General features: G+C 39.9%; 1 protein-coding gene and 1 pseudogene across 5 annotated transcripts in view; both read right to left on the reverse strand.

Annotated features, from left to right (window-relative positions):
• Positions 1–17,364, reverse strand: part of CDK19 (cyclin dependent kinase 19) — a 175,173-nt gene extending 157,809 nt beyond the window's left edge. The window contains exon 1 of one of the 5 annotated variants that reach the window (XM_034991826.1): positions 17,277–17,364. Coding sequence is in view for 3 of the 5 variants with exons in the window: in XM_034991821.1 (XP_034847712.1) it covers positions 16,868–16,995 (128 nt within the window). In the remaining 2 variants the exon portion in view is untranslated. Of the gene's footprint in view, positions 1–16,867; positions 17,110–17,276 lie in introns of those variants that run through there. The other 4 variants (XM_034991821.1, XM_034991824.1, XM_034991825.1 and 1 more) reach the window with 4 other exon arrangements.
• Positions 17,365–51,800: 34,436 nt separating this feature from the next.
• LOC118001349 lies at positions 51,801–60,621 on the reverse strand (annotated as a pseudogene).
• Between the last annotated feature and the right edge of the window lie 327 nt (positions 60,622–60,948).

Genomic DNA, 60,948 nt, shown 5'->3' on the forward strand with positions numbered 1-60,948 from the left:
AGAAATCAAAGAAGAAATAAAAAATGATAGGAAAACAAATAAAAATAAAAACACAACAGTCTAAAATCTTTGGGATACAACAAGTGGTTCTAAGAGGGTAGTTTACAGCAATACATACCTACTTCAAAAAGCAAGAAAAATCAAATAAACAACATAACCTTCACTTGAAGGAGCTACAAAAATAAGAATAATCAATTAATCTTCAACAAAGGAGGAATTGTATAATGGAAAAAGATAGTCTCTTCAACAAATGGTGTTGGGAAAAGCAACATGCAAAAGAATGAAACAACCATTCTTCACCATACACAAAAATAAACTCAAAATGGATTAAAGACCTAAATGTGAGACCTGAAGCCATAAAAATCCTTGAAAAGAACACAGGTAGTAATTTCTTTGATTAGCCATAGCAACATTCTTCTAGCTCTGTCTCCTAAGGCAAGGAAAATAAAAGCAAAAATAAACTATTGGTACTATATCAAAATAAAAATTTTCTACACAGCAAAGGAACCAATCAACAAAACTAAAAGATAAGAACGGGAGAAGATATCTGCAAAAGACATATCCAAAAAAGGGTTAGTATCCAAAGTATATCAAGAACTGACATAACTCAATACCCAAAAAACAAATAATCCAATTAAGAAACGGGCAGAAGACATGAATAGACATTTCTACAAAGACATAGAGATGGCCAACAAACACACAAAAAGATTTTCAATATCACTTATCATCAGGGAAATGCAAATTAAAACTACAATGAGATAACACCTCACACCTGGCAGAATGACTAAGAACAAAAACACAAGTAACAAGTGTTGGTAAGGATGTGGAGAAAAAGGAACCTTCATGCATTGTTGGGGGGAATGCAAACTGGTGCAACTACTATGTAAAACAATATGGAGGTTCCTCAAAAAATTAAAAATAGAATCACCCTACAATCCAGTGATCACACTACTGTGTATTTATCCCCAAAATTATAAAAACACGAATTCAAAGGGATACACACAACCCTATGTTCATTGCAGCATTATTTACAATAGCCAAACAATGGAAACAACTTGTGTCCATCAACAGATAAATGGATAGGGGAGCCTGGGTGGCTCAGTCGGTTAAGCGTCTGCCTTTGGCTCAGGTCATGATCCCAGGGTCCTGGGATCAAGCCCCACATCGGGCTCCCTGCTCCACGGGAACCCTGCTTCTCCCTCTCCCACTCCCCCTGCTTGTGTTCCCTCTCTCACTGTGTCTCTCTCTCTCTGTCAAATAAATAAATAAATCTTAAAAAAAGATAAATGGATAAAGATGTGGCATACACACACACACACACACACACACAATGTAATATTATTCAGCCATAAAAAAGAATGAACTCTTGCCATTTGCAGCAACGTGAATAGAGCTAGAGAGTACAATGCTAAGCAAAATAATTTGGTCAGAGAAAGATGAATACCATATGAACTTACTCATATGTGGAATTTAAGAAACAAAACAACAAGCAAAGAAAAAAGAAAGAGAGACAAACCAAGAAACAGACTTTTTTTAAGTTTTTATTTTAATTCCAGTTAGTTAACATACAGTGTTATATTAGTTTCAGGTGTACAATGTAGTGATTCAATAATTCCAGTGCTCATCACCTTCTTAATTCCCATCACTTACTGAAATAGATTCTTAACTGCAGAGAACAACTGATGGTTACCAGAGGGGAGGTAGGTGGGAGGATGGGGGAAATAGAGGATGGAGATTAAAGAGTACACTTATCATGATGAAAAAAATAAAATGATTTAAAAAAAAGAACATTTAAGGCTACTGAAGATGAGATAAGACGGGCACATATATACTGTCTGTGGTGGTGAATGAAACTACATATGGAAAGCAATTAGGAAATATATATTAAGAGCCTTAAAACAATTAATATACTTTGACACAGTAAATTTCTTTATAAAACTACTGTAAGAAAGAATCAAATATATGGACCAAAATTCACATACAAAAACATCTACTAGTGTTATTTGTATTATCAAAATACTGGAAAGAACTTAAATGTTCAATAATTAGAAAGGGTTAACTAAAGCATTACAAATCCACATGATAGAAGAATATAGACATCCATTATAAATCAAGTTTTCAAAAGAAATTTAATAATACGGATAAACATTCTTCACAAGTAAGAGGATCCCAAACTTAAACAATCTTGGTATCTTACTAACTTGTTCATGACACCTCTAGGTCAAAATAGATACCTAATAATTCTGGTATGGAGGTTTCTCAAAAAGGTAAAAATAGAACAACTATATGATCCAGCAATTCCACTTATTGGTATATAGCCAAAGGAAATGAATTACTATCTCAAAAATGAATTACTAAATATTGCAGCATTATTTACAATAGCTAAGACATTGAAACAACGTAAGTGTCCATTGGTAGATAAATGGATAAAGAAAATGTGGTTTATAAGTACAATGGAATATTATTCAACCATAAAAAAGGAAAGACTCCTTCCATTTGTGACAATATGAATGGACCTTGAGGGTATCATACCAAGTAAAATAAGTCAGAGAAAGGCAAATATTTTATCATCTCACTTATATGTGGAATCTTTAAAAACTAAAATAGAAACAAGAACATATTGGTGGTTATGGGAGTGGGGAGAAAGAGAGGAGAGTTAAAAGTAGTCAAAGGTACAAATTTTCAATTATAAGATAAATAAGTTGTAGGGATGTAATGTACAGCATGATGACTACAGTTAACAATACTGTACTGTATATTTGACAGCCGCTAAAAGAGTAAATCTTAAAAGTTCTCACCACATGAAAAAAATCTGTAACTATGAAGTAGTGGATACTAACTAATTATGATAATCATTTCACAACATATACATATATCAAATCATTATGCTGTACAACTTAATACAATGTTATATGTCAATTATATCTCAATAAAACTGGTAGTGGGGAGAGAGAAACCCAGAATGAGATAATCACTTTACACCCACTAGAATGGCTATAATAAAACAAACAAACAAAAACAGAAGCTAGCAAGTGTCGGTGAGGATGTAAAGAAATCAGAACGCTTATATACTGTAAATGGGAATATAAAATGGCACAGCTACTTCAGAAAACATCTGGCAATTCCTCAAAAAGTTAAATATAGAATTACCATATGACCCAGCAATTACACTCCAAGAGAACTGAAAACATGTTAAAACAAAACTTGTCCACAAATTTTCATAAGAGCATTACTCACGATAGCCAAAAAGTAGAAACAACCTAAATTTCTGAGTGGATGAATGGATAAACAAAATGTGGTACATCCATACAATAGAATATTATTCAGCCATAAAGAGTACTGAAGTACTGATATTCATCACATATGGATGAACCTTGAAAATATGCTAGGGGTACTTGGGTGGCTCAGTCACTTAAGCGTCCAACTCTTGATTTCAGCTCAGGTCATGATCTCAGGGTTGTGGGCTCGAGCCCTGTGTCCTATGGCTGACTCCGCTCAGCAGGGAGTCCGCTGGAGATGCTCTCCCTCTGCCCCTCCCCCTGAGTATGCCCAGTCTCTTTCTCTCTCTAATAATAAATAAATAAATCTTAAAAACAAAAAAAGAAAATATTATGCTAAGTGAAAGAAGCCAGCCACAAAAAGCCACATAGTATATGATTCCATTTACATGAAATATCCACAATAGGCAAATCCATAGCAGAAAGCAGTTAGTGGTTGCCAGGATCCAGGGGAGGGGAAATCAGAGTGATTGCTTAACAGGAATGGATTTCCTTTTGCTATAACAAAAATGTTCTAGAACTATCTTAAGTTCTTTAGTAAGGAACTAAGTAATGGTAGTGGTTGCACAATGCTACAAATGTCCTAAAACTCACTGAATTTGGAGTGCCTGGGTGGCTCAGTTGGTTAAGCTTCTGCCTTCAGCACAGGTCATGATCCCGGGGTGCTGGGATAGAGCCCAGCATCGGGCTCCTTGCTCAGTGGAGCCTGCTTCTCTCTCTCCCTCTGCCTGTAGGCTCCCCCTGCTTGTGCTCTCTCTCTCACTATCTCTATGTGTCAAATAAATAAAATCTTAAAAAAAAAAAAAATCACTGAATTGTATAATTTTAAAATGATGAACTTTATGTTTACCAATCAAGATTTTTATTCTATCTTTATGAGAGAATCAACTAAACCTATTGTGGTAAATCATTTCACAAAAAATATAAATCAAACCATTATGCTATACACCTTATTTTTTTTATGTTTTATTTATTTAAGTAATCTCTATACCCAATGGGGGCTCAAATTCATGACCCCAAGATCAAAAGTTGCCCTCTCGATGGAACTAGAGGGTATTATGCTAAGCAAAATAAGTCAATCAGAGAAAGACAATTATCATATGATCTCACTGATATGTGGAATTTGAGAAACAAGGCAGAGGATCATAGGGGAAGGGAGGGAAAAATGAAACAAGACGAAACCAGAGAGGGAGACAAACCATAAGAGACTCTTAATCTCAGGAAACAAACAGGGTTGTTGGAGTGGTGAGGGGTGGGAGGGACGGGATGGCTGGGTGATAGACACTGGGGAGGGTTATGTGCTATGGTGAGTGAATTGTATAAGACTGATGAATCACAGACCTGTACCCCTGAAACAAATAATACATTATATGTTAGTAAAAAGAAAAAAAAATTTGACCTCTCTTCCAACTGAGGCAGCCAGTTGCCCCTACGCAATACACCTCAAACTTATTCAGTACTGTATGTAAATACTGTCTCAATAGAACTGGGGGGGAAAAAAAACACCAGGAGAATATACCAAAATATTATCAAGGCTTATCTCTGAGTGGTCTTATTATAAGTGATTTATGTTTTCTTTTTCATGTTTCTATAATTCTTAACTTTTCTTTAACAAATATATATTGGTCTTTTTGTTAACACATTGATTTTTATAAGATAATAGAAGCTATTTTGTTTTTTTAAAGATATCTGCCTTTTTTACGCCTGGTTGGCACAGTCGGTAGAGCGTGCAACTCTTGACCTTGGGGTCCTGAGTTTAAAAATAAATAAATGTTTTTAATAAAAAATAAGGGCACCTGGCTGGCTCAGTCAGTGAGCAAGCAATTCTTGATCTCAGGGTCATGAGTTCAAACCCCACATGGAGCATACTTAAAAAGAATAAATAAATAAATAAATATTTAAAAAATTAAAAATGAAGGCATTTTGTCTTTTTCCCTTAAGTTATATATACTCTACAGTTTAATGTTTTATCATTTTTAAATAGGTAATACAAATACAGTAAAATAAATATGTAGATATTTTTCAAATAATGCAAGAGTATACACTTTTTTCAAAAAGTCTTCCTCTCAACCCTATTTTTCTTCCTGTAGACCGTCACAATTAGCAATTTGTTGTTTTACCTCCAGTCTCGGTTTTTGCAGTCTGGGACTATCCTTGTATACTCATTACGTATGGCACAATACTTGGCTCAAGGAAAGGAATCAAATGATAAATAGTAAACAAGGGATAAGTGAATGGATACCAGAAAAATGAAGACAGATGAAAAGAGATAATAGTCAGATAGATAGAAGATAGGCAGATGGAGGATGAATGGATGGAGATTTGGATAGAGATAGGTTGATGAATATATGAATAAATGGATGTTGTTGAGAATTTACTATTATATTAAAGTGACAGTAAAACCAATATAATTTCTATATATGTGAAAACAGAAGGGCACGTGGGTGGCTAAAAGTTGGTTAAGTGGTTGCCTTCAGATCAGGTCATGATTCCAGGGTCCTGGGATGGAGCCCCACATAGGGCTCCCTGCTCAGTGGGAAGCCTGCTTCTCCCTCTTCCTCTTAGCCTGCCACTTGCCCTGCTTGTGTGCTCTCTCTCTCTAATAAATAAATAAATAAAATCTTTAAAAAAAAAAAAAAAAGGCATTTAAGGGGGGCCTGGGTGGCTGACAGTTAAGCGTCTGCCTTTGGTTCGGGTTGTGGTCCCAGGGTCCTGGGATCGACCCTACAAAGGGCTCCCTGCTCAGTGGGGAGCCTGCTTCTCCCTCTCCCTCTGTCTCCCTGCTCATGCTCTCTCTCTCGCTCTATTTCAAATATAAATAAAATCTTTAAAAAAAAAAGGCATTAAAAAAAAACAGAGAAGCGGCGCCTGGGTGGCTCAGTCAGTTAAGCGTCTGCCTTTGGCTCAGGTCATGATCCCAGGGTCCTGGGATCGAATCCCACATCGGGCTCCCTGCTCAGCAGAAAGTCTGCTTCTCCCTCTCCCACTCCCCCCTGCTTGTGTTCCCTCTCTCGCTGTGTCTCTAATAAATAAATAAAATCTTTAAAAAAAAACAAAACAAAACAGAGAAATGTTTCCATTATCTTGGTCTAGCACTCAGATTATAAGAAAAATATTAAGAAGGAAAAGCTAAAAACAGCACATGGTACATACAAAAAAATTACTTAAGAAACACTAGAAACAAGCTAAATATTAATAAGGAATTTATTTACTTTATTAAACCAATGTCCTCTTAAACTCAGGCACTCAGACTCATCCTGTAATAAAAGAATAGCGACCCCCACCAAAGACCAAATTGGTAATCTAGAAGATTAAATAAAGGAAATCTTTCAGAATGTAGAGAGAAAAAAGAGTTGCAATTTTTGAAAATGAATTTAAGAAACATGAAAGATAGAGCCTAAAAGGTCAACATTTGTTAATAAGCATATCTGAAGAAGAGAACAAGAAAGGCAACAGAGGGAGAAGAAAAAATAATCAAATAAATAACAAGAAAAAAACTGCCCTAAACCAAAGACAAAAGAAAAAGGCTACTATAATAGTCATATGAAACTGGCAAGATTGGAAAAGGGGAGTGAAGGTGCAGGGAACAAGGCAGAAGGAATGCAACTAGACTAAATATCACTTTTTACCTCAAATTATATGCATAGGTTATCTATTTAAAAAAAAATACTTTGTTAAAGACATGGGAACAAAACCACATAAATTAAAAAAAAAAAAAAAGACCTACGTTTTCTAGACAGGCTTTGGTGAAATTTTAGAATGCCTAGATAAAGAGAAAAATCCTGAGATTCCAGAGGGGAAAAAGCAAGTTTCCAATAAAGAAACTCCCATGAGCAACAAGAAATCCCAGAAGAAATAAAGCAACAGTTTTGGGTTCTGAGACAAAAATTATTCTTAATATAGAACTATCTATTCAGCCAAACTATTAACCAAGTATGAATATAAAACACATTATCAGACACACAAGAACTCAGAATATGTACACATCCTATATGAAAAAGCTACTCAAAAAGATGTCCTCAACTGAACCAAAATGAGGAATCCAAGAAAAATCACACATGAGATATAAAGAAACGCTATTAGCTAAGTAAGATCCAAAATATTTGAAGAAAGGGCAAAATAACTTTAAAAGACCCATTAGGCCTTAATACCTGGAAGACTTTTAAGCAGCAATTACTTAATGCACAAGATTACTTTTCCTTCTCCATGGGCCTTAATATACTAATTCATCCCACAATAAATAATTTCATAATCACAATATTTTAAGGCTGTTAAATGGTTTTCAGTGTTCCCTTTTTAAAATCAACTCATAGACAAAAAGCAGGATGCTATAAAAATTATACTTTATTGGCAGATGGAGAAAAAGAGTAAGACAAATATATTACTTTCCTTAATATTCATATCAGAAAGACCACAAATAATATCTAAACTAACAAATCAAGAAAAAGAAATTTATGATTTAAGTCATAAAAGTATTCACCATAAAAAATTTAAAATAACAAAGGTAATAAATTTGAATGTTGAGATGGGAAAGGGGAAAACAGGAATTAGTGAGATTTCACACAATTGTTCAGCTTTTCTAATGGAAAAACAAAAAACATTTAAAGTTGATAAATCAAGAAACAGAATTATGGTGGTGTCTGGTTGGATCAGTTGGTTAAGCACCAGACCTTCAGCTCAGGTCATGATCTCAGGTTCCTGGGATCGAGCTCAGCCAGAAGTCTGCTTGTCCCTCTCCCTCTCCCTTTGTCCCTCCCCCTGCTCCACTCATGTGCACTCACACTCTCTCTCGCTCTCACATAAATAAATATTTTTTAAAAAGAAACAGAATTATATGCTTATTAAAGTTATAGTGGTAAGCACCAGCAAAACTTAAAACAGAAATAGTTAACATTGGTTACCTCTGAGAAATGAGGGAAGCTTGAGAGTGGACAATAAGAAGGAAAGCTTTTACTTTTCATTATATAAGTTGTACTGTTGGAGTTTGTTTTAATCATGTACAACTATTATTTAATAAACTTTAATAGCATAAAAATAAAAATATTTCCACTTTGACACGAATGTATTATAAACATCAAAAACTGCTGAGAAATTAGTTAACAGAACTCTGGTTTTCTAAGTTACACAAGTTCAAATTACATATAATTTTTCAGAAAAAAGGAAGGTCACTTTTTTTTTAAAGATTTATTTATTTATTTATTTGAGAGAGAGAGAATGAGAGAGAGAGAACACATGAGACGGGAGAGGGTCAGAGAACGAAGCAGACTCCCCACCGAGCAGGGAGCCCGATGCGGGACTCGATCTAGGGACTCCAGGATCATGACCTGAGCCGAAGGCAGTCACTTAACCAACTGAGCCACCCAGGCGCCTGGAAGGTCACTTTTTTTTTAAATTTGCACCTAACAAAGCAATAGGATTCACTCGGTGTTTAAGTCACTCTTAAAATGCATTATAATAATTACACTGCAAAAAGGGAAAGAGAAAAAGGAAACTAACTTTTGTAAAAAGCAACATACTTTGTGCCTCAGACCACTTGGTACTTTCATAGGTGAGCTTATTTAACAATCATAAAGAAAATTATAACTTCCCTACAGAAAGATGCAACTAACCTGTAAGGCAAACTAACCACCTGTAAGGCAAAAGTTTTACCTTATTTTTCCAGCAGCCTTGGATTCACCTTTCTGTCCAAATATAAGTATCTATAAAACAGTTTGCCATGACATGGTTTTGGTCTGTGGTCACAGTACAAAACAAAATTAAATCCATCTCCTAATCACGTTTTCCTTGGTAACTGAGATCATCAACCACAAAATCTCACTGAAATAATATTTTTAGATAGAAAACACACAACGGGGGCACCTGGATGGCTCAGTCAGTTAAGCATCTGCCTTCAGCTCAGGTCATGATCCCAGAGTCGTGGGACTGAGCCCCGAGTCGGGCTTTCTGCTCAGCTGGGAGTCTGCTTATCCCTCTCCCTCTGCCCTGCTCCAGTTCTCTCTCTGCCTCTCATATAAATGAATAAAAAATCTTAAAAAAAGAAAACACACAACAGGTTTAAAGCCTCTATAAGGAGGGTGTGTTTCTCCTTTAGAAAGACTCATTATATTAGAAATTAAAGATATTTTATAAGGATACCAATTATTTGAGGACTTCACAGGTTTTTACTTCTCTTTGATCCATCACTTACTTTTGGATAAGAATTCAAACCCTCAATAAAAAACTACTGCTGCACACTTGTATCCTGAATTACATCCTGTCTCCTCTCTTGAGACTCTCTTTTATCCTGCACAATGTGAGCTCAAAAGGCCTATTACAGGAAGTGTTGAACTATCAGCTATTTATAAATGGACAAAATCTTCAAATAGCTTTGTTGGCTACTTCTTCATGGTTCTAGACCTTAAAAACTACCTGTTTTTAAAGAAACAGTCATGTTAATAATTCAAAACATTAAAATGCTCTCTGGGGAAAAAATATCTTGTCCCTTTGTTTTGGGATCCAAAGGCAGGACTAACATTATACAATACCAACATCACAAGATAATGAACAGGCTGATCTTTAAAAAAAAACAAAAAAACAGGGGCGCCTGGGTGGCTCAGTTGGTTAAGCGACTGCCTTCGGCTCAGGTCATGATCCCACGGTCCTGGGATCAAGTCCCGCATCGGGCTCCCTGCTCTGCGGGGAGCCTGCTTCTCCCTCTCCCACTCCCCTTGCTTGTGTTCCCTCTCTCGCTGTGTCTCTCTCTGTCAAATAAATAAATAAAATCTTAAAAAAAAAAAACAAAAAAATTAACCAAACAGCCTTACTCTCATCATTTACCACCAAGAAGATTTAAAATTGTAATATATTGCCTTCAAGTCTTCTATACTGATGTCTAAACTTCACTATGCTATGTGAGCATTTTGCAAAACAAGCACACAGTTTAACATCACGTATTAATTTTTTATCCAGCATATTCAGTCCAAACAATCAATACACAAAAGTAAAAATCCTTAATTCATCAATATTGACATCCATTACATCAAAAAAAAAAAAAAAAAACCTTTCCATAGGTCTACTTTTTCCTACATAAAACTCGGAGACATGCCTTTCCCATGCTGCTAAAATAGTAACCTGTATTTCCTATAGCAAACTAGTGATTTAAAACTCATTTTTATATATTATTCTTAAAGCCTTAAACATTTCTTTTCCTTATCCTCAGCCTCCTTGTCTCCAGTCTTCAGAGATTTATATCTCATATATCACCATGTTAGCAAATCATTTCAAGCCAGTACTTCCAAAGGTAAATAGCTTACAGAAATTTTAATTAGCTACAGTAATATGCACAAAAACTGTACCTACTAGGATATTTATTCACTGTAGTATTAGTACTAGCAAAAGACTGGAAACAGCCTAAATATCCATCAAGAGGGATGGTTAAATAAATTATGTAAGTCAATACAATGGAATACAGTAAAACTATTCAGAAGAACTAGGCATCTCTGCATATCAGTTATGTAATGATCTTCAAATTATATTTGTTTAAAATAGAGAAATGTAAACTATTTATTAAACACACACATCCCAAGAAAATCTCTCTAAAATGGAAAACCAAGAACGGCTGCCTATAGAAAGGGAAAGGGGTGGGGAAAGGGAAGGCTTATATATTACATTGTATATCTTTTTATGCACAAGCACTTACTACTTACTGAACACATGCTTTTTTTTTAACAAAATATTTTTTTGAAAAGGTGATCTTGACTGCATTCACAAATTGACAGTTTTTCAGTTCCAAGTTATCAGTTTGCATCATCAAAATGTTTCAGCCTCAAAATCCCTCCTATAACTTGAAAGACATGAGCTTTCCTATTTCATTTGTCCACACCCTCATATACGCATTTTTATTAAATGGTCACCTCAGGGGCACCTGGCTGGCTCAGTCGGTGGAGCATGCAACTCTTGATCTTGGGGTAGTGAATTTGAGCCCCATGTTGGGTGTAGAGATTTAAAAAAAAAAAAAAAGTCACTTCATGGATTTGAAAATTATGTGTTGCTAAGCCACTCATTCTAAAAACTAAACCTTCCCAGTCCAGTATCACAGCAACTAGCCAGTTTCTCAGTCACAGTTGTCACATTCCTTGAACCACATGTGGCTAGTGGCTACTATACTGTAGAGCACAGATGCATTTTCATCACTGCGTGAAGTTCTATTGGGCATCACTGCTCTAAACTAAGGGTTGGTAAACTAAGCAGGGCAAACTACAGCCTACAGACCAAAGCCAGTTCACCACCTGTTTTTGTAAATAAAGTTCTATTGGAACACAGCCACTCTAATTTATATTCATTTATATATTATTTGTGGATACTTTCGCACTACAACAGCAGATTCAAGTAATTATAACATATATGGTATGGCTCACAAAGCCCAAAATATTTAGTATATGCCTCTTTGTGGAAAAAAGTTTGTCAGCCATTGCTCTAAACAATCAAATTTCATTGAAAAGAGCATTTATTTCCCTTGGGCTTCAAAAATAAAGTTCTGAAAGCTTGCACTGCATAAATGAAGAACCAATTAAACATAAACCAATGACCATTTAATTTACTAAGTGTTAAAGATACTAAATTTATTAACATAAACCCATAATATCAATAAATTTCCTAAAGTATGCTTGAATGCTAACATTTTCTAAGCATCTCTATAAAATTGCTAGTAAAAGCACAGAACGGGCACCTGGGGTGGCTCAATTAGCTAAGCTTCCAACTCTTGAGATTTCGGCTCAGGTCATGATCTCAGAGTCGTGAGATCAAGCCCTGCGGGTTATTACTTATAGTGATATTACACACCTCTAAGAACAAAGAAGGACAGAATCACAGCTAATGAATATACTTGGTGAATAAGAGAAGGCTTCTGGAAGCAAAGCTATTTGAATTGGGTATTAAGGATGAGCAGGAGTTTGCCAAGTTTTGGGGAGTGAGGAGAAAAGGCAGGGAGTAGCAGAGCAACACCATTCTACTTTGACTACAGAAAAAAAAAATAGAAATGAAAAGGACTTACCAAGTCCTAGAAAATATGAGTTCGATGCTACAGAAGCATGGCTTGAACACTCTGGAAAAAAGGAGGGAATTGGTGGCAAGCATAAAGGCTGTAAAGACGAAAGACTTCAGGATCCGAATGCAAATGGCTTTACATGCCAAAGTAAGGAATTAAGATTGGATGTGATTGTATGAGCCAGAGAGACTGCACAGTTTTCCAAGATGTGACATGAGTGATTTTATTTTATTAGAAAAATGACCCCAGGCAACTTGGATCTTGGACTATCATGAGGAAAGACTAACCTAACAGCAGAGACCAATTAAGCTACTGCACAAATCAAAGATGGTGGACAAAAGTAAGACAGTGAGAATGCAGAGAAACCAGATAAAGAGAACTACAGGCCTGTACTTCTACTTTTTTTAAATGTCCATGTGATATTTTCCCTTTTCTGTATTTGTTGGTATAGATGTATCCTTTACATGGAAAAAGTTTATACAATAAACTGGAAGCAACAGGACCTTTTTTGTTTTGCTTCCTATGGTATTAAAGAAGGAAAACACATTAGAAAATGCAGTAACTGGGCGCCTGGGTGGCTCAGTTGGCTAAGCGACTGCCTTCGGCTCAGGTCATGATCCTGGAGTCCCTGGATCGAGTCCCGCATCGGGTTCCCTGCTTGGCAGGGAGTCTGCTTCTTCCTCTGACCCTCCCCCCTCTCATGTGCTCTCTCTTATTCTCTCTCTCTCAAAAATAAAATAAAATCTTTAAAAAAAAATAAAAGAAAATGCAGTAACTCAGTCACGAGATCTGGATTACTGTCTTGCAATTTGCTGTGAGGCTTGTCTTTGCTGTGAGACTATGGTCATGACAACCTCTAACAGCTCTGGTTTTCTCATTTGTAAAGAAATGAGACTAAATAATCTTAAAATTCTTGATAGCTTTCTAAAATGCTATGATCTGGGCACCTGGGTGGCTCAGTTGGTTGAGCGACTACCTTCGGCTCAGGTCATGATCCTGGAGTCCCGGGATCGAGTCCCGCATCGGGCTCCCTGCTCAACAGGCAATCTGCTTCTCCCTCTGACCCTCCCCCCTCTCATGTGCTCTCTTCTCTCTCATTCTCTCTCTCAAATAAATAAATAAAAATCTAAAAAAAAGTCATAAAAAAAATAAAATAAAATGCTATGATCCTACTGATACATCATCTTTAATCTTCGTAGATCTCAAAAAAAAGAACGCAAATATAATCTATTTTAACTACAAACCAAATATGAAAAATCTATCAAAACCAGGCTGTTATGACCATGCCTATTACTATTTACCTATATGTATCCACATGTACCTAACTACATTTATTTGTGAAGGATTTCGTGACCTATATTAGTAGACATGCAGACACCAATTGCTCATCTGTAACTTTATACATTAAGATATATAGTCACCAACTACTCATCTGAAACCCTAAGGCAAAACTGAAACTGTTGTCAGTTAGCCATTTCACTTTCAATTAACAAGTATCTTTCAGACATCTCCAAAAAGGAGCATTCTTTGATTAGAGTGGTTCAAAGACTAAATGAATGTCTGCAAAGTTGAATAGTAGTATTGTTGGGTCCAACAGTTTTCAGACATAACACTATCCTAAGGAATCAAGTTTGTTTGAACCTCTTATTGACAAAAGAACTTTTTAACAATATTCCTTTATCAATCAAAACAAAGTTTTTCAAATTTAAGAAATATGGTCTTGAGATTTGTAACCATAAACCGTTATAGGTGACTTGTTACTGTTAAAAGAAAACTATTACAAATTCTTGCTCATACTAAAAAATCTAGAAATATTCTGAACTTGTTTCTCAAGAATAACTTTTAAGCCTCAGTTTATTTAAAAAGGATGATTGGGTCAAAAAATTCTCTTCCTTCAAAACAAAAAGTAACATTTTTATTAAAAGTGAAAAACCCAAATGTAATCTTTCATTTCCACTGTTATAAAGTTATGTAGTATAATTAACATAGTCTAAGTTAAAGTCATATTTCAATGAAAATAGTCTAAGGTTTTTTAAACTAGTATTAAACTACAAGCAGAGGCTTTTCCAGTGATGTTTTGTGTTACATTATTTCTTCCAGTGTTTCTCCAAAAGACCTGAATGATTTTTTGGTTATATACTATGTTATATACATCAGAATAATTTCTCTTTAATGAACCCATGTGACTTTTTTCTTGCTCCCTAAAATAGCATTACACATTTTTTCTGAATTAACCAAAATAAATTCTGTAAAGAGCTAAACTGTAATTGACCATGATCAGAGTGTAAAATAAAATCCTTTACGTTGCAAATCTGCATCACAGTTTAGAACCATCACTGAAAACTTTCTATTCTTTGAAATTGCTGGTATCAATGAACATAAAACTAATCCTACCAACCCACAAGAGATGTGTTTACTGTAAAGCCTCAAATCTCAACTAGACCCTTGGTCCAAGAAAACCTACCTTTATAATGATTTTTCTTACAAGTAATACAGTGATATCAACTAATGCTTTCAGATCCTACAAGTTTCTTTAAAAAGTATATTTTGAAAATACACAAACTGATCTTATTCTATTAAAGAAACTTTATTAATTCTAATCAAACAAACTTCACTCAAGAAGAAAGTGTAGTCGAATCAAGAACTTTATTAGAGGGGAAAATATTCAAAAAGAACAATTAGAAGCAGGAATTAAATTATCTGTTTTTTGTTATAGCCCATGCTATCGAAATACAATTCAAAAGCAGAATTTTCAATTTTTCTCAAAAGTTGCCTACTAAAAGGAAGCCATTTTAACAAAAATGAAAATACATTTTAGAAATTCCAGATCAAGTATATTATAAAGTTAGCATGAGGAGTATGAAACACAACGTGTAATTTGTTTTGTAATGCCAATGTCCAAATAGGAAAACTAGATGTCCTCTCCCCGAGTATATCTGATAAGATTACTACAGGGACACCAGTAAAACAAGTAAATATTCCAAAAACAAAATACAAGTTATAGTACCTCACATTCCAAGATATTAATTCAAGAACACCTGGCAATTAACTGAAAGAATTATGAGAAAAGTTTACAACTGAATACCATGGGGCCTGTTCAGTTATAAGACAAAAATTACTTCCAGTAACAATCCTTAGACACGTGTATAGTACCTGGTGATCTCCATGATACTTTGATAAAACAATTTGTAAAGTTGTGCTTTCTCGTTCTCTGTACGAAATTAGCACACACACTCCAACTACTTTCGTCCTAGAGCTCATAAATCAATTATATCAATTACAACAGAGTGCGCAGAACGATAGGCAACACTTCAAATCTTACTAATGTCATTTTGGCTGATACTCACTTTATTCAGAAATGTTCCGTTACGACCCTAAAGACTCTCTTTCATATAGTCTTTGAAATCTAAGTCTTTGAAATCTAAGCGGGACAGGTAGATGATAGACGTTCCTGGGCTCCTAACTCTGGGGGAGGAGAATTTCTGCCAGGATAGGCGGTGAAGAGGCGATTGGTTTACACCTACCCTTCACAGGCAGGGAGCTGCAGCTGTTCCACCTGTCCTACAGTACGAGCTCGTCTACCCTACAGGACGAAAGACAGGTGTTCTCAATACTTTATCCAGCTCGCCTTCTCCTAAGAGATCAATCAATAAAGGCTTCCTGAAGAGCTTACTACGGTTCTCCCTCAACTCTCAGGAAAACAGAGACTGAGGCCCAGATCTCTGTCACTTCAATTCCGTTCTGGATAATCTAGGTGCTCTATAAAGCCCAGCACGCATTTAGCCAGGGGACGGAGTGCAGGACATCAGAACATCCCAGGTTGGGGGAAATGAGTTACCAGAGAAATAGGCGAACTCTGAAGTTCTGCGGGTAAAACGCGGTTAGTTTCCCAAGAGGTCCTACATTCGAGGTAAGGTGCGGAATTCAGAATGTGAAAAAGCGCAATCGGGGGCGAATGAGGAGGGATCCAGGAATCCCCAGGTATAGACTGGGATGGGGGGGCTGCGCTGAGGAACCAATGGGCTGGCTGGCGCCAAGGGCAGAGGTGCCCGGCGGGTCAGACCCGTGAGGCTGGCTAGGACCCCAGTACTCGGCCGCGCGACCGGCTCCTCGGCTAGGTTTCAAACCGCCGCCCCCGGGAGGCGCTCAGCCGATTGGAAGTTCCACAACGACCGTCACCAGCCCAGGGCCGGAGCGGCAACTCCTCGGCAAAGCTCTCCCATCCCTCCGCGTCTCCCCAAGAGACCGGACCCCACAAACTCCACCTCCAACCGAGGTCCCAACTCGAGTCCCGCCGCCAGCTCCATGCACGCGGAAAGCGCCCTCTGGGACGGGACCGACGCCCCCCGACTGGGCTGCGCCGCGGGAGTTCGAGGGGCGCGACGGGGCCGCGCGGGAGGCGGACAGCACCCGCGTCCCTCAGTCCGCGCTGGGACACGGCCCCGCGACCACCTCCGCCTCGCCACTCGGGAACGGCCCGACCCGGCGCCGACCCACCCATCCCGCGCGGTCGCGGGCTGGGCGAAGACCCAAGCGAGCCTACTCCCCCCGCCCCTGCTCTTACCCATCTTTCCGCCTCGCCTTGTAGACGTGCCCGTAGGTGCCGCGTCCCACTTTGCACCCTTCGTACTCAAACAAATCCTCCACCCGCTCCCGCTCCGCCGCCAGCTTCGCCTTGAAATCATAATCCATTGTCTGCTTTCCCCATAGAGGCACCGGGACGCGGGGGCCGCCGCCGCTCAGTCCCTCCTCCTCCTCCCCCCGCGACCGCCGCTCCACTTCTCCAACAGCCGCCTCTCGGGCGCGCGCGCGCCGCCCGCCGCCCCGCGGTCCGCCTTCAGCAAGGGACTCCTCGGCGGCCGCGGCAGCCACCTCCTCCACCACCACCTCCTCCTCCTCCGCGGCGGCGGCGGCGGCGGCTCCCGCAGGCAGCCCCAGTCCCGCCTCCCCCCTTCATTTCCTTGTTTTGGAACCTGGTGGGCAGCTCCGCGGCTTCCTCGAGCTCATTAACGAACCATCCCGCCCACCCCGAAGTCGCGGAGGCTCCTGGGAAATACAGTTCTGAAGTCTACAGGAGTGCCTGAGTTTTGCCAGCAAAAGAAATACAGCACCCAGGTTGCTTTGGGCCGCCACAGCCCCGCCCCCACGAGGCGTGCACGCCTGCGCACTGGGGCCGCCCCTCCCCCTCAGGTACCGCCGGACTGCCAGTTCCTGTGAAGGTAGAAAGCTCAAAGTTGCTGTATTCTTTCTGCGAGTCTGTGGGAGCTGGTGGAAAGAAGGCTTGTTCTGGTGTGAGGAAGGTACTCCACTATAACTGCTCCCGGGCGAGAAAGAGAGTGGAAAGTATTTGACAAGTGGTTTGCTCAGGAGCTTGCTCCAGCGGTTTGAGAGGCGAGCGCTGTGGTTAAGGCAGTTGTACTGCAGATTGTTTTTTGTGGCAATTGGTCCGCCTGTTACCCCGCCCCCTCCCCCGTCCAACCGTTCATTGGCTGAGACTAGAGAATGACGTCCTCGTTGGTGCGTGGGTATCCCCAGGCTTTGGCTCCTTTCCCGCTCTTGATTGGTAATTGGGTGGGCTCGGTTGTTTCTGATAGGTTAATCTTTTTTCTTTACAATGCGAAAACCGTATTTCAAAAGCTGAACCATCAGCAGTTTCCTAGTCCTAGCTTAGGTCTGAGGAGAACTTCTGAGCCCTAGCTGCCAATCATCCTTTTCCTCGCGCTCTAGTCAGGTCTCCTCCTACCATATGCGGTTCCCACAGCCAAGCTTTGGGCATCTGTCTAAGGACAGTTAAAGTGCCAGGGGGATGCATCATTTTAAAAACAATCATCAGGTTTGGATTGTAAAAGATTTTTTACAGTCTATGCATAATGGTGACATTCTCCTAGAATGTTCAAGAAAGTCTCCTTAATCAAGGTGAAGATTGATTCATTTAATTATTGTGTGCTTAATGTGTCAGATAATTGGGATACAATCTTAAACATGATTGCTGCTAGGATAGGACTAATATACTACATTTAGTGGGAGCACAAAGGAAGAAATGGTCACTCGTATCTAAAGTGGTAAGGAGGGTACCTGGGTGGCTCAGGTGGTTAACCGTCTGCCTTCGGCTCAGTTCATGATCCCAGGGTCCTGGGATTGAGTCCCGCATGAGGCTCCTTGCTCGTCGGGGAGCCTGCTTCTCCCTCTGCCTGCTTCTCCCTCTGCCTGCCTCTCTCTCTCTGACAAATAAAAAAAATCTTAAATTAAAAAAAAAAAAAGGCTTTCTTTAAAAAATAAATAAAGTGGCAAGGAAAGTTGATAGTGAGCTGCCTGCTAGGTTTTGGAAGAAACCTGGAGAACTTGGGGTGGGGGGGAGATCATTTATTTACTACAAGAGTAAATTTCTTGGGAAACTTTCTCAGATCTTGAAGTCAATCAAAAAGTATCTGAGTTTCTCTTATTTCCAGGAGCCGTGATAAGTGCTGAAGATACCAGATGAAAATTGGTCTTTTTCCATCGGGGGAACTAAAACCTATTGAAGAAATAAACATGCAGGCAAATTAAAAACAAACCATGTGGGAACAAAGAGCAATGGTAGAATAGGAAGACTTTTAGAGGAGTCAGGCTAGGCTTCACAAGGGAGGTCAGTTTGAGCCAAAATTTAGAGAACCTTATGTGAAGGGCAAGTGACAAGTAGCAGGAAATTATTTAAGGCAGGATGGCAAATACATATATCATGAGAGAACATGATATAATCTGAGAAATGCAACTAGTTTGTTACAGATTAAAGCAGGGAAAGGGGATATCTAAAAAGAGGTTAGATAAGCAGAGGTCAGATTATGAAGAGCCTATATATATGTCAAGTAAAAGTTTTAAATTTCATCATTTTAGAGGCAATCGGAAGCCATTAAAGACTTTTTTTTAAAGATAAAAAGGTGTTTTTTATTATGTTATGTTAATCACCATACATTACATCATTAGTTTTTGATGTAGTGTTCCATGATTCATTGTTTGCGTATAACACCCAGTGCTCCATGCAGAGCGTTCCCTCTTTAATACCCATCACCAGGCTGACCCACCATGATTCATTGTTTGCGTATAACACCCAATGCTCCATGCAGAACGTGCCCTGTTTAATGCCCATCACCAGGCTAACCTATCCTCCCACGCCCCTCCCCTCTAGAACCTTCAGTTTGTTTTTCAGAGTCCATTGTCTCTCATGGTTCGTCTCCCCCTCCGATTTCCCCCCCTTCATTCTTCCCCTCCTGCTATCTTCTTTTTTTTTTTTAACATATAATGTATTATTTGTTTCAGAGGTACAGATCTGTGATTCAACAGTCTTGCATAATTCACAGTGCTCACCAAGGCACATACCCTCCCCAGTGTCTATCACCCAGCCACCCCATCCCTCCCACCCCCCACCACTCCAGCAACCCTCAGTTTGTTTCCTGAGATTAAGAATTCCTCATATCAGTGAGGTCATATGATACATGTCTTTCTCTGATTGACTTATTTTGCTCAGCATAGTACCCTCCAGTTCCATCCACGTCATTGCAAATGACAAGATTTCATTCTTTTTGATGGCTGCATAATATTCCATTGTATATATATATACCACATCTTCTTTATCCATTCATCTGTCGATGGACATCTTGGCTCTTTCCACAGTTTGGCTATTGTGGACATTGCTGCTATAAACATCGGGGTGTATACACCCCTTCGGATCCCTACATTTGTATCTTTGGGGTAAATACCCAGTAGTGCAATTGCTGGGTTGTAGGGTAGCTCTATTTTCAACTTTTTGAAGAACCTCCATACTGTTTTCCAGAGTGACTGCCCCAGCTTGCATTCCCACCAACAGTGTAGGAGGGTTCCCCTTTCTCTGCATCCCCACCAACATCTGTCCTTTCCTGACTTGTTAATTTTAGCCATTCTGACTGGTGTGAGGTGATATCTCATTGAGGTTTTGATTTGGATTTCCCTGATGCCGAGCGATGTTGAGCACTTTTTCATGTGTCTGTTGGCCATTTGGATGTCTTCCTTGGAAAAATGTCTGTTCATGTCTTCTGCCCATTTCTTGATTGGATCATTTGTTCTTTGGGTGTTGAGTTTAAGAAGTTCTTTATAGATTTTGGATACTAGCCCTTTATCTGATATGTCATTTGCAAATACCTTCTCCCATTCTGTCAGTTGTCTTTTGGTTTTGTTGACTGTTTCTTTTGCTGTGCAAAAAGCTTTTTATCTTGATGAGGTCCCAATAGTTCATTTTTGCCCTTGCTTCCCTTGCCTTTGGTGATGTTTCTAGGAAGAAGTTGCTGTGGCTGAGGTCAAAGAGGTTGCTGCCTGGGTTCTCCTCAAGGATGTTGATGGACTCCTGTCTCACATTTAGGTCTTTCAACCATTTTGAGTCTATTTTTGTGTGTGGTGTAAGGAAATGGTCCAGTTTATTAAAGACTCTTGAGCTAAGAAGTATTATAATCAGTGCTGTGTACTCAAAAACTCCTGACAGCAGTGTTCAGGATAGATTGGAAGAAGGTGGAAACAGTGAAGAAGGTATTGCCTTAGGGCACCTGGCTGGATCCCCAAGTTGGTAGAGCATGTGACTCTTGATTTTAGGGTCTTCAGTTCAAGCCCCATGGTGAAGCCTATTTAAAAAAAGAAGAAGAAGAAGCTGTTGCCTTAATACTTATAAAATACAGGGATCTAGGGGCTCCTGGGTGGCTCAGTCGGTTAAGCGGCTGCCTTCAGCTCAGGTCATGATCCCAGGGTCCTGGGATCAAGCCCTGCATCGGGCTTGCTGCTCCGCAGGAAGCCTGCTTCTCCCTCTCCCACTCCCCCTGCATGTGTTCCCTCTCTCGCTGTGTCTTTATCTGTCAAATAAATAAAAATAAATCTTTAAAAAAAAAAATCATGATCCCAGGGTCCTGGGATTGAGTCCCACATCGGGCTCCTTGCTCAGCGGGGAGCCTGCTTCTTCGTCTGCCTGCTGCTCCCGCTGCTTATACTTTCTCTCTCTCTAATAAATAAATAAAATCTTTAAAAAAAATTTAAAAAAAAAATACAGGGATCTGAACCATAGAGTGATAGTGCTGATCATGAGAAAAAGACAGATACCAGAATTATTTATGAATCAAATTCAACAGAACCTAGTAATTAATTAAATGTGAGTTTAAGGGAGAAAGAATAATCCAAAATGTCTTCCAGGGTTTTGACTTTAACAATAAGGTAAATAAAGGAATAAGAGCAGTTTTTAAGAGAAAAATGATAAGTTTGGCTAGAGCACGTTGAATCTGAAGTGCTTGTGGGGGCATCAAGATAGAAATAACAAGTAAGGGGTGCCTGGGCTCAGTCTTTAAGCAAAGTCTTCCTTTGGCTCAGGTCATGATCCCAGGATCCTGGGATGGAGCCCCGCATCGGGCTCCCTGCTCGCTGGGAGGCCTGCTTCTCCCTCTCCCACTCCCCCTGCTTGTGTTCCCTCTCTCACTGTCTCTCTCTCTCTCTGTCAAAATAAATAAATAAAATCTTTAAAAATAAGAACGGGGCGCCTGGGTGGCTCAGTCGGTAAGTGTCTGCCTTCGGCTCAGGTCATGATCCCTGGGTCCTGGGATCGAGCCCTGTATCGGGCTCCCTGCTCGGCGGGAAGCCTGCTTCTCCCTCTCCCACTCCCCCTGCTTGTGTTCCCTCTCTCGCTGTGTTTCTCTCTGTCAAATAAAATCTTTAAAAAATATAATAAAATAAATAAATAAATAACAAGTAAGTTGAATTTAAATTAAAATTTTTTTTAAATGAAAGAACGGGGCACCTGGGTGGCTCAGTCAGTTGAGCCTCTGCCTTCAGCCCAGTTCATGGTCCCAGGGTCCTGGGATCGAGCCCCACGTCGGGCTCCCTGCTCAACAGGAGGCCTGATTCTTCCTCTCCCGCTCCCCCTGCTTGTGTTCCCTCTCTTGGTGTCTCTGTCTGTCTCTGTCAAATAAATAAATAAAATCTTTAAAAAAATAAATAAATAATGAAAGAACAAGTAAACAGATGAGTATTTTTACCTGCCAATGAGAAGTCTGGCCTAAATGTATAGATTTGAAAATCATCAGTGTAGAGTATGGAGAATATTTTTTGGTTGGTTGCTGTTTTTAACTATTGAGTTTTGCATTCATTTTATCCTTGAAATATCCCTATTAGGTTTGTTGATTTATTATTCTTATTTTACAATGAACAAACTGAGACAGCTAGTAAATTACAGAGCCAGGGCTTAATGAGTATGTACTTGGGAGTAAATGAAAAGTGGGAAAATGTGTAAGTAAAAAACCAAATATAGATTATGAAAAGGTTAACTAAAAAAATAAAGTTTTACCACACCCTGTGTTACTAAGGATATGAGGATATAGTCTTCTACATTGCTAGTGGAAGTACACATTCACAAAATATATACATTAGATTTTGATCTTGGCAGCATCTATCAAAATTACATAGTAGTTTACCAAAAAAAAAAATACATAGTAGTACCACTCCTTGTGGTAGATGCTGTGATGTACCTCCCAGAATGGATAAATAAAGTATGGCACATCCATCAGTGGATTATTATGCAGCCCTAAAAATAATATGAAGGTTATGAACTATTCCTCTCAGATCTCTTCCCTGCAGGGAGGCTCCATCTGCTAAGCCCTGAATCTACCACCGCATTTGCAATGAGGCCACACTCCCCATGAACTTCTCCCAGCGGATGACTGAGCATAGCAGGATGTTCAGGCAGGTCCATTCCTGCAGGATGCAGGATTCCTCTGATGTGTGACTTTGTTTTAAGGAATCCCCAGGTTTAAGCCTGTCTGAAACTTTCTTAGAACTATGTTGTAGTCTGAGTCACTAACTACCCCAACCCTCCTAATTCCCCCCACCCTTCCTTCATGGGGCTCAGATCAGCATCACTATCTGATTGTCTCCAGCTCTCTCCTTTTTCTCCCTCACAGGCATTTCCTCCAGTAAGTCTCTTGCATGTCTAATCCCATCTTGGCATCTGCTTTTGAGAACACTTTAACAGTGAGGAAATTGTTTAGGCACTGATATGAAAAGACCTCCAAGATATATATATATTTTTTTTTTTTTTTTTAAAGATTTTATTTATTTATTTGAGAGAGAGAATGAGAGACAGAGAGCATGAGAGGGAGGAGGGTCAGAGGGAGAAGCAGACTCCCTGCCGAGCAGGGAGCCCGATGCGGGACTCGATCCCGGGACTCCAGGATCATGACCTGAGCCGAAGGCAGTCGCTTAACCAACTGAGCCACCCAGGCGCCCCCAAGATATATTTTAACTGAAAAAAAGCAAGAATCAGAAGAGTGTCTGCCATATGCTAAAATTTTCATACAAAAGGAAAAATACGTATTTGCTTGTATATGCATAGAAAGACCACAGAAAACCATTTGCTCAGGGAAGGTAAATGGCTTAAGAATCAGGGATAGGAGGGAGAATTTGTACTGGCCTTTTTGAATTTTGATTCATAAAATGTTGCCTTTTCAAAAGGTGAATATTAAATAATTTAAATGAAAAAAAGTATGGGCACCTAGAGGGCTCAGTCAGTTAAGTGGCTGACTCTTGATTTCGGCTCAGGTCATGCTCTGTGTTGTGAGATTGCGCCCCATCTGGAGCCCCACGTCGGATTCCCTGCTTGTGAGAAGTCTGCTTGAGATTCTCTCTCCCTCTGCCCCCCCCCCCGTTTGTGCCTCTGTGTGTGTGTGTGTGCGTGCGCGCACACATGCTCTGTCTCTCTCTCTCAAATAAATAAATCTTGAAAAAAACAGTAGGAGCTTGGCTAAGAATGGAGAAAGATAGAATTGAACCTAACATAGTCAAGAGAAGTTCAGAGTTTGGTTTTGTTATTAGTTTGTTTTTAATAGGAGGAAGAAGCTTTTCATATACTGAAAGGAAAGAACTGGTGGAGAAAGAAAAGTGAAAACATAGGAAATATTGGGGGTAAAATATGGAGCTTCTAGGGGACAAAATCCAAACAGAGGTAGCTTCACACGGAAAGGGAGAAATCTTCAGAAGGTGAATGGGGAGAGTAAGACTAGGCCTCCATGAAGGAAAGGGAATTGAAGAACTGAGACATTCCTAGCCTCCTTATAATAAAAGTAATAACTTCTATATAACATGGGAAGCATGATCAAATGCAGAGGAAAAAAAGCAATGGGGCTTGAGCAGGGGGCTTGAAGAAGGAATGATGGTTTTGGCATATTTTTTTTTTTGACAAGTAAGCAGAGAGAATGAAAGCTAACATTTATTGAATCCTAGGCATTTTATATAAATTAGCTTACAACCATTCTATGAGGAAGATATGTATTATCTCCATTTTGCAAATAAAAAAACCAGAGGCTCTAGGAAGATAAACTATGGAATGTTACAGTTAGTGATAGGATTTAACCCCAGGTTTCTATGACACTAGAGGATGATACTGTCAAGTATTAACAGGGCTGTTTATCAAGATCAAATGATTCTGAGACATTCTGTCGTCTGTGTCTTAAACTCTACTTTGTATATGTTAAAATTACTACCTCTACTTTATTCTTCTTCATATTTGGTTGATATTAGTCATCTCTTTCTGCTTTCTCAGTGCGTGGAAGAGTCATAGGGCTTATGAAATACAGAGACGATCATTGCCACAGCCATTGAGATGTTCATTGTCCTAGTATTTTTTTTTTAAGATTTTATTTATTTGACAGAGGAGGCACAGAGAGAGACAGAACACAAGCACTGGGAGTGGGAGAGGGAGAAGCAGGCTTTCCGCCTGGCAGGGAGCCCGATGTGGGCCTCAATCCCAGGACCCCGGGATCATGACCTGAGCCGAAGGCAGACGCTTAATGAATGAGCCACCCAGGTGCCCCATGATGTTCATTGTCCTAGTATGTTAAAGAGGCCTTCCTTGCCTTTGCTTTTCCAGTCAAACAGCAACAGTTCTCTGGCCAATCAGATTTCAGAGTATTAATTGCCATGTAAATACCTGTAACTCTTCTGGGAGGCATATTCAGACTATTTAAACATTGATTAAAAGTCTGATAACAAAGCTTCATATAATAAGGATGGTCTGGGGCGCAATTCTGGAATTCTGGAATCAAGGTATAGCAAGGTTGGTTCATTCTGGGAGAATCTGTTGCATGCCTCCCTCCTTGTTTGGTGGTTGTCAGTAGTCCTTGGCCGTCCTTGGCTTTCCTTGGCTTTTGGCAACATAACTCTAGTCTCTGCCTCTATCTTCACATGGCCATCTTCCATCTGTGTCTGTGTCCAAATTCCCCTCTTTTTTTTTTTTTTTAAGATTTTATTTATTTATTTGAGACAGAGAGAATGAGAGACAGAGAGCATGAGAGGGAGGAGGGTCAGAGGGAGAAGCAGACTCCCTGCCGAGCAGGGAGCCCGATGTGGGACTCGATCCCGGGACTCCAGGATCATGACCTGAGCCGAAGGCAGTCGCTTAACCAACTGAGCCACCCAGGCGCCCCCCAAATTCCCCTCTTAAAAGGACCTCAGTCGGGGCGCCTGGGTGGCTCAGTTGTTGGGCGTCTGTCTTCGGCTCAGGTCATGATCTCAGGGTCCTGGGATCGAGCCCCGCATTGGGCTCCCTGCTCTGCGGGAAGCCTGCTTCTCTCTCTCCCACTCCCCCTGCTTGTGTTCCCTCTCTCGCTGTGTCTCTCTCTGTCAAATAAATAAATAAAATCTAAAAAAAAAAAGGACATCAGTCATATTGGATTTAGGCCCCACCTTAATCCTCATTGTACAAGTTAGAACCTCATTGTAACTTTCATACATTTACAAAATCTTATTTCTAAATAACATCATACTCTCAAGTTCTAGGTAGGCATGAATTTGGGGGAAACACTATTCAACCAGGAACTGTGCTCAGTTTTGACTGTCACTGAATGAGGGGCCATTCTGAAAAAAAGGAAGAAAATGATCTTTTCCCTCATCCCATACAACATTCAGTAGGAATAAGAGGGAATTTTTGGCATCCCCAGAGTGGGCTTTCTTATTTACATTTTTCTTTTCATAAAGGAGAGTCTAGGGGCCCCTGGGTAGCTCAGTCAGTTAAGCATCTGGCTCCTGATTTAGGCTCAGGGCATGATCCCAAGGTCCTGGGATGTAGCCCCATGTCAGGGAGCCTGCTTCTCCCTCTGCCCCTCCCCTTGCTCGTGTAAGCCCGTGCTCGCTTTCTCTCTCTCTCAAATGCTCTCTCTGTCTCAAATAAAATCTTTAAAAAATAAATAAAAATAAAAAATAAAGGAGAGTCTAACTACAAGAATGTTATAAAACACTCCCTCTCCATCTTTTAGCCGTATTTCTCTGCTCTGATAACAAAAACATGTCATGGTGAATGAATCTGATCTTTAAAAATTGGCCTTGTAGGAGTGCCTAGCTAGCTCAGTCGGTAGAGCATGCAACTCTTGATCTCAGGATCTCAGAGTGAGTTCAAGCCCCATGTTGGGAATGGAGCCTACTTTACAAAAAAAAAAAAAAAAAAGTAGCCTTGTAAACAGATTACAAGATCTTCTTGTTCTTCTTCTTATCATTTTTTTAGTAGCTAAGTATGGGAAAATATAGGATTTTTCAAATATATAGTAACTACAGTGTGCTACAAAATAACAATGAAGTAGGTCTATTCAGCTGATGCTCATCTCAAAGAGAGCTGGGACATTTTTTTTTTCATTCAAAAAAGAAAAAAATTCCAAGTAGGAGCAAGACTTCATAGGTACCTTATTTGTCTTTTTGGCTTACTATGTTTTCAGGAAAACAGAGAGAAAAAGAAATAGGAAGTCACAAATATGACTTTGATGGCTATCTTTTCATTCTTTAAACTTCTTAGCCCCAATACAGCACAAATCATTCTCTGACATCCGAATATAGTCTGCCCTGGGATCTAAGCAAAAAACAAATGATAATCACACAGAACTTAGTAAGGCCTAAATCACATGCCAATAAGGAATTTGAAAAGTTTGGCCTAAACATTAAAAACCTGAGTGCATTTGACACAGGTAGAGAACCACAGTGAAAGAAAAAAGTGATGGTTTCAACCATTTGTTCAAGTCAGAAGGAAAGGTAGGTGTGCCTTACTTCCAATGGATTAGTCATGAGGAGAACTGAGCTGCACATCTTGCAAATCAGGTTCAGTGCATATGTGATAGAAGGAGTGAGCAAAATCATGATGATTTTTTAATGCTTATACCCTTAGTCATGACCAGTTATAAGCTATGTAGAAGTCAAGTTTGAATATGGAGATAAAGTTTCTCTTACCACAGTCTACTCTAGGTCAGGGAAATTTATTGAAGAGATTTACCAAGTTGTTTTCTCATGGTTCAAGGCTCAACTCAGGATCATCTTCAAGAAGTCTTCTCTGGCCTCCCCAAACTAGGATGGGTGCCCCTCTCCATGTTGGTAACACCTGTGAGACCTGTTTATACTTTCTTAACTTAAGCATATCATGTTTACCTGTCTTTCTTCCCAGACAGGCTGTAAGCTCCTCAGTGAGCAGATTAGATTGGTTGCTTTCCAAACTATAAACTGTTTGATTATTTTTTGGCTGAATATACAATTCCAAGTTAAAAATGAAATTTCCTCAGAACTCTAAAGGCATACCCCCACTATTTTCTAACAATCAGTGGTTCAATTGTATTAGAAATCTGTTTTGGGATGCCTGGGTGGCTCAGTCGGTTGGACATCTGCCCTCAGCTCTGGTCATGATCCCAGGGTCCTAGGATCGAGTCCTGCATCGAGCTCCTTGCTTGGCAGGGAGCCTGCTTCTCCCTCTGCCTGCCGCTCCCCTTGCCTGTGCTCTCTCCCTCTCTGATAAATAAATAAATAAACAAACAAACAAACAAACTCGAAAAAAAAAATCTGTTTTACCTTCCTACTTTAAAAAAATGGGTTTTTTTTTTTTAAGATTTATATATTTGAGAGAGAGCACATGAGCTGAGGCGGGGAAGGGCTGAGGGAGAGGGAGAGGAAGAGAATCTTCAAGCAGACAGCCTGCTAGGCATGGAGCCTTACACTGCTGATCCCATGACCCTGAGATCATGGCCTGAGCTGAAATCAAGGGACACCCAACTAAATGAACCCAGGCGCCACACCCCAAAAAAGATTTTATTTCTAAATAATCTCTACAACTAATGTGGGGCTCGAACTTACAACCCTGAGATCAAGAGTTGCATGCTCTACTGACTGAGCCAGCCAGGTGCCCCTAGGATCTATTCTTAATCATGGAAATAGAATCTTTCAGGATGTGTCTGGGTATGGGTATTTTGAATTCATTTTGCTCTTTTATTTTCTCTTTGATTTTCCTTTCCCCTCTTCACTATCGTCACATCACCACTCCTTTTTGCACCCTTTTGAGGACTCTCATTAACTCTCATGTTGGACCTCTTAGATTGATTTTTTAAATTAATCTGTAGGCCCAATGTGGGGCTCAAACTCACAACCCTGAGATCAAGAGTTCCAAGCTCTACTGACTGAGCCAGCCAGGTGCCTATCTTAGATTGATTCTTAATGCCTCTTAATCAGTTCTTTCTTTCTCTATTCTCTGAGGAGCTAATATGTATATTAGGGGCCTTAGCATTTCCCTTCTCTTAGAGAAGGCACTCCTGTTTTTGGCTTGGTGCTAAATGTCTAATGCCTTTGTTTTGACGGTACTTTGCCCATATGAAGAATGGAGCAGATAAGGGAAGGTCGACTGTTCTATATGCAATTCTTCAATTAACATCCAAACTCTAACGTCTATTGCTGTATTTCCTTGTATGCCAACTCCAGCAGCCCCAAAACTTAGAGGTTTGTGGCAGACCACCTGCATCTCTCCAGCCTCGTAGATGAGGCCTGTAGCTTCCTCATTCCATGTGTCAGAATAGTCTCATAGAAATGTTTTAGGGGAGCCTGGCTGGCTCAGGCAGTGGAGCATGCAACTCTTGATCTCAGGGTTGTTAAGTTCAAGCCCCACCTTGGGTATAGAGATCACTTACAAAGAAATCTTAAAAAAAAAAGAAAGAAAGAAATGTTTTAAAAGCTCATTCTCTGGTCTCTTCACTACTACTTTATTCCTCTTTGTGCTTCTGAATCTCTATTTCAGTGATGTCGTAAGAGGGACAGGAAGGGAAAAAAAAATGCCAGGAAGGAAACATGTTCACCACCCCCATCTTTAACCAGAAGCAAGAATCATGGTACAAAGGGCAAAGGCTATGTCGATTTTACTTACCAATAAATAACCAATGCCTAGCAGTTTATAGTATTCCATACACACTTAGTAATTTGTTAAATAAAAGAATGTTTCAGGTATCCAAAGAGTTTATCCTTCTTTTATATGACTTAACCATCTACAGTAGCCAAGTGAACATGCAACAGAATTGGGGATGTAGCACTCAGCTTTTTGTTTCTTTGTTTTGTTTTTGTGTTTTTAATAGACTTTATTTTTTACAGCAGTTCTAGATTTACAGCAAAATTGAAAGGAAGGAACAGAGATTTACCATGTACTTTCTGTCCCCACGAATGTGTAGCCTTCTCCATTATCAAGGGATATAGAACTAGTTTTAAGGATTCAAATACATCTAGAGAAATTAAAGATGATTTCATCCATGAGGAAAAAAAGAGTGCTTCAGGTAGCCTAATTTTATTTTTTTTAAGATTTATTTATTTATTTTAGTGGGGGAGGGACAGAGGGAGAGAATCTCCAAGCAGACTCCCCGTTGAACATGGAGCTGGACATGAGGCTCAATCCCACGACCCATGAGATCACGACCTGAGCCAAAACCAAAAATCTGGCACTCAACTGACTGAGCCACCCAGACACCCTGAGTAGCCTAATTTTAAGAATGAATTAAACTGAGGAGGCGCCTGGGTGACTCAGTTGGTTGAGCATCTGACTCTTGATTTCGGCTTGGTCATGATCTCGGGGTTGTGAGATGGAGCCCAGCTTCAGGCTCCACGCTAGGTGTGAAGCCTGCTTGGGATTCTCTCTCTCTCCCTCTCCCTCCCCCTCCCTCTTTCCCTGTCCCCCCCTCCCCCCTGCCACTTGTGCTTGCACACATGCTCTCTCTCAAAAAAAAATAAAAAATAAAAGAACTAAGTAAACTGAAATTGAAGGTGGGAACCACTGTCAGTGAAGTAGATCATGAGAAAGAATGTACCTGATTAAATATTCTCAGAAATAGTTGAGTTTAATTTCTCCTCATTGACTTTATTATTGTTTGATAAGTAGTGTTTAGTCTATATAACTATATACTTTTTGCAAAATTTTTATTAAAGTTGATTTTTTTTAAAGATTTTATTTATTTATTTGTCAGAGAGAGAGAGAGAGCACAAACGGGGGTGGCAGGCAGAGGGAGAAGCAGGCTCCACACTGAGCAAGGAGCCCGATGCGGGACTCGATCCCAGGACCCTGGGATCATGACCTGAGCCGAAGGCAGCTGCTTAACTGACTGAGCCACCCAGGTGTCCCTAAAGTTGATTTTTAAAACAAGACTTATAGTACACTAAATACTCTTAAACTCTTTGGACTCTGTACTCCTTAACCCTCTTAAAAATTGAGGACCCCAAAAACTTTTATATGTGGGTTATTTTTATAAATATTTAGTGTATTAGAAATAGACACTAATAATTTTTAAGTAGTTTTTATTTAAACATAATAATAAATATACTAGCACATTTATATGAAAAATAACTGTTTCCCAAAACAAAAATAAAATTAGTGAAAAGAATGTCATTGTAAATCTCTATATTTGGATTACAGAATACAGGTAGATTTCCATCTCTGCTTTTGCATTCATTCTATTGCAATAGGTTGAGGGTTTTTTTAAGATTTTATTTATTTATTTGACAGAGAGAGAGACAGTGAGAGAGGGAACACAAGCAGGGGGAGTGGGAGAGGGAGAAGCAGGCTTCCCGCTGAGCAGGGAGCCCGATGTGGTGCTTGATCCCAGGACCCTGGGATCATGACCTGAGCCAAAGGCAGACATTTAACAACTGAGCCACTCAGGCGCCCCTTGGTTATGTTTTATTATGTTTGCTATGAAGAAAATCTAGCATCACACAGATATTTTTTTTAAAAAAGTAGGGATGTGTGGTGCCTGGATGGCTCAGTTGGTTAAGCAACCGATTCTTGATTTAGGTTCAGGTCGTGACCTCGGGGTTGTGGTATCGAGCCACATCAGGCTCTGCACTGAGCATGGAGCCTGCTTGAGATTCTCTCTCTCACTCTGCCCCTCCCTCCTTAAAAAAAACAAAAATAAAAAAGGAGGGGTATCTTAACAGACTTTTCAGATAATTATGTGGGTATTATATTCTGATACTGTATCAAAACTTAACAAGTGATAGTTTTTTTTAAGATTTTATTTATTTATTTATTTGAGAGAGAGTGCATGCACAAGCAGGGGGGAGGGGCAGAGGGAGAGGCAGGCTCCCTGCTGAGCAGGGAGCCCAACACAGAACTCAGTCCCAGGACCCTAGGATCATGACCTGAGCCAAAGGCAGATGCTTAACCCACTAAGCCACCCAGGCATCCCAACAAGTGGCAGTTTATTAAAGATGATTACAGTGTAAAATCTGAAACCAATAGCAATGAGGTTTTCATATTCTATTATCTAAAAAGTCAACATTGGTCTATCTTGAACTTGAATGTATCTTTTTCTCACACATTAATTTGTAACATCATACATTCGTCATTTGGAAAATGTTTTCCAGAGTTATGCAGATCTGACAAATGTTGACACATTCCGTGATCATAAAAATCATATTTGCTAATATCACCATGATCTCATCAGGAAACTCTCACAGTGTCAGATAAGTTTTTCAAAATACTAATTTTTGCTTGAAAACTCAACTGTTATCATTGGTAACAAATACCATCAACTCTTTTCCTTGAAGTAACAGTGTCACTTCATTCATTTCCTTTTTTTTCTTTAAATATATATATTTTTTAATTTTTAAGTAATCTCTACACCCAATGTGGAACTCAAACCTACAACCCTGAGATCAAGAGTCACATGCTCTACTGACTGAACTAGCCAGGCACCCCCGCTCCCTTCAATTCTAAGAAAATGCCAAATACCCAAGTCTGAATAATCATTTTTTTAGGCAGCTATTCTCTCAAGTAGAAATGATAGTCTGTGGGAAAAGGTGGCTACTTTAGCTCACAGTTCCAGTGATTACACAAGGGTTTCCCTCAAGACAACCATTGTACTTCAATATGCAGCAGAAGCGCTTTGTCAGACAAAGCACTTGTCACACAAAATATTAAAGAGCTATGTACTCTAGGGTCAAGATTTAATAAAGCTAATAATTTTTATGCTTCATCAAGGACATTCCTATACAGACTGGCATTTTCTTTATTGTGAGTATGGCAGTGAAGAATACAACAACTGCTAATACAGTTTGGTACCATTATCTCATACATGTTAAGACACCAGCAGTGTTACCCCCATTGATTGCTCTTGCACCATTATTGAAACATCAACGCAGTTAAAAAACAAAGACAAATAAAGTCTTAACATTACTATGAAAATAGTTTTAACCTTGTAGACTCCTAGAAAGGGCATTAGGGATACCCAGGAGTCCATGGACCATACTTTAAGAACTGCTTGGTAAATAGCTAGTGCCCTACTTCATAAGTTCCCAAGGGTTGCTATAACAAAATATCACATACTGGTTGGCTTAAAGCAACAGAAATTTATTCTCTCACAGATATGGAGGCTAAAAGTCTAAAATCAGGATATGAGTAGGGCCTTGTTCCCACAGATGTTTCTTCCACCTTCTGGTGGCCCCAGGCATTCCTTGGCTTATGGCAGCATAACTCCAATCTCTGCTCCCACCTGCATGTGGCCTTCTCTGGGTGTCTGTCTGTGTGCTCTCCTCTTTTTATAAGGACACAAGTCATTGGATTTAGGGCCCACTGTAATCTAGCATGAATTTGTAGGGGAGGAAAAAGTTTTCCTGGACCCTCTTAAGGTCCCTAGCTGGGTCTGAAAATAACTTTTACGTGACAAGGGAGAATTTCATAAGGAAATGAAGACTCATAGAAACAGACCTGAGATTTTTATGCTAGATTTGATGAAGAGTAGACAGTTGTGGAGGAATATGGTAAGTTCAAGAGAATAAATATAGTAAACTGGGGGAAACTTAGCAAGGCCTGTCTTGTTCATATTCTTCTTAGGGTCCCTTTGTTTTCCTTCAGCTATATGGATGCTCCTGTCCCCTGGGATGTAGGGAGGCCACCTCTCACAGGAGTGTTTTACGATCTCTTTCAGGGGATGAGAAGAGGTGGTCGGGATGACTTTACTGCTTCTGCTGTTTTCTCAAACTCCTTCAGCTTAAAATATTCAATATGCCACGGGCCATATTTTGGGGTAGTGTGTCCTGACTCCTATCAACCTCACCTTAGCTAATTACATCTACAAAGAACCTATTTTCAAATAAGGTCACAATCTGAGGTTCTGGGTGGACATGAATTAAGGAGGACACTACTCAATTACTTGACTACGATACCCATCAATATTCCCTGCAGGAAGGTACACCCATCCCAGAACTGCTATGAGTGTTGGCAGCTAAAAGTTCACAGCTGTCCTTTCTCTAGAGTCTAGAGAACTGCCCTTAACAAAGGGAACTGTTTCACCTAAGAAGGTGGTTACCCCCTCCCAGAGGCAGCTCACGGTTGGTCTTCTTGCCTCAGGGCAGTACCTTTGTGGTGACATCATATACCAGAGGTCCCCTTGGGATAAGGCTGAATGGAGCTAGTCTGCAGCTGAGATGATAACCTGACTTAACGTTTCCCCCTACTCCATACTAATTCCCTAACTCCCTTTCTTTTGAGAGCATAATCTAAAATAATTCCTGAATCACTTTTCACCTCTCTGATTTGCCAATATATAATGATTGCTGCTTTTCACTAAAGATAGGGAAATTGGACAATGTTATACATTCTCAGTGGGAAGGTAAACTGATGTAATCTTTCTTTCTTTTTTTTTTAAAGATTTTATTTATTTATTTGACAGAGAGAGAGCACAAGCACAAGCAGAGGGAGCTGCAGGCAGAGGGAGAGGGAGAAGCAAGCTCCCCGCTGAGCAGGGAGCCCGATGTGGGACTCGATCCCAGGAACCAGGGATCATGACCTGAGCCGAAGACAGACGCTTAACGACTGAGCCACCCAGGCACCCTGATGTAATCTTTCTTGAATGCAGTTTGGCAATATGAATTTAAAAATTTAAATATATATCCCCTTTAACCTAACAATTCCACTTTTGAGAACTCTTAAGAAAGTAATCCAGGAAAGGGGGGGGAAAAGTAATCCCAAGCAAGTGTGTAAAGATATATATGCAAAGATGAACATGACTATGGTTTTTATGATAAAAAAAATTAAAAATAGTTTAAATATTGGTTAAATAAGTAATAGTATATCCCTTCAGTGAATTTTGCTGCAGCCATTTAAAAGAATGGTATAGATATAGTTTGTATTAATAGGGAGGGATGCCCATTCATATCACAGAGTAAAAAAACCCAGAAATTTTAAAAATACTAAAAACACAATAGATTATAAAAAACTTGCCAAAATATTCTTCATTTAGGACATCTCCCAAATATTTCTGATCATGCATTTTTTTTGTTTCAAACTAAGAAATTAATAGGAGTTCTATGCTATTTTTATTTTATTTGAGAGAGAGAATTAGAGAGAGAGAGAAAGAGCACATGAGATGGGGAGGGTCAGAGGGAGAAGCAGACTCCCTGCTGAGCAGGGAGCCCGATGTGGGACTCGATCCTGGGACTCCAGGATCATGACCTGTGCCGAAGGCAGTCGCTTAACCAACTGAGCCACCCAGGCACCCTCTATGCTATTTTTATTTTAAAATCATTCTAGGGGCACCTGCCTGGCTTGGTCAGTAGAGCATGTGACTCTTGATCTCAGGGTCATGAGTTCAAACCCCACACTGAGCATAGAGCTTACTTTAAAAAAAATCATTATAAAACACAAGACATCAACTGGCTTAAGTTTTGTTTTGTTTTAATATATATACCTTCATTTATTTTACTGGGAATTAATCTAGTGGAAAGAGCAAGTTAATATTTATAGGCTAAAAAAGAGTTGGTCCCTATTGGTAGGGAAAAAAGAATACTTTCTTCCATCTGTCTATATGCCTCCTATACAGGTTAGAAAAATTCTGGGTGACATTTTACCATGCCTATAACTGATATATAAAATATTCCTCTGATTGTGTAAATTAAGTTTTCCAAGAATTGTAGATAATCCATTTCTAGAGAGCTTATTAAGAAATTTTCTTTCAGGGCGCCTGGGTGGCTCAGTTGGTTAAGCGACTGCCTTCGGCACAGGTCATGATCCTGGAGTCCCAGGATCGAGTCCCGCATCGGGCTCCCTGCTCAGCGGGGAGTCTGCTTCTCCCTCTGACCCTCCCCCATCTCATGCTCTCTCTCTCTCTCATTCTCTCTCTCAAATAAATAAATAAAATCTTTAAAAAAAAAGGGGGGGGCACCTGGGTGGCTCAGTTGGTTGGGCGACTGCCTTCAGCTCAGGTCATGATCCTGGAGTCCCGGGATCGAGTCCCACATCGGGCTCCCTGCTCAGCAGGGAGTCTGCTTCTCTCTCTGACCCTCCCCCCTCTCATGCTCTATCTCATTCTCTCTCTCAAATAAATAAATAAATAAATAAAATCTTTATAAAAAAAAGAAATTTTCTTTCAGCCTGTGCTGGTTTTTCATAATTAAGGAAGAAGAAAAAATTCTGTTTAGATTCTATCTATCTTTAGTTTTCAAGTATAAAGAACCAGAGACCCCTTAAAAGTCACGTTTTCGTTATCTTAACAGCTACTTTCCACTTGTACCATTTAAATATATCCCGTTAAATTGTTTGATGCTCCTTGGACAAGGATTCATGCATTATTGGACCTTAATGCCAAGGAAATTGTCTCTGGAATAATTTCCTTATGTAATCTACTGAGTTTTCCTCTTTGCTATGGTGATTAGGAAGCTCAGCATTACATTTCAAACTTGCCTAGAGTAACTGATAAGCTATGTGGTAGGTATTTTTCCTATTCAACGTCCAGTGATTTTCATTTGTTTGGTTTTTTTTCACTTTGTTTTAATTTAAATATTTTTGTATGTATCTCTTTTAAACCGTATTTCATCATTTATGGAAACTTTTATAATTTATATCTTACCTATTCATGAATGTAATTGTTTTAATAACTGACATTTCTTATGGATTTATAAAAACTATTTTCTACACACTTGAATGATAGAGGGAAAAGTTATTCTTTCTAGGCAAGACATGAAAAAGGAAAGAAAATAAACTATTACTGCATACCTACTATATGACAGGTGCTATCATAGGCACTCTTTACATTATCTCTTTTTATTCCTTTAACAATCTTGTGAAATAAGATCCAACATTTTTTTAAGATTTTATTTATTTATTTGACAGAGAGAGACACAGCGAGAGAGGGAACACAAGTGGGGGGAGTGGGAGAGGAAGAAGCAGACTTCCCACGGAGCAGGGAGCCCGATGCAGGGCTCAATCCCAGGACCCTGGGATCATGACCTGAGCTGGAGGCAGATGCCTAACAACTGAGCCACCCAGGTGCCCCAGTGCATTTCCTTTCTGACATCTTTTCATCCATTTGTGGTGTGTACACAAACACACACATTTGCCGTTAGAAAAACAATTTACAAAAGTCAGATCATTTTAAATGTGTAATTTTAATTACTGAGCCACCCATGCACCCCAGACCTACATTTAGAAATGTTAAGTGATTTGTTGAGGCTCATACTGTTACTCAGGAGTGGACCTCAGATTCTGAGTCTTAAAACCATGCTTTCTACATTGTATTACACTGCCTCCAAATTTTATGACTGCTGGAGTCATCAGCAACAACTGTACCTTCTTCAAAACATTTTTCTAAGGTAGTGCTTCTCAAACATTAATGCACAGGGGCACCTGGGTTCCTCAGTTGGTTAAGCATCCAACTCTTGATTTTGGCTTCGGTCATGATGTCAGGGCTGTGGGACCCAGCCCTGCATCAGGCTCTGCACTCTGCACTCAACGGTGAGTCTGCTTCTCTCCCTCTGCCCCTCTGCAGGTGTTCTCTCTCTCTCTCTCTCTCTCAAACAAATATTTAAAGAATAAAAAGCATTAATGCACAAAGGAACCACCTGGGAACTTTGTTAAAATGCAGATTCTGGGTCAGTAGGGCTGGAGAGGGGCCTAGGAATCTTCATTTCTAACTGCACCCAGCTGGTACTAATGCTGATGTTGATCATGGGCTACACTTTGAGTAGCAAGTTTTTAGTGTCTATTAACTCTGGAGTGATCCAAGTAGTTACTATATCAAAGCTATGAAATTGAATACCTGCAATATTTCTAAAGTTGCCAACAAAATAATCAATGCAACTGTGCTGTGACTATATACAACTTAGAGAATCCTGAGGCTTTGCTTCCTGTATATGGCAGCCTTACGTGGGTATAACCCCCCAGTTATTCTTTAGATATAAAGAATATCTATTCTGGGGGGAAAATCCAGTTAACTAAAACACCCCATTTCCTAATCATATTGGTTAAGTATATTCTTTTTTTTTTATTAAAATATGTTTTTATTTCAAAGAGCTTTCTAAGAAAATCAGTGTTTTTATCATTCATTCTTCCTAATGCATGCATCTTGGTATTTTCAAGCAACAAGGATATTCTTTCAAACCTGCCAGCCTTCTGGGTGAATTCAGCTTTCATTCAGGTGACTCACGACCCTAAGCTCCAATTAGGATTACCTCTCTGCATTTCAGCCACCATGGCAGTATAGGAGATTAGAGACACAGAATAGCCCTCTCATATAAAAATAATAATAATACTTCTCAACAAAACAAAAAAAATCTATAGAAATACATTTCTGAGATACCAAAAATTAAGGAATAACCAGAGGCCAAAAATCAAGTGAAAGCAGGAATCTGGGGAGGTACGAGCACAAAAGGAAGATTTTATGGGGCTAGGGGGTGTCTTCTTTTTTTTTTTTTAATTTATTTTATTCTTATGTTAATCCCCATACATTACATCATTAGTTTTAGATGAAGTGTTCCATGATTCATTGTTTGTGCATAACACCCAGTGCTCCATGCAGAATGTGCCCTCCTCAATACCCACCACCAGGCTAACCCATCCTCCCACCCCACTCCCCTCTAGAACCCTGTTTGTTTTTCAGAGTCCATCGTCTCTCATGGTTCGTCTACCCCTCCGATTTCCCCTGCTTCATTCTTCCCCTAGGGGTGTCTTCTGAACTCTAATGAGCTTGGACTAGAGTTCTAATGACTATGAAGGGTGTAGGGACAGGAGAGAAACCCAAGATTCCAGCCAAGGTAGGGAGTCTAATAGGAGATCCTTAACCCACACACACATACTCATACACAAACTAGAACAAAGGTCTACACTTTTATCAAACCTACACCAGAGGACAGCAAGAAAACTTATCTGTCTTGATCTTGGCTCTAAATAAAAGGAGGGATAAAGCTACCCTAATAATTTGCCAAACACAAGCATGGGTTCATGGCCCAATTCAAATTATCTATGGTTAGAAGACAATTCTTCATGAGTTGCTCAAGTTTCTGCACATCTTGTGAGCAGAGGCACTGACTGTTGTTGTTCCAGATTCTCTTTTCAACGGTTTATGTAGTGAGCAATCTTGGAAGATACTGATGGTGTCTCCCTCTAGACCAGAGACAGCTTTGTGTACAGCCTTAGAAGATAGCCAGAAAGTCCACCTCTGGAGAAAAAGGTAGGCATGCTTACTACCCGTTATAGAATGTGCATGTTCTGGGACGCCTGGGTGGCTCAGTCAGTTAAGTGTCTGCCTTCGGCTTGGGTCATGATCCCAAGGTCCTGGGATTGAGTCCCAAGTAGGGCTCCTTGCTCATCAGGGAGCCTGCTTCTCCCTCTGCCTGCTGCCCCCTCTGCTTGTACTCCCACGCTCTCTCGCTTGCTTGCTCGCTCTCTAGCAAATAAATAAAATCTTTAAAAAAAATAAAATAAAGGGGCACCTGGGTGGCTCAGTCATTAAGTGTCTGCCTTCAGTTTGGGTCATGATCCCAGGGTCCTGGGATCGGGCCCCACATCGGGCTCCCTGCTCCGTGGGAAGCCTGCTTCTCCCTCTCCCGCTCCCCCTGCTTGTGTTCCTTTTCTCGCTGTGTCTCTCTCTGTCAAATAAATAAAAATTTTTAAATCTTTAAAAAAATAAAATAAAATAATAAAACAAAATAATGCATGTTCTGTAAGTTCAGGGTTCCTTTCCTGTAATGCAACGCACTGCATATACAGATGTCACCTGGCCTGCTTTGTGTTGCCTGTGGGAATTGGCCTTGGGGAGGCAACACAAATGCTAACACTCTGGCTATTGCTATTGCTTGAGTAATAACCAGTCTTTGGTCTCTGACCCAAGAGTAGTGTACACTGTCTTCTGCCAAAATCCATGCAATTAAAAATAAAAAATCCATGCAATTAAGGCAGGCTAACTATGGCAGAGTAAAATCTCAAATCTTTCACAGTTCTTCAAGTGTAGGTGGTTCCACCAAACACCTTATGCTTAGGGGTACCTGGCTGACTCTTGGTAGAGCACGTGACTCTTGATCTTGGGGTCATGAGTTTAAGCCCCACATTAGATGTAGAGCTCATTAAAAAGGGAAGGAAGGAAGGAAGGAAGGAAGGGAGGGAGGGAGGGAGGGAGGGAGGAAGGAAAAAACCTTATGCTGAAAATATATTTTAAATTGGTCCTAAGTTGGTCATACCCTTAGAAAGCTAGTACAGGTCTCAATTTATGATGGATTATGTCCCAATATACCCACTGCCAAATTGAAAATATTGTAAATTGAAAATGGCATTTAATACACCTACCTAACCAGCCTACTCTAAACATTCTCAGGCTCTTTCATTACCCAATAGTTGGGCAAAATCAACAAATACAAAGCCTATTTTATAATGAATGTTGGATATCTCAGGTAATTTATTGAATACTGAAAGTGAAAAACAGTGGTTGTATGGGTACAGAATGGTTTTAGGTTTTTGTTGTTGTTGTTTAAATATTTTATTTATTTATTTGTCAGAGAGAGCAAGCACAAGCAGGGGGAGCGGCAGGCAGAGGGAGAAGCAGACTCCCCACTGAGCAAGGAGCCTGATGCAGAACTCGATCCCAGGACCCTGAGATCAGGACCTGAGCCAAAGGCAGACACTTAACTGACTGAGCCACCCAGGCGTCCCTGGTTTTAATTTTTTTTAATTTTCTAAATTTTTATGTTTTTATTTGAAGTACAATCTACTCCCCTCCAACGTGGTGCTCAAACTCGTGACCCTGAGATAAAGAGTGTCATGCTCAACCAACTGAGCCAGCCAGTCGCCCCCAGAATGGTTATACGTGTATTGGTTGCTTACCTGTGTGATTGGGTAGCTGAGTGGGAGCTGCAGCTCACTGACACTGTCCAGCATCACGAGAGAGTATGCACCACATAGGGCTAGCCAGGGAAAAGACCAAAATTCAAAGTACAGTTTCTGCTGAATGCATATTGCTTTTAATAAACTGACAGTGAAAAGTCAAAAGAATCCTAAGTTGAACCATCATTAAGTCAGGGACCACCTGGGGGCACCTGGGTCGCTCAGTCGTTAAGCGTCTGCCTTCGTCCCAGGTCATGATCCCAGGGTCCTGGGATCGAGTTCCGCATCGGGCTCCCTGCTGGGCGGGAAGCCTGCTTCTCCCTCTCCCACTCCCCCTGCTTGTGTTCCCTCTCTTGCTCCGTCTCTCTCTGTCAATAAATAAATAAAATCTTAAAAAAAAAAAAATCAGGAACCATCTGTATAAGCAAGAGAAAATCCTCCCTGGAAGAACTGAGACCTCAGACAGTTCCCATAGATAATGTATCAAGGAAACATGAGCTTCTAGTCAAGTCAGGCTCCCTGCTCCAGGGGAAGCCTGCTTCTCTCTCTCACACTCCCCCTGCTTGTTTCTGCTCTCGCTAACTCTCTCTCTCTGTCAAATAAATAAATAAAATCTTTAAAAAATAATAATAATAATTAAATAAATAAATAAAGTGAACATATCTAAAATGAATTATACTTACCTATTAAACCTTTCAGCTCATTCAGCCTGTGGATAACGAGATAAGTTTTGTGATCATGGCCTTTTGAAAATAGCTCTACAAAATACAAAGAGGCATTTTTTAAATTCCTAAGTTATTCATCTGTTTCTAGATATGAACCTCAGATGTTTTTTTAAAGTTTTATGAGTTCTGAAATTGGATTTCATAAATTTACTTTGAAACATGACTGTTAATGCCTGAAGTTTTTTTGAAATTAAAAAGTTTGAAAATCTAATTTTGATTTTCTCTAAGCAAGGGTTTTTAAAATTTAGTTTAACATTTTTATAATATCTATATTAAAGCTACCTGAGTTCTCACAGAATCACTGAATGTGAAGGTTTTCCCTCTCTACCACTGATCCCCCTCCATTTATCTTTCACAAACATTGCCCCCCAATAAATCTATCACATTCCTAATTCCTTCTTGACAGCTACTTCACAGGCACTGACCATATTTTCCTTACATAGTAAACAGACTCTCAAGAAGGTAATTTGGGGATTGAGTTGCTCACCTAGTACAGCATAAATGAAGTGAAATTAGGATACTGATAATCCATGCAGAACTGCTTCATGGGCTCATGGGCCTCACATAAGAAAGGCATCATACTTAATTTTATCTTTGAACTTGTGTTTTGGTTTTTTTGTTGTTGTTTTTTAAAGATTTTATTTATTCCTTTGAGAGAGAGAGAGAGCACAAGCAAGGGGAGAGGCTTTATTCCTTTGAGAGAGAGGGAGAGAGAGCACAGGCAGGGGGAGTGGGAGAGGGAGAGGGAGAAGCAGGCTCTCCGCTGAGCAGGGAGCCCGATGCGGGGCTCGATCCCAGGATCTGGAGATCATGACCTGAGCGGAAGGCAGACGCTCAACCATCTGAGCCACCCAGGTGCCCCTGAACTTGTGTTTTGTAAGTGAAGCTCAATAGGGCAATGAAGCATTCTTGTGAGCAACCGAAATACACTGGGAGGGAAGGAGGCAGCCCATGCAGACAAGGGTTCAGAGCCATGGGCACAGCAGATAGCCTGGGTATTGAACAGTTGACCTGGCAGCCCAGAGCTGTCCCCGCCTTTGCCTGGGCCAGGGTCTGGGTCCAGCCCGGTGTTGGTGATGATGGAAGGGGCAACACAAGTGGTGGAGGGGCGGCATCGGCACAAACGCTAATTCTCTGGCCTGAGTCCCCAGACAGGAACTGCCAGCACTCTGGCAAGAGACACTGTCAACAAATTACTATAAAATGAAAGTGTGCTCGTGGATATTGTAATAAATCATTTCAGAGAGTTATCGAAATTCTTGAGTTTAAATTCCAGAAGTTTGAAAATGACAGTATTGCAAAGCAAGTATTCATGGTTTTTACAAATAATTTAAAGATTGTCACATGTAATGGAAAAGAACACTATTTTCTTTTTTTTTTTTTTAAGATTTTATTTATTTATTTGAGAGAGAGAATGAGAGAGAGAGAGAGAGAGTGGCAGAGGGAGAAGCAGACTCCCTGCTGAGCAGGGAGCCCGATGTGGGACTCGATCCCGGGACTCCAGGATCATGACCTGAGCCGAAGGCAGTCGCTTAACCAACTGAGCCACCCAGGCGCCCAAGAACACTATTTTCATATGAAACTGTAGGTGAGCAAATTGAGAAGGAAGAGAATTTGAAAATTAACTTTTTCCTTTTAATTGAATACGCCATAACAGAACGCATAAACAGCCATCTTGAATTATATACAAATCACAAAGCCACTTTAAATTTCTTGTATGACCGTTACAAATTACTGGAAATGTCAGAAGAAACATTAAAATGCCATTGCATAAATTTACATTTACAATTAAATTCAGGCTTACAAGAAGCTGATATATATGTAGAATTAAATCTTTTTTTTTAAGTTTATTTATTTTTTTTAGTAATCACTACACCTGGGCAGCCGGCTGGTTCAGTCAGAAGAGCCTGCAACTCTAAATCTCAGGGTTGTGAGTTCAAGCCCCATGTTGGGTATAGAGATTACCTAAAAATATAAATAAAACACTTTGAAAAAAATCGCTACACCCAATGTGGGGCTCAAAGTCTCAACCTCGAGATCAAGAGTCACATGCTCTTCTGACAGAGCCAGCCAGGTGCCCCTTAAATCTCTTTAGAAAAATTATTTCATGTAAATCATTAGCTCTAGGTGAATTAAAATATACATTTCATGGGTGGAGCACACGGCTGACTCGGTCAGTGGAGCATGCGGCTTTTGATCTTGGGGTTGTGAGTTCAAGCCCCTCACTGGGCATAGAGCCTAAATATATATGTAAATAAATATATATATAAAATATATATAACATAAGTTATATGTTATATTTTCAATTTAAGTTATCAGAAAATTACCCCAATGTTGTCAAAGTCTATGAAATACTGTTAATAGCTCCAGTAACAGTTGCATCAGTGGAAAGATCCTTCTTGAAATTTAAAATTATCAAAAATTATTTGCAATCTGGCATTTGCCAAGACCAACTGATGTTACTTTCAATTATATTGATTAAAAATGAAGTTGCTAAAGGTACAAATTTTGATGACCTAACGAATGAATTTGCAGGCAAGCAAGTCAGAAAAATCTTAAGATCAATCAAGATATCATATTAATAAAGTATTATTTATTTACTAATAAAGTATTATTTACTTACAATATGACAACAAAAATACATTTTTGTAATTAGTAAGTTTGTGGTGTTACTCATGTATCATTGCCTCCATGTGTTTTATAAATAATAAAATATTTTTAAAGGAAAAAGTTTTATGTTTTAGTATGGCACTTGTTTCCTGCTTTTTTGTTTCCTGCTTTTCATTATTTTTTTTAAAGAATCCCCATTCCACATTTGGATTGTATTTGATTTTTTATTTTGAGGATGGGGAGTAAGTAGAGGCAGAGGGAGAAAGAGACTCTTAAGCAGGCTCCATGCCCAGCACAGGCCCGCCGCAGGGCTCGATCTCACAACCCTGAGATCATGACCTGAGCCTAAATCAGAGTCAGTTGCTTAACCAACTGAGCCACCCAGGTGCCCCTGTTTCCTGCTTTTTTTTTTTTTTTTTAAGATTTGATGTATTTATTTGACAGAGACACGGCGAGAGAGGGAACACAAGCAGGGGGAGTGGGAGAGGGAGAAGCAGGCTCCCCGCCAAGCAGGGAGCCCCATGTGGGGCTCAATCCCAGGATCCTGGGATTGTGACCTGAGCCGGAGGCAGACGCTTAAAGGACTAAGCCACCCAGGCACCCCTGTTTCCTGCTTTTTGAATAAGGGTCTCTACATTTTCATTTTGCAGTGGGCTGAACAAATTATGTAGCTAGCTTTGAAATGGCATGTGTATCAGGGTTCTGAAGTATCAGAGAAACAGAATCTAATATATATATTATCTAGTACATATACAAATATGTATATTTCAAGGAATTGTTACCTTAAGCAGTTGTGGGGACTGACTAATCAAGTCTGAAATCTATAGCACAGGCAGGCCCTCTGGGTAGAAATTCAGGCAGAAACTGAAGCTGAAGTCCATTCAGTGGAATTTCTTCCTCACGTACTTTGTTGTTTTTGTTTTGTTTTGTTTTAAGATTATTTATTTATTTGAGAGAGAGAAAGCGAGAGACCGAGCACGAGTGGCAGGGAGGGGCAGAGGAAGAGGCAGAAGCAGACCCTCACTGAGCAGGGAGCCTGACGACATGGGGCTCAATCCCGGGACCCTGGGATCATGACCTGAGCCTAAGGCAGATGCTTAACCGCTTAACTGAATGAGCCACCCAGGTGCCTTTGCTCTTAAAGGCATTCAACTGATTGGATGAGAATAATTATCCAGTTAATAATAATAATAGAGGGTAATCTCCTTTACTTAAAGTCAACAACTGTAGAATTTAATCTCCATCCACCTACAAAATCCCTGGATTAGTGTTTGATTGAATTGCTAGGTACTATAGCCTAGCCAAGTTAACACATGAAACTAACCATTACACCATGGGATGACATAATTTCTTTTTTTTTTTTTTAAGATTTTATTTATTTGACAGAGAGAGACACAGCGAGAGAGGGAACACAAGCAGGGGGAGTGGGAGAGGGAGAAGCAGGCTTCCCACGGAGCACGGAGCCCGAAGCGGGGCTCGATCCCAGGACCCTGGGATCATGACCTGAGCCGAAGGCAAATGCTTAACGACTGAGCCACCCAGGCGCCCCGGGATGACATAATTTCTTAAAGTGTGATCTGTTTGAGATGGAGGGTCTGAATTGGGCAAGGCTCTGAGAATTCAAGTACTGGCTAGTCTAGTATGATGATAAAGATGGCCACAAGAACTGAGAGGTGAGATTCCTTCTAGCTATACTAGTGAGTAAAAGAATATTCAGTAAAAATAAGAAAATGTCAGGACATTGGTTCTGAGCTCAAGAAATAGGTAGAAAACCACAGAAATTCTATAACCTTAAAAAAAAATGATCTCGGGGCGCCTAGGTGGCTCAGTCGTTAAGCGTCTGCCTTTGGCTCGGGTCATGATACCGGGGTCCTGGGATCGAGCCCCGCATCAGTCTCCCTGCTCAGCGGGAAGCCTGCTTCTCCCTCTCCCACTCCCTCTGCTTGTGTTCCCTCTCTCACTGTGTCTCTCTCTGTCAAGTGAATAAATAAAATCTTTAAAAAAATAAAATAAAAATAAATGATCTCTTGCAAGTGCCTGGTAGACAAGGCCCCAATTTAATTTTGCAGCTGACAGAATTACAACAGAACAAACAACTTCACCAAGTCTTTTTTTTTTTTAAGTTTTATTTATTGAAGAAATCTCTATACCCAATGTGGGGCTCAAACTCATGACCCCAAGATCAAGAGATCCCGAGTTACATGCTCTTCCAATTGAGCCAACCAGGTGCCCCCTCACCAAGTCTTATGTTAAGAGTAGGATATAAATTGGGAAGGAGGGAAATAAGACCTGAGTTAGAGATATTTGGATGGACTAAGGCAAAGCTGAGAATCTTGTACACAAATTCCCCTGAACCTCCCTTGCAAGTAAAAACAGAACCTCCTTCTCTGCCTGAGGAAACCAATTTCCCTTGTTAAAAGACTCTGTAAAACCTTGCCTAAGGCTGTGACCTTAGTAGAGGATGCCTATTTTCCTGAAGATTCACCCCCACCATTCCTTCCTGCCTCCAGAAACCAGTTAACTTTCCAGGGTACCCCCAGGGGAAAGCTGCATTTCTGTTCCAAGAAGATACAGCTTTACATACCAAAATAATTGCAAAACCATGCAAGTCTGTATTAATAGGAAACTGGGAAGCTTGTGGGAATGGATTCTAAAAGTGTTAGAGCAAAGAAGAATATAATAACAAATTGGGCACACGTTATCAATATAAAGGCTCTGACTTGAGATCCTGAATTTAGTGTTCAAACTGGAGTAGCTGAGATGGCTCTAACAGCTGGCTTGATTAGTTGACTGAAACCTAGACTGAGCAGTTGTTATTATTTGGAAAGAAGACATCCTGATTTTAGTTCTATTTGTGATTAATTTTTTAATTAATTCCTAAGTAGTTTTTTTCCCTAAGTAGTTTTGAAATATGTAAGTAACATATGATCATTATAATACCATTCAACTAATAAAAAGTTGTATAATATTTTAAAAAATCAAAATCCAGATTGGATACCCCCAATCTCATTCCCCAGAAGTAGCCACTGTTAACCATTTGGTGTATATTTTCCAAAAATTTTTAATGTATTTGCAAATGTAAATACATACTTTTTGAGCACATTTCTTTTTTTTTTTTAAGATTTTATTTATTTATTTGACGAGAGAGACAGCTAGAGAGGAACACAAGCAGGGGGAGTGGGAGAGGGAGAAGCAGACTTCCTGCTGAGCAGGGAGCCCGATGCGGGGCTCGATCCCAGGACCCCGGGATCATGACCTGAGCCGAAGGCAGACGCTTAAAGGCTGAGCCACCCAGGTGCCCCTTGAGCACATTTCTAAGGCAGAATTATAGGGACCGAGATTAGGAATAAATCATATACTACCAGGAGTGAAAGATCAAGAGTGAAAGGAGGGTCATATCTACAAGCGCTATACGTACATCCCAAGTTTTCTGCGCTGAACCTGATTTCAATGATCTGCCCCTTTGTTGGACTATTATTCAAATCATATGTCCCAAGCTTAGATTTGGAGAATATAGTTATCATAATTAGGCCTCAGAAACAAGAAACGTACTTAAGCACAGGGAGTGGATGAGGGTGTATGTGATGAGTGAGATTAAGTAAAACGAGGCTAGGCAATGAAATGATAAACTCAGAATAGTTTCTGCTTGATTTATTAGGTACTTTGGAACTACTAAGGATGTAAGAAAGCATGTAGGTTAATCAAATTCATCAAACAGTTATGAAGCATCCCTGGATCCAGGCCCTTCTATGACAAAAGAAACAGACCCACCTCACAAACTCTGGCACACTGAACCTTCTAAGTAGATCTCAACGAACAAACTGTGAACTTTTGAGTAAATTTTTAATCTCTGTAAGCTTCAAAGAAGAATTCTTTAAGGAGGAATCCTTAATAAAAAAGGCTAATAACACCTACCTCACAGGGTTAATGAAAAGAACAAATGAGAGGATATTTAAGTGAAGATGGATGTTAAAATGTAAATAGTCATAGAAATAAAGGTCATCATTATCTCAATCCTACTTTATGTAATAACTTACATTGAGGGCTTACTATGTGCTATGTGTCCTAAGGGTTTTATGTGTATTAACTCTTAAAATTAATTAACACAAGGCATAATAAGATACTCAACAACTAATTACTTACTGTGAAGACTCCATTAATTATCTCATTAACTCTTCAAAGCAACTCTGTAGGAATTTACTACTAATACAATCTCCATTTTGCAGATCAGAAAGCTGAGGGGTAGGGCGCCTGGGTGGCTCAGTTGGTTAAGCATCTGCCTTCGGCTCAGGTCATGATCCCAGAGCCCTGGGATCGAGTCCCGCAGCAGGGAGCCTACTTCCCCCTCTACCTCTTCCCTCTGCTTGTGCTCTCTCTCTCTCTCTCAAATAAATAAAATTAAAAGGGGTAGAGAGGTTAAATAATTTGTACAAGATCACTTACCTGGGAAGTGGCAGAGCTGGGATTTGAATCCAAATGCTACCATCGCTATCATTTTGTGTGTGAATTATGTGACCCAGAAATCCTGAAAGTTTTGTTCTATATTTTATATAGTGCTCGATTCTATAATATTCCTATTAACAAGTAGTTTATTTGGAAGTAGTAGAAAAATAAGCCAAACTTATTTATTAGATGATGTCATAATACAAACCTAAATTTCATTCTACATTTTTAAAGATTTGATTTATTTATTTGTCAGAGAGAGCACAAGCAGAGGGAGTGGCAGGCTGAAGGAGAAGCAGGCTCCTCCCTGAGCAAGGAGCCTGATGTGGGACTCGATCCCAGCACCCTGGGATCACGACCTGAGCGGAAGGCAGACGCTTAACTGATTGAACCACCCAGGCGTCCCTCATTCTACATTTTTATGCATAGCTATAAATCAAAATACGTTAGCTTCATTATTTCTGGTAAAAGGCAATGTTTTTCTCATTTCCCTAATGGGAAAGCTTACCTAGAAGAAAGTTAGCAACAGAGATTCCTGGGCCCCAATCAAGGCTCAATGAATCAAGATGTCCAGGGGAGAGACCTGATAGATAATCTGCAGATTTGACAAGTGGCCCAGGTGCTAGGGATGTTTGGGAAAGCCTTGTATAGAGAAAATGAGCTTCTGGATCCTACTGGCCCTTAGCTTTGTTTAAGATTTAGTTCAATTTTTTTGATGGTCCCTTTCTCAGAAATACGTAATCTTAACACTCCTTGGAACTTTGTCCGGTTACTTCACAATTTAATATGGTCTGTGATGAAGAGCTGATTTTTTTTTTTTTTTAAGATTTTATTTCTTTATTTGAGAGAGTGCAAGAGAGCGAGCGAGAAAGCTAGCGAGGTGAGGAGCAGAGGAAGAAGCAGGCTCTCCGCTGAGCAGAGGAAGAAGCAGGCTCTCCGCTGAGCAGGGCGCCAGACGGGGGGCTCGATGGATCATGACCCGAGCCTAAGGCAGCCGCTTAACCAACTGAACCACCCAGGCGCCCCTATTTTATTTATTTATTTTATTAACATATAATGTATTATTTGTTTCAGGGGTACAGCTCTGATTCATTAGTCTTACCATTCACAGCGGAAGAGCTGATTTTAAATATAAAATATTTTTAGGGGCTTCTGGTTGGCTCAGTCTAGAGCATGCAACTCATGGTCTTGGGGTTGCAAATTCGAGCCCCACGTTGAGTGTAGAGATTACTTAAAATATATGTAGGGGTGCCTGGGTGGCTCAGTCGTTCAGCGTCTGCCTTCGGCTCAGGTCATGATCCCAGGATCCTGGGATTGAGCCCCGCATTGGGCTCCCTGCTCCACGGGAAGCCTGCTTCTCCCTCTCCCACTCCCCCTGCTTGTGTTCCCTCTATCCCTGTGTCTCTCTCTGTCAAATAAATAAATAAAATCTTTAAAAATACATATATGTAAAAAAATATACAATATATAAATTTATATATAAAATATACATATGATATATAAAATTTATATATAAAATATACATATATAAAATTTATATATATACATATATAAATAAAATATATATATATCTTTAGAGCTATTATTAAAAATAATGTTAGTTCAGGGGCGCCTGGGTAGCTCAGTCGGTTAAGCATCTGCTTTAAGCTCAGGTCATGATCCCAGGGTCCCGGATTCAAGCCCCACGTTGGGCTCTTTGCTCAGCAGAGAGCCTGCTTCTTCCTCTCCCTCTGCCTGCTACTCCACCTGCTTGTGCGTGTGCTCTCTCTGTATATCTTTTTTTTTAAATCTTTTTTTTTAACCTTTTTTAAATCTTTTTAAAAAAATAATGTTAGTTTAAAAAAGGTTGGTTCATTTTAAAATACTGTTTAATAATATCAATCACACACATGTTCATGTTTAAGGGAAACAAACAACATGTTTGTATGTTTGTATGGTTTTTTTCCTCTTCCCCACCTGTGTTCTGAACTAATTAAGAGATAAGAGTAGGTATATGAGGGGGGCACCTGGTGGCTCAGTCGTTAAGCGTCTGCCTTCAGCTCAAATCTTGATCCCAGGGTCCTTGGACTGAGCTCCGCGTCGGGCTCCCTGTTCAGTGGGAAGCCTGCTTCTCCCTCTCCCGCTCCCCCTGCTTGTGTTCCCTCTCTCGCTGTGTCTCTCTCTGCCAAATAAATAAATAAAATCTTTTTTAAAAAGTAGGTATATGAGGGATGCCTGGGTGATTCAGATGGTTAAGCATCTGCCTTTGGCTCAGGTCATGATCCCAAGGTCCTGGGATGGGGCTCCATATCGGGCCCCTGGCTCAGCGCGGAGCCTGCTTCTCCCTGTCTCTCTCATGCTCTCTTTCTCTCTCTGTATCTGTGTGTTTCAAATGAATAAATAAAATTCTTAAAAAAAGAGTAGGTATATGAAGCACCATGATATATACATATATATATTTTTAGAGACAGAGGGGAGGGCGGGGGAGGGGCAGAGGGAGAGAGAAACTTTTTTTTTTTTTTTTTTTTCATTTTAAACAAGAAGTTTATTGGGGCGCCTGGGTGGCTCAGTCGTTAGGCGTCTGCCTTCGGCTCAGGTCATGATCCCAGGGTCCGGGGATCGAGCCCCGCATTGGGCTCCCTGCTCCACGGGAAGCCTGCTTCTCCCTCTCCCACTCCCCCTGCTTGTGTTCCCTCTCTCGCTGTCTCTCTCTCTCTCTCTCTGTCAAATAAATAAATAAAATCTTTAAAAAAATAAAATAAGCAAGAAGTTTATTTAAACAACAAGACGCTTGACTTGAAGGGAAAACTATCTAGGATTCATTTCTTTTAGAGTAATTTATCCCTACTTAAAGACAGATTGCCCTACATGTAACAGCTATGTACCAAAAAGTTATAAAATTGTCCTTGGTTTTACAATGATAAATGAAAAACATTAAAATTCTCCAATCAAACGAGGTATGCAAGGATTTTTATGTTGTTCTTTTTTTGTTAAACAGTGAGAGCAAAATAACTTACTGGAATATAAAGATAAGTGCTGACTGAGCATGCCACTAATAGAGAGAGGGGGTATTTTCACAGAAGCAGTATTTTGCCCCATCCCATCTCCATTTGATGTCGATCAAAACATACCATTGGCCATTTAGTTTTAAAAAATGCAATATGCTTGTGCACATACACAGTTACTCTATGTACAATAAAGGAATGGGGAAGAGGAAAATGAAAAAATAGAACTATACTGTAGTAGGATGTGGTGGAACCAAATTGTGGCTTTCTAATTGAGAATGTCTTCTTGGTCTGGAGGAACAGAGTTCTGGGGTAAAGTAGCAGGTTCCCTTTTTAGTAGACATTTCCTGTCTGCTGCTGGAACATATCAGTTGTATCTTCATCCTCCATTTCCAACTGTGCAGGTGTGTCTGTTTCATTGATTGGCTGCCCATCAAATCAGAATCTGATCTGCCTCATTGACAAACCCTGTGGTTCACAATAGGCTTTCATTAGTTTACTAAGTGGTGTATGCCTCTTAGTCCTAAACTGCACCACAGAACCATCCTGCCCCGCCACCTTCAAATTAATATGATCGTTGTTCTCAGTCTTGACACCTTCCTTGGGTTTTTCGTTGGCCACAGTGAGCTCCGGAGTCTCCTCAGCTGCTGCTTCACAAAAGAGGTACCAAGTCCGCGCCCAATGAGCACACAAGCACCAGGAAGGGAGAGAGAGAATCTTAAGCAGGCTTCACGCCCAGTGTGAGCCCGACATGGGGCTCGAGGACCCTGAGATCATGACCTGAGTCAAAATCAAGAGTCAGACGCTTAACTGACTGAGCCACCCAGCCACCCGAGGATATTCTTTATTAATACTAAAAGCAGATATCAGAGAATACGGCTTACATTTGTGGGCACGCGGGCTTCCTAACACTGAACTCCAAAAGTAGGCAGATTTGCCTATCTGGTCAACAGGTAATGCTGGAAAACCAGAGGCTTCACTTGAAGAGACTGGCCCCTTCTCCCATATGACAATACTTGGATGCTCATGGAGGCTGCCAGCTATCAGGAGAATGGAAGAAGTGAGTGGGATACAGAAACCCAGTCTCTTCCCTCCAATTCAGCAAATCATTTGCCTTCGCTGGGAGGCATAGGGGAGAGTGAAAGAGATTGTTAGCCTAGTGAAATCCTCTTCACAGAAAAGGAAACATTGCCCATTTCACAAGAGACATAGACTATTTCATTTACTTTAAATTCATTATGTTAAGGGTGCCTGGGTGGCTCAGTCAGTTAAGCGACTGCCTTCGGCTCAGGTCATGATCCCGGAGTCCTGGGATGGAGCCCCACATCGGGCTCCCTGCTCAGCAGGGAGCCTGCTTCTCCCTCTGACCCTCTCCCCTTCTCATGCTGTTTTTCTCTCTTTCTCTCTCAAATAAATAAATAAAATCTTTAAAAAAAAAGCATAGTTTGTTGATTTTAAAAAAATCTTTAACATGTTTTTGTTTTTAGGACAAAGTATGTATAAAATATGGACTGAAATTAAACTTCATTATGGCGTCACAAGTAAATAAAAACAAACAAACTTGCTTTTAAGTCCTGATAACATGAATTCATGAATTTTTCCCTAAAAAGTAGTGTAGTTTATTTTTATAATTTAGGTGTTTTGTTTCTAAATGCTATAAAAGGTTTTAAGTTGAGATTTTTAAGCACTTTCCTGTAATTAATGTGTTGTGTATATGAGTGGATTTTATTCCCAATAAATGAGAAAAGCCAAACTACAGTTAATAAACTGTAGTTCTCTAGTTCAACATTTTTAAGTGTTAGGGGCATTTTGATGTATCATGTGAAATTTTCATCAGATGAATACAACTGAAGCTCATGGGAAGTTGTAGAGCATAGCAATTAATGAGAAGAGTTCTGGAGACAGAGTGTCCAGATTTGGTTCTGTAGTTCAATGTCTGTATGACTTTGGCCAACTTACTGCACCTTTTTTTTTTTAAGTTAACTCTACGCCCAATGTGGTCCATATATACAATGGAATATTACTCAGCCATCAGAAAAGATGAATACCCAACTTTTACATCAACATGGATGGGACTGGAGGAGATTATGCTAAGTGAAATAAGTCAAGCAGAGAAAGTCAATTATCATATGGTTTCACTTATTTGTGGAACATAAGGAATAGCATGGAGGACATTAGGAGAAGGAAGGGGAAAATGGGGGGGGGGAATTGGAGGGAGAGATGAACCATGAGAGACTATGGACTCTGAGAAACAAACAGGGTTTTAGAGGGGAGGGGGGAGGGGGGATTGGTTAGCCCAGTGATGGGTATTAAGGAGGGCACGTACTGCATGGAGCACTGGGTGTTATACGATAACAATGGATTGTGGATCACCACATCAAAAACCAATGATGTATTGTATGGTGACTAACAAAATAAAATAAATAAAAATAATAAAAAAGAAACACACCCAAAAAAAAATAAAAAATAAAAGATAGGAATCAAAGGGGTGCCTGGGTGGCTCAGTTGGTTAAGCGTCTGCCTTCGGCTCAGGTCATGATCTCAGAGTCCTGGGATCGAGCCCCACATCGGGCTCCCTGCTCTGCGGGTAGCCTGCTTCTCCCTCTCCCACTCCCCCTGCTTGTGTTCCCTCTCTCGCTGTGTCTCTCTCTGTCAAATAAATAAATAAAATCTTTAAAAAAAAAAAGATAGGGGGCACCTGGGTGGCTCAGTTGTTAAGCGTCTGCCTTCGGCTCAGGTCATGATCCCAGAGTCCCTGGATCGAGTCCCACATCGGGCTCCCTGCTTGGCAGGGAGTCTGCTTCTCCCTCTGACCCTCCCCCCTCTCATGTGCTCTCTCTCATTCTCTCTCACACAAATAAATAAATAAAATCTTTAAAAAAAAAAGATAGGAATCAAAAAAAAAAAAAAATTAACTCTACGCCCAGTGAGGGGCTTGAACTCACAACCCCAAGATAAAACCTGCCATGCTCTATTGACTGAGCCAGACAGGCGCCCCCTGTCCTTTTTTTTTTAATTAACCTAAGTTTTATTTTGTTTACTTTATTTATTTAATGACTTCTTTATAAACAACAGAAATTTATTGTCTCAGTCCTAGAGGCTAAAAGTCTGGAACCAAAACATCAGTAGGGTCTGTTCCTCCTTAGGGCTGTGAGGAAGAATCTGTTCCATGCCTCTTTCCTAACTTTTGATAATTTGCTGGCAATCTTTTGCATTCTTTGGCTTGTAGAAGCACCACCCCAATCTCTGCTTTAATCTTCACATGATGTTCTCCTTGTGTGTCTCTGTCCACATATCCCCTCCTTTTTTTCAGTGAAGTATAGTTGATATGCAATATTATATTAGTTTTAGGTGTACAACATAGTCAACATTTATATACATTACAAAACGATCACACAATAAGTCTTGTTACTATCTGTCACCATATGTAATTCTTACAATATTATCCACTATATTCCCTATGCTGTACTTTATATCCCTGCAACTTATTTCATAACTGGAAGTTTGTACTTCTTAATCCCTTCACCTATTTTGCCCATCCACCCCACCCCTTGCCCCTTTGATAACCATGAGTCTGTTCTCTGTATTTATGAATCTGCTTCTGTTTTGTTTTTTTAGATTCCACATACAAGTGAAATCATATGATATTTGTCTTTCTCTCTCTGACTCATTTCACTTAGCATAATACCCTCTAAGTCCATTCATGTTGTCACAAATGGCAAAATTTCATTCTTTTTTTTTTTTTTTTGTATTTGGTAGAAATTTTTTAAAATTTTAACTCCAGCATAATTAACATATAGTGTTATATTACAATACAATACAATATAGTGATTCACCAGTTCTATACATTACTCAGAGCTCATCACAGTAAGTGTACTCTTAATTCCCAACACCTATTTCATCCATCCCCCCACCGGCCTCCTCTTTGGCAACCACCAGTTTGTTCTTTATAGTTAAGAGTCTGGTTTTTCTTTTTTCTTTTTGGTCTGTCTCCTTTTTTCCTTGTATATTTGTCTTCTTTCTTAAGTTCCACATGTAAGTGAAATTGTATGGTATTTGTCTTTCTCTGTTTTACTTAGCATTATACCCAAGATCCATTCATGTTGTTGCAAATCGCCATATTTCATTCTTATTTATTTATTTATTTATTTACTTATTTATTTATTTATTTTAAATTTTATTCATTTATTTGACAGAGAGACACACAGCAAGAGAGGGAACACAAGCAGGGGGAGTGGGAGAGGGAGAAGCAAGCTTCCCGTGGAGCAGGGAGCCCGATGCAGGGCTCGATCCCAGGACCCTGGGACCATGACCCAAGCCAAAGGCAGACGCCCAATGACTGAGCCACCCAGGTGCCCCTCATTCTTTTTTAAAGCTGAGTAATATTCCATTGTGTGTATAGATACCACATCTTCTTTATCCATTCATCTATTGATAGACACTTAGGTTGCCTCCATATCTTAGGTATTGTAAATAATGCTGCAATGAACATAACTAACCTTAGTTTTACTATTTGTAAAGTGGAGCTAATAACAGTATCTACTTCTTAAAACCTAAGTGAGATAAAGCATGTAGTATTTAACATGACTCCAGGTTGTATAAATTAAGCAGTCAATAAATGTTAGCATTATTCATATATTTTAGGCATATTAAGTTTGCCAGGAAAAAAAAAAAGGAAAGTTACACTAGACAAAGAATAGGGGCTGAATATGCAAAAATAAATAACAGGTACAGCTCACTTTTTTTTTTTTTTTTAAGATTTATTTATTTATTTATTTATTTATTCGACAGAGAGAGACACAGCGAGAGAGGGAACACAAGCAGGGGCAGAGGGAGAGGGAGAACCGGACTCCCTGCCGAGCAAGGAGCCCGATGCGGGACTCAATCCCAGGACCCCGGGATCATGACCTGAGCCGAAGGCAGACGCTTAACCAACTGAGCCACCCAGGCGCCCAGTACAGCTCACTTTAGATAGTAATGTGCTTTTGTGTGTGTGTGAGCTCTACACACCTTTTTTTTTTTAATTATTTATTTATTTTAGGGTGAGAGAGAGCACAAGTGTGAGGGGCAGAGGAAGAGAGAATCGCACACAGACTCCACACTCAACCCAGAGCCTGATGAGGGGCTTGATCTCACAACCTTGAGATCATAACCTGAGCTGAAACCAAGAGTTGGATGCTCAGTGGACTTTGCCACCCAGGTGCCCCTACACCCTTTTTAAAAATAATCTCTACACACAAGTTTGACTCAAACTCAGGACCCTCAGATCAAGAGTCATGTGCTCTTCCAAATGAGTGAGCCAGGCAATCCAATGTGCTTTTTTTTTTTTTTTTTTAAGATTTTACTTATTTATTAGAGAGAGTGTGCATGAACGCATGAACAGGAGGAAGAGGCAGAGGGAGAGGGAGAAGCAGACTCCCCGCTGAGCAGGGAGCCTGATGCAGGGCTCAATCCTAGTACCCCAAGATCATGACCTGAGCTGAAGGCAGATGCTTAACCAACTAAGCCACCCAGGTGCCCCTGCTTTTTTTTTTCTTTTTTTAAGATTTATTTATTTATTTTAGAGAGAGAGGGGAGGAAAGTGGGCAGAGGGAGAGAAAGAATCTCCATCAGACTCCCCACTGAGTGTAGAGCCCAATAGGGGGCATGATCTCACAACCTGAGCCAAAACCAAGAGTCGGAGGCTGAACCAATGGAGCCACCCAGGCACCCCTTTAAAATGTGTATAAATTGGAACACCTGGCTGGCCCAGTCGAAAGAGCATGTAGCTGTTGATTTTGGGGTCGTGACTTTGAGCCCCACACGGGGTGTAGAGATTACTTATATAAAACTTTAAAATATATATAAATTGATTAAAGTCAACTGAAAGCTGCTGTTTAAAAGGGAACCCTGGTAAATTCTTCTATAACCTAATGGATTTTCTAATGTGTATTATAAAAACTATTCATGTTTAGACTTTCTCCCCACCTCCTTTAACAGTTGGGAAATAACTGTTTTCTAACTCAGGCCTATCAAATAAAGGCTCGAATTCTAACGTTACCTCAAAAATAAAATGCAACAATAATAACTGATTGAAGGAATTGCTGATTTTGATCTCTATTCTTGTTCATTTTTATACCAAACTGCTTATGGAAACCTCACAATATCATTATAAGAGTCTCAATTTCAATAGCTAAGACCTAGCAAAATTTCATAATAGGCACTCAGTGAATAGTTGTTGAATGAATGAATGATTGGATTAGTTAATTAATTCATGAATACATAAAAATGATGCCTAAACCTAAAAGTGTTCTGGGAAAAAAATAAGACTAACAAGAAAAATTCATAGGTATAAGTAACCATCTCCTTTTTCAACTACCTGACTTTCTGGACTAACAATTGAGGTTAGGAACTCTCTATTTTGCCTCTCTGTATCTACATAATATTGCGGTCTTTTATTATATTGCAGAATGGTTGTAAGCCAGCACAAAGCTCAGGTTGTGCCATCTGATAGGCCCACTGCACAGCTGTACGCCATATGTTACTTATCAACATTTCCCTGCCACCCTCTCTTATCTCCTGTTGGAAACCTACTCAGAGGAGGCAGAACTTGGCAGGGATGAAGGAAAATCCAGTGACCAATTCTTTATGTCCAGGAATTTTCAGACACTATGGATGACTCTTGGTTTTGGATGGTGATATTTGTTCTTTTTTTTTTTTTCTAGCTCTTTTTTTCTTTATTTAAAAATTAGAATCTCTATATTAGAAAGTTTACTCCACAACGGAAGATGCAGAAGTGCGTTAGACTGGAATGGGGTTCAGCAGTTCTAGTGATGCCACACCTTAATTGCTAAAGACACTGCTGTTGAGAAACACTGACACTCCCATTCTCACACTTTGGGTTACAGTTAAGCAATACACAACTTCACACCAGAGACTAAATTTAAACGAGCTACAACTAACTTTTATGTAGGTCAGCAAGGTGCACAAAAAGGAAAATAAATGAGTACAAAGGAGAAAGGAATCACTTCTTTCTATGTAATTCCTTGGGTGGAAGTATAATGTGAGTGCACAAAGTAAATTCTCCTTCAATGTAATTATAATTCTGAGTGGCTAAAGTATACACATCAAACCAACCTATTTGGACAAAACTAGGCTATAATTACTGTATTACTTTGTTCACATAATTGCTTTCTTTAAAAAAATTAAGCTTTGGGCACCTGGGTGGCTCAGTCGTTAAGCGTCTGCCTTTGGCTCAGGTCATGATCCCAGGGTCCTGGGATCGAGTCCCACATCGGGCTCCCTGTTCGGCGGGAGCCTGCTTCTCCCTCTGACCCTCTCCTCTCTCATGCTGTTTCTCTCTCACTCGCTCTCTAATAAATAAATAAATAAAATCTTTAAAAAAAATTAAGCTTTAAAATACTCAATGGAAAATTAATAAAAGTAATAAATAAAGTGAAATGATTAATTACTTCTTTAAATATTGTTTTTCTGGGCGCCTGGGTGGCTCAGCTGGTTAAGCAACTGCCTTCGGCTCAGGTCATGATCCTGGAGTCCCGGGATCGAGTCCCGCATCGGGCTCCCTGCTCAGCAGGGGGTCTGCTTCTCCCTCTCCCGCTCCCCACTCTTGTGCTCTCTCTCTCTCTCAAATAAATAAATAAAATCTTTAAAAAAAATAAAAATATAAATAAATAAATATTGTTTTTCTTAGGAATATTCTTTTTTTTTTTAAGATTTTATTTATTTATTCATGAGAGACAGAGAGAGAGACAAAGGCAGAGGGAGAAGCAGGCTCCCCGCAGAGCAGGGAGCCCGAAGCGGGACTCGATCCCAGGACTCTGGGATCACGACCTGAGCCGAAGGCAGACGCTTAACCGACTGAGCCACCCAGGCGTCCCTCTTAGGAATATTCTTAAGGAAAACTAAGCTTATAAGTAATAAAAAGGTTATTTTCTTTTTAAGGCTTAGTGCAAGTAATACTAGACATGAAATAGGTTATAGAAATATCAAAATGAATGGAAAACTTTCACATTTCATTTAGATATGAAACAAATAAACAGTACTGTGACTTCACTATTCAAAGTAGATAAAAATTAACTTGTCAACATAGTTAAACTCATAAGATATTTTAATTTTTAATTACCCAAGGGTAGAAGCAATTTATTTTCTTTCATCCACGGTAATGATGATTTTCATTTTTGGTCCACCTTACTTTCATAAGGATTTAATGATTGTAAACACTGTGACTGACTTATAAATAAATGTATGGTTTTTAGTATCTCAGAATTTGACAGTCATTAAGGACTCTACTTTAAAACTTCATACTTTGGGGACACCTGGGTGGCTCAGTTGGTTAAGCATCTGCCTTCGGCTCAGGTCATGATCCCAGGGTCCTGGGATGGAGTCCCACATCAGGCTCCCAAGAGGGAGCCTGCTTCTCCCTCTGCCTGCCACTCCCCCTGCTTGTGCTCTCTCTCTCTCTCTGACAAATAAACAAAATCTTTAAAAAATAAAATAAAAATAAAAATAAATAAATAAAAGTGCATACTTTGTAAAAAAGAAAAAAAATGCATACTTTGTGATATGACCAGATACCAGAGTACCCATAATTATGTGATGTTTGCCTATACAAAAAGTTACCTACTCTTCTTAACAGTATTTCTCCTTCAAATTTTTGTAATTCTTTCATTCTATGGATTGAAATTCATTAGTTGAATTTACACTGAGATGTATAAATTCCTAGATTCATGCATTTTATGTATGGTCCTTTGAAGGGTCCTCATCTTATACTTCCACATAGTGCTAAGTACATAGCAGACAACAAAATTTTGCTAAGTTGAAAACTACAATTGTGGATTTTGGTTTTCTTCTTTTTAAAGATTTATTTATTTATTTGAGAGAGAGAGAGCGCACAAGCAGGAGGGGCAGAGGGAGAGAGAATCTCAAGCAGACTCTGCACTTAGTGCAGAGTCTGACATGGGGCTCAGTCCCAGGACCTTGAGATCACAACCTAAGCCGAAACCAAGAGCTGGATGCCTAACTGACTGAGCTACCCAGGTGCCCCTACAATTGTGGATTTTGAATAATACTAAACTGGTTCTGTTAAAAATGTGAAGATTAGGTATGTTTACAAATATTTACCTGGGGAGGTTCTCTCCACATTCTCTGAGTACATGGCTAAAAATTCTCTATTTTGACAATTACTCAGCAGAGACTTTCTCAAATAGAGATCTCAATACTGGTATTTGTTAAAATAAAGTTTCAACAAGGGACCAAGAAAAAACTCCACAAAAAATATAACCTTATATTTTTTGAAGATTTTATTTATTTATTTGAGAATGAGAGCGAGAGAGAGAGCAAGAGCATGAACAAGCAGGAGGAGAGGGAAGGGAAGAGGGAGAAGCAGACTCCCCACTGATCAGGGAGCCTGACGTGGGGCTCCATCCCAGGACCCTAAATCATGACCTGTGCCGAAGGCAGACACTTAACCAACCAAGCCACC

Source organism: Mirounga leonina, unplaced genomic scaffold (assembly GCF_011800145.1).
Source record: "Mirounga leonina isolate KUSES-001 unplaced genomic scaffold, KU_Mleo_1.0 Mir_53, whole genome shotgun sequence".
Lineage (NCBI taxonomy): Eukaryota > Metazoa > Chordata > Mammalia > Carnivora > Phocidae > Mirounga > Mirounga leonina.